Below are 72,089 nucleotides of genomic sequence, written 5' to 3'. Positions count from 1 at the left end.
TCATCATATGAATATCCATTTGCATGCTTCGAACATCTCTATGTTCCTTACCAATGAAACGTGGTACTCCGCATCGCAAATGCTAGTCTCAAACTCGAGCGATCCTTATCCTTATTATCGGACGGCTCAATCGACTAGGAACAGTTTAGAATATACAGTGACTATAAGATGTGTTTCATGATAGACATCTCCATGTTCTACCACATCTTACATACACTATAGTATATTCAAGGTCTTTATCAAAACAACAATAGTATATCCCAATATAACAATATGAAGAAAGATAAAGTCATTGCCATTAATAAAAATGTAAATTATATTAAACAAAAGATTGTTTATACAAAGAGTCATCAAAGACCTCAGCCACAAGTTGGCTCACCGGGCACCCACTCTTTCAAGAGACAGCACCGCCATTGAGCATGAACACAAATCCAGAGGTTGACTTCGAGTCATCTACGTCACTTTAGAAGCTAGAGTCGGTATAGCCTTCCAATTTCAGATCTCTTCCTCCATAAACCATGAATACATTCTTAGTTCTTCTCAAGTACTTAAGAATATCTTTCACGGCTTTCCAATGCATTTGACCGGGATTGGCTTGATATCTGCTCGTGACACTCAGAGCAAATGCCACATCCGGTCTGGTAGATATCATCCCATACATGATACTCCCTATGGCTGATGCATATGGTATGTGTGTCATTTTTTCTATCTCTTCGTCAGTCTTGGGACACATAGACTTGGATAGAGAGACTCCATGACACATAGGTAGATGTCCTCTCTTGGACTCATCCATTGAAAACCTTTTCAATATAGTGACTATGTAGGTAGCTTGAGTAAGTCCTATCATTCTTTTAGATCTATCTCTATAGATCTGTATCCCTAGAATATAGGATGCCTCACCCAAATCCTTCATCGAGAATCTACCTGACAACCATATATTTGTTGACTGCAACATCCCTACATCATTCCCAATGAGTAGGATGTCATCAACATAAAGTACTAAGAATGTTACCGCATCCTTAACTACTTTCTTGTACACGCATGGTTCCTCCGGGTTCTTGATGAAACCAAAATCCTTTATTGTTTCATCAAATTTCTGGTTCCAACTTCTTGATGCTTGTTTGAGACCATAGATCGATCTCTGAAGCTTGCATACCTTATGCTCGCTTCCCATGGATGTGAATCCCTCAGGCTGCATTATATAGATCTTTTCCTTAATGTTTCCATTAAGGAATGCAGTCTTCACATCCATTTGTCATATCTCATAGTCATAACATGCAGCAATGGCAATAAGGATTCTTATGGACTTGAACATTGCGACTGGTGAAAAAGTTTCATCATAGTCAACTCCTTGTCTTTGAGTATAACCTTTTGCCACCAATCGTGCCTTGTAGGTCAGTACCTTTCCATCAGGCCCAAGTTTTCTCTTGTAGATCCATTTACACCCTATTGGAACAATTTTCCATCGGGAGGATCTACTAAAGACCAAACTTGGTTTGTATGCATCGAATCTATTTCCGACTGCATAGCTTCAAGCCATAAATTCGAATCCGCATCAGAAATTGCTTCCTTGAAGTTTCTTGGATCACATCCAATGTCGGATCTTCTAGTAATAGGCGTGTCTTGTGATGATTCTTGAGGTATAGGATCGTTATTTTGTATCTCGGGTTCTTCTCGAATTTTTTCGAGTTCCATCATCTTGCCTTTCTTATCCAATAAGAACTCCTTCTCCAAGAAGGTGGCATTCCTTGAAACAAACACTTTTGTTTCAGTAGGATGATAGAAATAATATCCGATTGAATTCTTCGGATACCCTACAAAATAACATAAGGTGGATCGACTATCCAACTTATCTTCCACTGTCTGCTTCACGTAAGCAGGACATCCCCAAATCCTCAAGTACGAATACTTAAGAGCTTTGCCATTCCATAACTCGTATGGTGTTTTGTCCACTGCTTTAGTGTGGATGTTGTTCAACAACAATACCGCCGTTTCAAGAGCATAGCCCCAAAACGAAGGTGGGAGCTCAGTGAAGCTTATCATAGATCGAACCATGTCCAACAAGGTTCGATTGCGACGCTCCGAAACACCATTCAGCTGAGGTGTCATAGGAGGAGTCCACTGAGAGAGAATCCCATTCTCTTTTAGATAATCTAAGAACTCGGTACTTAAGTATTCTCCACCTCGATCTGATCGAAGTGCTTTAATACTCTTACCTAGTTTGTTTTCTACTTCAGCCTTGAATTCTTTGAACTTTTCAAATGATTCAAACTTATATTTCATCAAATATAAGTACCCATACCTAGAATAATCATCAGTAAAGGTAATGAAGTAGGTGTGACCAAATTTTGTACCAATACTAAATGGTCCGCAAACATCTGTATGGATCAAATCCAATAGATTTTGACTACGCTCAGGTTTTCCTTTGAAAGGAGATTTAGTCATTTTTCCTTTCAGGCAGGACTCACAAGTAGGTAAAGAGTTAATATCAGACATATCAAACATGCCCTCTCCCACTAGCTTGTTCATCCTCCTTGAGGAAATATGACCTAGCCTAGCATGCCAAAGGTTTGCCAGGTTTTGACTATCGATTTTTTTTTTGTTTGTTGTTACCGGTTTATCAACATAATCAACTGGAACGTTTTTTAATTTTAAGTTATATAGATCGTTTTTAAATTTTCCATTTCAAATCAAACATTCATTCTTGTAAATATTGCAAATCCCATTCGCAAATTTTCAAGAAATATCTTCTCTATCAAGAATAGAAAAAGAAATAATGTTTTAATGAAATCTTGGTACAAATAAAAACATCTCTCTCAAAATATAGCTTAAAATTGTTTTTGCAAAATTAAACAAATGTTTCCCATGGCTTTTGGATTTAATTCTGGAACCATTCCCGAGCCTTAACTGGGTCTCACCCATCCTAAGCTTACGACTTCTTGTCATCATCTGCAACTCATTGCAAATGTGAGATCTACATCTGGTATCCAATACCTAAGAAATAGTATTAAGTGAAACATTTATAAAATATATTCTTTGTAGTTCGTAACTACTCGATATACATTCTTTGCAGTTGCGCTTCTAGTAACCGGGTTTCTTGCAATGATGGCAAACTTGTTTAGACTTGTCCAATTTTGCATGTAACATTTGGCCTTGAGATCATGGTCCAACCATTTCTCTAGTTCGGCCAACCTTTCGGCAGTTACATCAGTCGGGGATGTTTTCGAAGAAGCCTTTTCTAACACTTAGAAAATCTTTTTCCGAACTCTGGACAATCTTAATTTATTGAACCATTCCGTATAGTTGCGCCAGAAAGTTTGTTTTGTTCGAGAATTGAAACATGTGGATTACGAAGATCCATCATAATGATATACTGAGATGAAACAGACAATAATCGATGATTGTTTAATTAATTTACTAAGACATAAAATATGACAAATTTTAATTTTATGAATTACACTCCCACTATTTTAACGATTTCACTACCCTCTAGTGAAAACGGGAAACTCCTTTTCTTAGTGGGAACATGGAGTCCAATTGACAAATCATAGTCCCGAATAATATCAGCCAACCATAATTTTCAAAAGGTAGAGCCCAATTGCTTCCAAAGCAACCTCCATGCTTTTACCTCATGTCCAATAAGGGCCCAATAATATGACGCCGTTTATTGTGACACGTCAAGATAACCCATCAATATTAAGTTGTGATGGACGGTCTCCATGTGGATCCCCCAATAATATGAGCCAATCCCATGGGAGTTCCACCCAACTTACAACATGTGTCGATCCAATGTACAGCTTTCCGACGAACGGCCTCCCTCAATAATATGAGCCGGACCGTATCCGCGGGTAGCATCTCATATATTAATCGTTGATGGAAGGTAGGAAAATTTAAACAATATTTAAATTTCCTTTTATAAATCTTGATATCAATTTTAAATCATATTTAAAATGAGGGATTTTAATTTTTAAAAATTTGTCTCATCATTTAAAATTTGTATGCTTGCGGGATTCATACAATTTAGTCTAAACATGCATACAACAATAATATCATATATTATTTTAGGATGATCGATTCCATTATTAATCGACCCGTGGTTGCCAATCACGAGTCTAAGTCCAATTCTAGGTAATATGCAAGTATGCAATGCAATCCTATTACATTGAGCTTCCAATTTACATTTCTTCGGTCTTTATTGTCTGCCGGGACACCTTTGTCTTCAAATCTTCATCTCCCACTAAGTCTAAAATTTACAATAAATTTCGATGACAAGCAGGGGGATACATATTTAAGGGGTGGGAACGGGCCATAAACCAGACCCACTTTTATTACATATGACAATTCATATTGGGCCATAAACCAGGCCCATTAATAAATCCAACAACAATTAAAACCAAATGTAAACAACCTAACATACACCTATAATATTGGTCATGACAATCGATCATCCTTATCCAATAATATTTAATTCAAATTAATTCATTGGATATCATGCAATGGCAATAAATTTAAATAGATAAAATCATATTTCATATATAAAATCTTATTTTATACATAAAATCATATTTTATCTAGTTTATCCATAAATTCATATTTTACATATAAAATCCAATTTTATACATAAAATCATATTTTATTATCAATTGTACCAAAGTTATTAATTTTATAGATTTAATTTATTGGATTAAATATATAAATTTCCAAAATTCAAAATTTATCCAAAAATTAATTTTCTTAAAAATTTTGGGCTCAAACAATTTTGACCCATTGCCTCGTGGACCAACTGAAACAATTTTCAATCGGGCCAAAAACTGGGCCCAAAACCATTTTGGGCTAGAATTCATAATTCAAGGAAAAATTTATTTTAATTAAAAAAAAAAAATTTGGGCAGCCCGGGACAATCCAAGGCTGCCCGCCCGTCGCTGGGCCGCTCCATGCGGCCCAGCTGCGCGAGTTAGGGCAACGCTTGCCCTAGCTCGCGCAGGGCTGCTGCGTGCAGCCCATCTGCGCGCAGCGCTGCTCGCTGCCTTCGGGCAGCGGGCAGCCCCGAAAATAAATTTTTCTTTTCTTTTCTTTTCCGTTTTATTTTTCTGAAAAATCGAGGATTTGTACAATCGATAAAATTTTAATCGTAAAATCCGAGAACAACCTGGCTCTGATACCACTGTTGGAACACGGTCGTTCTCTGGATCGAAAAAGAAAGTGATACCCGGTGCAGCGAAAGTTTTAAAATTTTATATGGAACGATTCCATATGGGTATCAAATTCCTACGATTAAAATTAATAACATAAAATTTAAACAATATAAATTTTACCTTAAAATCTCGAAGCGAGATTATGGACACCAACAGATTAATCTGCTCTTGTTGTATATCCCAGGAACTGATGAACGAACGTTTCTTCAATCAGGTCCACGAACGGAAATTTAATCCCTCTGATAGACTGCACTAGAAATTCTATCAGAAGTTTCTACGAAGAGAAAATTAACAGATTTGAACCATTAAACCAGACTGCAAATTCGAAATTCACAGGCTGGATTTTTCGAACAGAGAAAGGAGAGGGGGCGGCCACACCTAGAGAGAAAAACTAGGGTTTTCGAAAATTTTGTGACCAGTTGTTGTGTAATTTCTGCACTGCAATAACTTATTTATAATGTGGGCTGCTAACAGCTTAGGGCCCTTTAGTCATAAGTTCAAGCCTGACAAGCAAAGCCCGCATGTTCAGAAATTAATATAAAATTCATCGTGACTCAGATTGATAAACCAATTTCACCAATGTGTACAGAAACCATTTCTGCATCTTTTAAAGTCAAGATAAATTTTCTAAATCCGAATTCAGTGATTTCCAAAAATATCCATCACTATGTCATTTTAGGAAATCTTACTCCCTCTACTCTTAAATAAGAAGTCCTACTTCTTTATCCACTAAATTTAACTCTTTAAATATAATTATCTCAACGGGGATTAAAAATCCATTACTTGTGTGACCCTCAATGGTTCAGGGATACAGCTAGTCGTGGGCTCACAACTCCTTGTGACTCGGAACAACAATTTCCGACTTACCCAACGAATCATGGTAAGAGCGCCTAGCAACATCGCCTCATGATTCCCTAGGTATCACTGATAGTGCCTGCAAGAACCAATAGATTTTGGTTAGCGTACAGTACGGTCCCTTCATCCATATATCCCGATCGAATCAACAACCATTGGTACATCGAGAGTCGTTCGAGATTCGATAACTATGCAATGCATCTTGAAGATCAAATAGTGACATCGCATGTGCTACTAGGAAACCAAGTAACCTAAAACACATCATGTACTCTGGCCAGAGATTTGTCACACTAATATCTCCTCAGATTGCATAGGATATCCACACTCGCAAGTGTGCGGTGAATCCTTGACAACAAAGCATCGACTCCTATATGTATTGTAACTGTACCCAATCCCGACACCTGATGACCCCAATAGATTCGGTAAATGAGTCAAAGCACAGTACTAGCATATAGAGTGTCAATGATGTTTCAAGTAATAAGGACTAATGGTGTACAACCAAAACCGCGGACTATATCCACTCGATAAGTGATAACCATTTGGAAAGTCCGAATAGGGTAGTTCGATCATTCATCATATGAATATCCATTTGCATGCTTCGAACATCTCTATGTTCCATACCAATGAAATGTGATACTCGGCATCGCAAATGCTAGTCTCAATATCGAGCGATCCTTATCCTTATTTGTGGACGGCTCAATTGACTAGGAACTGTTTAGAATATACAGTGAACATAAGATGTGTTTCATGACAGTGATCTCTCTATATTCACTATCTCATCTTACTTTAGTATATTCAAGGTCTTTATCAAAATAGCAACAGTATATCATTATATAATAATAAGATAAAGTGAACGACATTTAAAGAACGTATATTATATTAAAAAAAGATTGTTTACAAAAAGAGACTCTCAAAGCTCTTAGCCACAAGTTGGCTAGCGGGGCATCAACTCTTTCATAAATGTCATTAAGAATGAGCAGAATGAGTTGATACCCACTAGGACAGTTACTGAAACGACCCTAACTCTATAATTAATAAATAAATATGCGGAAATTTTTTTTTTATATATATATATACTTACTAAATAAAATATGCACATATATGCCCATACATACATGCACAGAATAAAAAGATTTAAAATAAATAAATAAATAACTTAAATAAAAATTGCATTCTTTAAATAAAATAAATATCTGAGTCAAACATTTAATTAAAAATACTGCATAAGAAAAATGATGTAAAATTTGCATGCACTGAAAATATTCAAAACCACAACCACTGAAAAATAATTAAAAAGTGTAACATGCTGACATAATTAAAACATGCAATGTGACTCAGACATCTATCATGGTCACGGGGTCACTGCATGTCCGCTCATATGTCCTCGCCGCCGGTAGGAGCTACATCCTCCTCTACGAACTCACCTGCACCATACCAGTGTAGTGAGCCTAGAGGCCCAACATGCTAACATAACAAGGGTTTAAAAATAATTTAAAACAATTAAATATTAATACATAACATATACATGAATGAGCATGCTTAGAAATATCCTAACATATCATATCTTAAATTAACTTAAATAACATAATACATAAATATTGTTGAGCAATTAATTTTCTAACATCGCATGGTTGTATCCGTAGTGTAACCTTAAATCATACATTAAATAATGATCAGCGTGGAAACCAACGTACGTGGCGGTGACGAATCACCTCTTAAATTGGCAGTAAACTGCCCTTCAATAGTTCACATATGGGGACGAATCCCCCTTAAATTGTCACACTACTTCAACTTCCAACATAAAATATTTTATTATTACTCAACCTTAAACATTTAATTATGCATAAAACTATTTCATGAATGCATGTACTTAAATAAAATGTGTGTCCTTCATATATATTTAATTTAATTTCTTACTAACATATAAATATTAAAATAACTTCAATGCATAAAAATAATTAAATATATAATCAGGACACATGCAAATTTCTCATGGATTGTACTGGACTGCTGGCCCTACTCTCAAGCCCAATTACTTAAATCTGGCCCATTATCATGTTTAAGCCCAATAAAATTATTCTAAGCCCAATTAAATAATTAAAGCCCATTAACAACCAATTCTGGCCCAATGGGCCCAAAAACCCAAAGACTGGCCCAATAACTTTAGCCCATAAAAATTATTGGACTTACTTAATTAAATTAATTTAAATCCCAAATAAATAAAATCAACCCAAAATAATTAAATGGAGCCCAATAATATTTTAAGATTTAATTAGGCCCATTAAACCTTTAATTAAACTTAAAACTTAAAAATAAAAATACCCGAGCCCAACTAACTTAACCCGGACCCGGACCCAACTAACTTGACCCAAGACTTGACTGACCCGACCCGGACCCTTCAAACCCTAAAACCCGAACTGCCCTACCCTCAACTCCCCTCGGCCGCGAGCAGCAGCCCTTGCTCCGGCCGCCCCTGGCCGGAGCCCCGCCGCCCAGACGTAGCCCACGTCTGGGCGGTTCGAACCTGGCCCCTAAACCTAACCCATGCAGCCTGGACCACCGAACCCGAAGCCCATTTCCCGAAACCCTAGACTGTGCACCAAGGGAGGCCGATCCGCACCAGCCGACTTCCTGGGGCCGTTTGGCTGGAGCCACTCGAGCCATTCGGTCCAGACCCTCCTCACACTACCTAGGACTCTGACCAGCAGCCATACCAGCCATGGTGGACCTGAAAACGTGAACATGAAAAAGGAAAACAAGGAACCTTGCGCATAAAACCGAAACAACCGAACCATTTTCTGAAAAACTTGAAAGTTTTCGATGCATACACAATCCACACAACATAATATCTGATAGGTACGAAAAAATGGAAGAAAATCATGCCTTGCACTGAAGAAATCGATTGAGCAACGTACGTAGAACGTTTCCGGGACGATGAACACTCGAAGTTTCGAAAGAACTCGGCTATGAAACCTCCTTGGAGATGTCTGGCCGAAGAAGATGATGAAGATGGTGGGGTGAGGCGGCTGAGTGAAGGGAATCGGTTGTGGGGTTTGGGTAGATTAGGTTTGGTTTTTAATTTAATTAAAATAGGTTTTAGGATAATTAAAATAATTAAAAGTTTTAAATATAAAATATAAAAATTTAAAACTCCAAATAAAAGTTAAAATCTGATAAAAAAAATATAAAAATACCGAAATTACAAATTAAGGGAATTTTAAAAATAATTAAAAGTCATTAAAATGGCTAAATTTGAATAAAAATGGACTCCTAAAATTATATAAAATTAAATACTAAAAATTTTGAGGAAATAAAACTCAAAATAATATTTTTGGGCTCTAAAAAGACTCATAAAATAATTTGGATAGAAAGTTGTCATCTCGTCCGTCCACGGTCCCGTCTACGCGATCAAAACAATTAAATACTAAAAATCATAAAAATCACTAATTATGGGTTAAATGCTTAAAAATAAATTAAATCATGCACAAATAATTCACATAATTATTTAACCCATAAATCTAAAATTTAAATAATTAAATTCCCTAATTATGCATGCAGATTTACGTATTTAAAAATACCGGGTGTTACAATTCTCCCCCCCTTAAATTGAATTTCATCCTCGAAATTAAGGTACTTACCTGAACAACTCCGGGTAGCGAGTCCTCATGTCTGCCTCGGTCTCCCAAGTAGCTTCCTCCTCTGAGTGATTCAGCCACTGGACTCTGACCATCGGTATGACCCGCGTCCTAAGCCTCCGCTCCTCCCTTGCCAAGATCCGCACTGGCCTCTCCTCATACACTAGATCTGGTGGCAACTGCAAGGGCTCGAAATCCAACACATGCGACGGGTTAGAGACATATCTCCGAAGCATGGATACATGGAAAACGTTGTGTACTGCCGCTAGCCCTGGTGGTAGAGCTAAACGGTAGGCCAACGTGCCAACTCTCTCCAAGATCTCGAATGGCCCTATATACCTCGGATTAAGCTTGTCTCTCCGGCCAAAACGCACTACTCCCTTCATAGGGGACACCTTCAGGAATACGTGATCACCTACAGCGAACTCCAAATCTCGTCGTCTGGCATCTGCATAACTCTTCTGACGACTCTGAGCAGTCCTCATCCGATCTCGAATCTGAGTCACAATGTCAGCTGTCTGCTGCACAATCTCAGGACCCAGTAAAATCCGCTCACCAACCTCATCCCAATGCACAGGAGATCTGCATCTCCTCCCGTACAATGCTGCATAAGGAGCCATACCTATAGACGACTGAAAACTGTTGTTATATGTAAACTCCACTAATGGCAGTCTAGTCTCCCAAGAGCCCCGAAAATCAATGACACAAGCTCTCAGAAGATCCTCAAGAACCTGGATCACTCTCTCAGACTGACCATCTGTCTGGGGATGAAATGCTGTGCTGAACAAAAGCCTAGTCCCCAATGCTGTGTGCAGACTCTTCCAAAACGCAGATGTGAATCTCGGATCTCTGTCTGACACAATAGACACTGGTATGCCATGCAGTCTAACAATCTCTCTGATGTAAAGCTCTGCATACTGTGTCAAAGAATAAGTAGTCCTCACCGGCAAGAAATGAGCTAACTTGGTGAGTCTATCCACAATCACCCAAATCGCTGTGCAACCTCTGGCACTCCTCGGTAAGCCAACCACAAAGTCCATCGTAATATTCTCCCATTTCCATTCCGGAATAGGAAGAGGTCTAAGAAGTCCTGCTGGACGCTGATGCTCTGCCTTGACTTGCTGACAAGTCAAGCACTCTGACACCACTCTCCCGATGTCACTCTTCATCTCGGGCCACCAATACAATAGCTGCAAATCTTTGTACATCTTTGTACTTCCAGGGTGAATGGAGTACGGAGATGTGTGAGCCTCTGCTAAAATCTCAGCTCTCAACTGATCGATGTTCGGTACCCACATCCTACCACGGTACTGAACGATACCATCCACCACTGTATACAAGAGGTTACCCCTAGCCTCATCTCTCTGTCTCCATCGCTGCAACTCCTCATCAGTAGACTGTCCATCCCTAATCCGATCTCGCAGAACTGGCTGCACCGTCAACACTGACAAGCTCGGTGCATGACCACTCGGATAACACTCCAAGTCAAATCTCTGAATCTCGCTCTGTAGTGGTAACTGTACGGTCAAACATGAGACCCCTGACGACTTCCGACTCAAAGCATCTGCTACTACATTAGCTTTACCCGGATGGTAGCTAATGTCACAGTCATAGTCCTTCACCAACTCCAACCATCTTCGTTGTCTCATGTTCAACTCCTTCTGTGTGAAGAAGTACTTGAGACTCTTGTGGTCTGTGAAAATCTTGCACTTCTCGCCATACAGATAGTGCCTCCAGATTTTCAAAGCGAAAACCACTGCTGCCAACTCCAAGTCATGCGTCGGATAATTCTGCTCATGAATCTTCAGCTGCCTCGACGCATACGCAATAACCTTACCACACTGCATAAGCACTGCGCCTAAACCTAGTTTAGACGCGTCGGTGTACACCACTAACTCCTCGTGTGGTACTGTCATCGCTAACACTGGTAAAGTAGTGAGTGCTTCCTTCAGCTGATCGAAGCTCCTCTGACAGTCTGAACTCCAGATAAACTTCGCATTCTTCTTGGTCAAGGAAGTCAAGGGTACTGCAATAGAGGAAAAACCCTTGATGAACTTCCTATAATATCCTGCCAAACCCAAGAAACTGCGAATCTCCGAAGCATTCTTCGGAATACCCCTATTCTGTACTGCCTCAACCTTCGACTGATCAACTGCAATCCCATCTCTCGAATTAATGTGGCCAAGAAATGCCACCTGCTCAAGCCAAAACTCGCACTTGCTGAACTTGGCATACAAACGATGCTCCCTCAAAGTCTGCAAGGCTGTCTGCAGATGCTGTCTATGCTCCTCAATGCTCCTAGAATAGATCAAGATATCATCAATAAAGACTATGATGAACTGATCTAGATACGGTTGAAAAACTCGGTTCATGAGATCCATGAAAACCGCTGGAGCATTGGTCATCCCAAATGGCATCACTAAGAACTCGTAATGCCCATATCGTGTCCTGAAAGCAGTCTTAGACACATCTGCATCTCTAACACGCAACTGATGATAACCAGATCGCAGGTCGATCTTGGAGAACACCGAAGCTCCCTGCAACTGGTCAAATAAATCCTCTATCCTCGGCAGTGGATACTTGTTCTTCACTGTGACCCTGTTGAGCTCTCGGTAATCGATGCACAATCTCATACTGCCATCCTTCTTCTTCACAAATAACACCGGAGCTCCCCACGGAGAAAAACTAGGACGAACAAAGCCTTTCTCTAACAACTCCTGAATCTGCTCCTTCAACTCTTTCATCTCGGTAGGAGCAAGTCTGTACGGTGCCTTAGAGATAGGCACGGTGTCTGGCACTAAGTCGATGCTGAACTCCACATCTCTCACTGGTGGAATTCCTGCAACATCCTCCGGAAAGGCATCCGAAAAATCACGAACCACCTCTATCTCTGATAATGATCTGCTAGATGGCGCTGAAGTCGTGACGATACTCGCTAGAAACCCCTGGCAACCCCGTCTCAACAGCTTCCTCGCCTGAATAAGAGATATCACCTGAGGAATATCACTGCTCTGAGTTGCATGAAAAGTGAACGGGTCGCCTACTGTAGGTCTCACTGACACTGATCTCCGACGAAAATCAATCGAAGCTCCATTGACTGTCAACCAGTCCATACCCAAAATCAAATCGAATCCACTCAATGGCAAAACCACCACATCTGCTCGAATGGAGTGTCCCTGCAGCTCCAACTCCAGTCCTCGAATAACCTTCGAGGTAGAAATAATCTGCCCTGACGACATAGTAACATCATACCCACTGTCAATACTCTCAGGTGTGATGTCTACCCGCCTGATAAACTCCAGGGAGATAAACGAATGCGTAGCCCCTGAATCTAGCAACGCAAACGTGGAGTTGCCTCCAACTAGAATTCTCCCTGCACGCAGAAAATTTCTAACAATTTTATACCACTACCAAATTTTCCCCAACGAGCCACTACTAATTCTTAATTCTAATCACAAGTAAAACATGCTTCCTATTCTAACATGCAGTTGAATAACCCAAATAACAACAATTCCAAAATAAAGACGAAATTTTAACCAAAGGAAAATTATTAAAATGTTAGGGGTAAGATATACCGGTGATCAAGGAGGTGTCTGGATCTACCTCCTCGGCCTGCATCACAAACACTCTACCAGCAGTGTTTTTCTTCATCGGGCAGTTAGCTATCTGATGCCCTGGCTCCCTACAGTGATAGCAAACCCCTGCTCCCAACAAACACGGTCCCGAATGCATCTTTTGACACTTCGGACAAGTAGGAAAACCTATGGCATTAGGGGCCCCGCCCCTCTGCTGCTGTGGCCTCTGCTGCGGATTCGGGCCCTTAGCCGGCCCTGTAAACTGCTTCTTCGCAGGAGGATGCGAAGGTGGTCGCTGATACCCAGCCTGAAACTGCCTCTTACCCTGCTGCTCCCTCTGGATCTCTCTCCGACCCTCCTCGGAACGCAAGGCTCTACTGACTGCAGACTCATAAGTAAGGACGTCTGCCATGCGAACATCATGCTTGATATCCGCCCTCAAACCCTCCACAAACTGCCTCAACTTCTCTGGTGGACTATCTGAAATCAGAGGCACAAAGCGACAGCCCCTCTCGAACTGGCTCACGTACTCCACAACAGACCTGTCCCCCTGCCGGAGACTCATAAACTCCCGGATCATGCGACTCCTCACATCCTCCGTGAAATACTTGGCGTAGAAGACACGCCTAAACTCCGCCCAAGACAGTGTAGGAAGGTGAACTCCCCTGGCAGCACCCTCCCACCATAGAGCTGCATCTCCTCTCAGCATGTAAGTCGCACAGTTCACCCTGTCGGCGTCTGTGATCCCCATATAAGAAAAGATGGACTCCAGAGAGCGAATCCACCCCTCAGCCACCAAAGGATCGGTGGTACCAAGGAACTCCTTCGGTCCCTTCTTCTGGAACCTCTCAGCAACGTCCTCCTCATGGGACAACCTAGGACGAGTAGCCTGCTGCTCTAACAGAGCAGTAATCCCTGCCATCATATTCGCATTGGCCTGCTCCAATGCTGCTAGAGGGTTCTGCGGAGGTGGAGGTGGAGGTGGAGGTGTAGGTGGAGATCCCCCACGTCTGTTCATCGGTCTGGGAGGCATTCTGCACCACCACATATTTCCTTACGTAAATCGCCATGCATAACTAAGTGGTTTAAAAGTAATGCTAACTTAAATCCAAAGAATTAAATCATACTATAAACACTTAAAACTTACAGACCGGTAGCGTAGATTTCTGAGCTCGCATAGCAGTAATGACCCCTCCAAGGACCGTGCTCTGATACCAACTGAAACGACCCTAACTCTATAATTAATAAATAAATATGCGGAAATTTTTTTTATATATATATATATACTTACTAAATAAAATATGGACATATATGCCCATACATACATGCACAGAATAAAAAGATTTAAAATAAATAAATAAATAACTTAAATAAAAATTGAATTCTTTAAATAAAATAAATATCTGAGTCAAACATTTAATTAAAAATACTGCATAAGAAAAATGATGTAAAATTTGCATGCACTGAAAATATTCAAAACCACAACCACTGAAAAATAATTAAAAAGTGTAACATGCTGACATAATTAAAACATGCAATGTGACTCAGACATCTATCACGGTCACGGGGTCACTGCATGTCCGCTCATATGTCCTCGCCGCCGGTAGGAGCTACATCCTCCTCTAAGAACTCACCTGCACCATACCAGTGTAGTGAGCCTAGAGGCCCAACATGCTAACATAACAAGGGTTTAAAAATAATTTAAAACAATTAAATATTAATACATAACATATACATGAATGAGCATGCTTAGAAATATCCTAACATATCATATCTTAAATTAACTTAAATAACATAATACATAAATATTGTTGAGCAATTAATTTTCTAACATCGCATGGTTGTATCCGTAGTGTAACCTTAAATCATACATTAAATACTGATCAGCGTGAAAACCAACGTACGTGGCGGTGACGAATCACCTCTTAAATTGGCAGTAAACTGCCCTTCAATAGTTCACATATGGGGACGAATCCCCCTTAAATTATCACACTACTTCAACTTCTAACATAAAATATTTTATTATTACTCAACTTTAAACATTTAATTATGCATAAAATTATTTCATGAATGCATGTACTTAAATAAAATGTGTGTCCTTCATATATATTTAATTTAATTTCTTACTAACATATAAATATTAAAATAACTTCAATGCATAAAAATAATTAAATATATAATCAGGACACATGCAAATTTCTCATTGATTGTACTGGACTGCTGGCCCTACTCTCAAGCCCAATTACTTAAATCTGGCCCATTATCATGTTTAAGCCCAATAAAATTATTCTAAGCCCAATTAAATAATTAAAGCCCATTAACAATCAATTCTGGCCCAATGGGCCCAAAAGCCCAAAGACTGGCCCAATAACTTTCACGGGCCCTAAAGCCCATAAAAATTATTGGACTTACTTAATTAAATTAATTTAAATCCCAAATAATTAAAATCAACCCAAAATAATTAAATGGAGCCCAATAATATTTTAAGATTTAATTAGGCCCATTAAACTTTTAATTAAACTTAAAACTTAAAAATAAAAATACCCGAGCCCAACTAACTTAACCCGGACCCGGACCCAACTAACTTGACCCAAGACTTGACTGACCCGACCCGGACCTAACCACCCGACCCGGACCCTTCAAACCCTAAAACCCGAACTGCCCTACCCTCAACTCCCCTCGGCCGCGAGCAGCAGCCCTTCTAGGGCTGCTGCCGCCCTGCTCCGGCCGCCCCTGGCCGGAGCCCCGCCGCCCAGACGTAGCCCACGTCTGGGCGGTTTCAACCTGGCCCCTAAACCTAACCCATGCAGCCTGGACCACCAAACCCGAAGCCCATTTCCCGAAACCCTAGACTGTGCACCAAGGGAGGCCGATCCGCACCAGCCGACTTCCTGGGGCCGTTTGGCTCGAGCCATTCGAGCCATTCGGTCCAGACCCTCCTCACACTACCTAGGACTCTGACCATGTGACGACCCGAGTTCTAATCTCTCAATAAATATTAATCAACAATAATAGACAAGTATCAATGTCTAAACAAAAGAATAATAAAAAAAAATTTTTTTTTTTAAAAATAGATTGCCCTGCGCACGCGCGGGCATCACCCCTCGCGCGTGCGCCGGCCACTGCACCAGAAAAAAAACGAAGGGGCTCAGCTGCTGTCAAATAGGTTCTATCATGCAATTATCATCTAATATAAGTTCATGCAAAGCCTTCTTCAATATCATAAGCTATCATGCATTCTAACATGATCTCATTACTAGAAATGAATCATAACAAAGCCTTAAAACATAACCATAAGGGCTCATAATCATGCAAGAAGCAATGTTATTCATTCAAGATCAAGCTACACCATGTTGTTTCAAAGGATTTAAACATCTATCAAATCCTAAATACAACAACAAGATAACAACTAGATCATCTACACATTGTGAAACAAGTAGCTATAACAAGATCATGTTTAAAGCTCAACTCTACATCATGACAGCTCACTCAACCATCTAACTCGGATCATCACGCTATATCTCTTCAACCCATGTTCTTCAAGAGTACCTTTGTTCTGCTCCATTCCCTCCTGTTGTCATGACACATACAACATAACAATAGCCGGATAACTCCGGTGAGAAATATATTTCCCAGTAAAAGCAACTAAACATGCATATCAAACATATATCAAGATCATGATATAAAAGTAATACAATGCATGTTTAAAAACAAGGTTTATCTCTTATCGAATTCTATCGTTTCATCGGTTGGGATCCCGAGAAGTAGATATCATAACTAATCCACCGACTCTCCCGATCGAGGTGGGGCTACTTATCTCACTTCTCTAGACTTTGAAGCCATTATATATGTAAATCAGACGCTAGGCTAAAACAACCACCCAGGCCATACATATACAATTCCTCAAATCGTCTATTTGAACGTGTCCGTTCATTTCAAAATCAAGGAATAAGTCTTTCAAGATGAATGCAATATATATCATCATCAAGGCATTCATTATATCAAGAACTTATTCAACAACTCAAATGAAAGCACATAAGAGCAAATAAACAAACAAGTATGTGATTTAGGGAAACTCGATACAAACCATCTCGAGTTGTAATCCCAATCAAATAGTAGTCTACTTTTACCTTCGTATTTCGTCTGTTCTGAATTCTTCAACCTCAAAACAGGCACATCAATCTTTGTTCAATTCATTCCTTTCAGAATCGAGTCGAAATCATCAACACATCTTCAATCAAATCATTTCAAACTCAAGAAAACTTCCTCGGTTCACAATTCGACCTCTTGAGTTGATTGAGCTCGTAGCACGTCTGAAATATAAAGATTGCATCTAACAAAATCAGTATACAATTTCAAGATCATTAGCTCAATCATAGACTATCAGTATGGTTTCAAAACATAACCAAACATCGTAGCGATTGACAATCGGGAATCGTTACGGTATCGAATTCATTTCTAATTTCAATTCCATTCATACGGCTTTTCATATCCGTTCATTGTCATTCAACTCTTCCAACCAACAGATATTATCATAAACATATCAAAGAATATCTTATCTCAAAAATCATCTATCAAACTTGTTTCAAAACACGAATCGACGGCGTAGCGATTAAAAATCGGTAACCGACGACATATCGAAACCATTTTCAACTCTTCCAACAAATTGTATATCTTCATATCATTATATATCATCAACACCAGCTAATTACCAGCATAATCAGATGCTTGACAAGTCGAAATCTATGCTGGTTATCATATGAATTTCATTCAATACTCAAGATTCAATTCGGTTTCGAATATACAACGCTAGAATATCAATAACATGATCAAACAAATCAACTTCTGATTTCTGCCCATATTCGAATTTCAAAACTTATTCAAGACATCATAAACCTTACATCAAATCGAAGGCCTCGTTGCAAGGATTCCAGAACATCTTTCGGAATTGAAATCGGACGAACGGATCAAAAGTTACGGCGATTTGAAAAATCAAAATCACAAGAAAAAGGAAGAGGTTTCGACCTCTGTTCTAACTTTCTGAAACCTTTTTGCTTCAAACACATTTCATTCTGATTAAATTGGATAGATATTGCATAAATTGCAATTTAGTCCCTGAAATCTTCAGTAATTGCAATTCAGTCCTCGACCGTCGTTTTAATTTAATTTCAATCCAAAATAATTTAAGAATATTAGAATTTAAATCAAAACTCTAAATATTCCCAAATTAAATATACTCGGATTAAAATAAATTAAATTCGGATTAATTAAATAATCCTGACCGTTTGCACTTCAGCCCTTCAAATATCAGTATGTGCAAATCAGTCCCTGATCGAGTTGTATCTTCAAAATTCATCTTCTTTAATTTCCGAAACATGGAATTAAATCTTCAATTCCATAAATATTCAAATCGAATATTTATTCTTTTAATTTAAGAATTCTCGGAATTTAATTCTCAAAATCCGCATATTCTCAAATTAAATATTTTCAGCTCGGAAATTAAATCTATCATTTTCAAAACTTCTCAAATCAATATTAGCCCATAATATGGAATTTAATTCTCAAATTCCATAATTAATAATTGAATATTTTCGGGCCTTACAGACCAGCAGCCATACCAGCCATGGTGGACCTGAAAACGTGAACATGAAAAAGGAAAACAAGGAACCTTGCGCATAAAACCGAAACAACCGAACCATTTTCTGAAAAACTTGAAAGTTTTCGATGCATACACAATCCACACAACATAATATCTGATAGGTACGAAAAAATGGAAGAAAATCATGCCTTGCACCGAAGAAATCGATTGAGCAACGTACGTAGAACGTTTCCGGGACGACGGGACGACGAACACTCGAAGTTTCGAAAGAACTCGGCTATGAAACCTCCTTGGAGATGTCTGGCCGAAGAAGATGATGAAGATGGTGGGGTAAGGCGGCTGAGTGAAGGGAATCGGTTGTGGGGTTTGGGTAGATTAGGTTTGGTTTTTAATTTAATTAAAATAGGTTTTAGGATAATTAAAATAATTAAAAGTTTTAAATATAAAATATAAAAATTTAAAACTCCAAATAAAAGTTAAAATCTGATAAAAAAAATATAAAAATCCCGAAATTACAAATTAAGGGAATTTTAAAAATAATTAAAAGTCATTAAAATGGCTAAATTTGAATAAAAATGGACTCCTAAAATTATATAAAATTAAATACTAAAAATTTTGAGGAAATAAAACTCAAAATAATATTTTTGGGCTCTAAAAAGACTCATAAAATAATTTGGATAGAAAGTTGTCATCTCGTCCGTCCACGGTCCCGTCTACGCGATCAAAACAATTAAATACTAAAAATCATAAAAATCACTAATTATGGGTTAAATGCTTAAAAATAAATTAAATCATGCACAAATAATTCACATAATTATTTAACCCATAAATCTAAAATTTAAATAATTAAATTCCCTAATTATGCATGCAGATTTACGTATTTAAAAATACCGGGTGTTACAGTTACAGGTTGGCGTGTGTGTATAGACTATAGGAAATTGAATGACACAACCCGTAAAGACCATTTTCCCCTCCCCTTCATTGACCAAATGCTAGAAAGGCTTGCTGGGTATGAATTTTATTGCTTTTTAGATGGATATTCAAGATACAATCAAATTGTGATTGCACCTGAAGATCAGGATAAAACGAATTTCACTTGCCCATATGGTACGTTTGCCTATAGACGCATGTCTTTTGGTCTTTGTAATCTCCTGCGACTTTTCAGAGATGCATGACTGCTATATTTCATAATATGGTTGAAAAATTTCTAGAGATATTTATGGATGATTTTTCCATTTTTGGTCAGTCTTTTGATGCATGTCTGAATAATCTTAATATTGTTTTGATGAGATGTGAGGAAACGAACTTGGTACTCAACTGGGAAAAGTGTCACTTTATGGTGACAGAAGGTATTGTATTAGGGCACCAAATATCTGAGCAGGGAATCGAGGTGGACAGGGCCAAGGTGCAATTCATTCAGAATTTACCTCCACCAACAACAATTAAGGGATTCAGAAGTTTTCTAGGCCATGCCGGTTTTTATCGGCGCTTCATTAAAGATTTTTCAAAATTTGCAAAACCTCTGTCTTCTTTATTGATGAAAGATGCACCTTTTAATTTTGATTCCACTTGTTTACAGGCATTTGAATTTCTGAGAGAAAGATTGGTGACTGCACCAGTGCTGACCTCACCGGATTGAGATCTTCCATTTGAGGTGATGTGTGATGCCAGCGACACAGCTGTTGGAGCTGTGATAGAGGATGTTCTTGTGCAAGTTGGTAATTTGGTTTTTCCTGCTGATTTCTATGTGCTTGACATGAAAAATAATGATTTGAATAGTTCGATTTTGCTAGAAAGACCATTTATAAAAACTTCAAAGTCTATCATAGATGTTAATAATGGTACTCTCACTATGGAATTTGATGGGAAGATTGTTAAGTTTAATATTTTTGATACCCCGAAATTTCTTAATTGTGAAAGTGTTGTTAATAATCTTGATATCAATGATCACTTGTCACAAAAAAAAAACAAAAAATTGATGAATGAGGATAAAATGAAGAAGATTAATTGTTGCAAAACCTGCTGAGAATTTTAATGCTAAAAATTTTCTTCCTCAGTTGCAGGCACCTAAAGTTGAGCCAAAACTTCCTCCAGATCGAGCAAACGAAATACCCATGGGAAAAGGGATAAATCATCAAGATATTGGAATCCCCAAGAAATCCAAGGAGAGAAAGCATGGACCGAAGTTAACTGTGAAAATTCTCAAGTGGGTGAAGATGGATAAAGTTATCAAATATGAACCACCATGAGCAACTGAAGCATGCAGTCGGGGCAACGACTTTAAACAGAGGCGCTGTTTGGGAGGCAACCCAAGGGGAGTTTTCCTTCTCGATTTTAATATTTATTTTTGTTTTGAATTTTTACTTACATTGGGGACAATGTAAGATTTAAGTATGGGGGAGAGGACTTAGCCAGTCATTTAGAAGAGCTATCGATTTTTGAAAAAAAAAAATTTGTTTAGCGCTTGTTTCGTAAGTAGGATGATGATTGATAGCCGATGATGTTATGAAGTTGTTAAAATTGTTTTTGTCAAAAGTTTTTTGCTCTTGTTTGGATATGAGAAACTGTATGTTGAGTATAGAATATTTTTAAGCACACGTGTTTGACTAGTGAAATGTAGCGATATATTAGATGATGTTGATGTCTATTGGAACATTGCACGGCAATAGGTGTTTGTGGAGCCTCATAGTGTTTTTGAATCCTAATGATCTTTTTAACATGACATATACAATCTTGGGCGCACCTGTTAAAATTTTTTTTATGAAAATTTTGGGAAAATGAAATTAAATCCATCCGAGTTATGAGCAAAGGATTGAAATCCTAATCATCTTGTTCTTGATTAAGTTTGCGGATTAACAATTCCATCCGGGCTTGAAAAGTGATTAAAATTCTATTCACTGTCTCATAGTTAAGTTTGCGAATTTCATGGGATTGTAGCTCCATCCGAGCTATAGACGAGTGAATTGAAATTCGAATTCTATCTTAGTTATAGCTAAGTTTGCGGGTAATTATTGGAGTTTAAGAAAAATCGGATACAAAATCCGGAGGTGCGTAATTATATCTCAAGAGAGTTGTGTTGTCTTTATGGATTGTTGGGAGGAAGGGGCTCTTGATGGTGATACTCACACTGAAGTGTCATTTAGCGATAAACCGTCTTAAAACTATGTCTTTTGAAGCTGCATGTAGCTGGAATAACATGAAACACACGCACGTTCACACTTGACTGAAGGTGTATTGTGGAAAATCAAGAGTATTCGTAAGCTTGTTTTTGTAAGTTGGAATTCTCTGGGGCTATGATGTTCATGATTCATCTTTGCTTTTGTTTTTGTTATGTTGCATATTGTTTTTGTATGACTTGCTCGAGGGCGAGCAAATGTTAAGTATGGGGGAGTTTGATGTGGTTATATTTTTCTATATTTATTTGAGCTAATTTGTATGATTAGAAGAATTTGCATTGATTAAATTCATTCTATAGTTCCTAATCATTGTTTGTGTTTTGATATAGGAAAATAGGATAATAGAGCAAAATAATTGAAGAAGTGAAGTAAAGAAAGAAGATGGAAGAAGTAGAGCTGTTCGTTAGAGTTGTTAACGAACAGCTCTAACGAAAGGGCTCTACCTAAGAGAAACAAGAAACAAGCGCTGTTGGAAGAAAGGAAGTGTCATCGCTCTAACGAACAACCTTGAGAAGTGCTAAGATTGGAAAGCGCGATAGCACTTGTGAGAAGCTCTTGAAATAGCGCTATTGCGCATATTGGTGCGCTGCTGCGCAATGAAGAAGAACGAAGGAAGAGCTTCTGCGCATGTTGTCCCTGGCGAGGAGAGATTGAGATAGAAAAGTTCCCGCTCGATCTGCAACTTTTCACCGATCGAGCGAGCACAAAGGAGAAAAGAAGAATTTCGAGACAGAGAACATCTCGCTCGATCTGCATGTTTCTACCGATCGAGCGAGCGAGACGGGAAATTCGGGAATTATATTTTAAAAAAAAAACTTTCTTGGGAAGGACTCTATACTTTAAATATCATTTAGAACCCGATTTTAATCATCTTTTGGATGGCTGAAGCTTTAAAAAAAACATCTTGGTGGCTAAGTTTTCATCTCTTGTTCCTAGATTTATTTTTTCTTCAATTTTTCTTTGGATTTCATGAATATTAGTGACTAAGTTTTAATTTTTGGTAGAGGAAGACAAAACCCTTTGAAGTTTATTTATTCGTGAGATTTTGATTTTCATTGTTTTATTTTTATTTGAGTATCAAGAGTTGTTTGGAATTGATTGATATGCTTGTATGTTTAATTATTGTCTGACTATCTGATATTTTTCTCATACAATTTATAGCTAAATTAAAAATCAAATTCGTAATTGTTTGATCCCTCTAATTTGTGAAGCAACTATGATTAATATTTTTCGCTTGTGAATTTGTTAATTCATAGGAACAACTCTTGACTAGATTAAATACAACCGCTTGTGTTTGTGTTGTTTAGTTTCATCAATTTCACTAATTTGAATGTTACCTTGAATTTAAATCGCAATCGATTGTATTTTGGTTAATTCATTGGTAAGAGTTAATTTAGAATGCTTGTGTCTAATTAACTAAAATTAAGGTGAGATGTGAATTAAATTTCCAATGATGAATATTCAATGAGAGTTAATTATTTTTAGGGAGTCGATGATCGAGTGAATAACTTCAAGGGCGTAGTCGATCGATACTAGTGATAAAATTTATTTAATTTGCTTTTAATTTTGGATAGTTAAATTCAAATTTGAAATTCCCCTATTTATTTATTTTCAGTAATTTTAAGAACACAAATAAATTTCACATTCTTCGTGTGAATGATGTCTACTCTCCCTACTTAATGTATGATAAGTTTATGGCAAAAACTCCTATGAAACGATCTCAAGGGTCATTTTTTTAGACGGGTCTTTTATATGGGTTATCCATTAAAAAGTATTATATTTTATGCCAAAAGTATTACTTATCATTATAAATATGGATAGAATTGACGCATCTAACAAATGAGACCGTCTCACAGAAGTGTTACTTTATTTATTTAGTTAATCTGATGTAGATTAATTTTACCATGACACGACTAACCACCAATCGACTGGATTTTTACCAACCGAATTCACTGTCTAATAGAATCTCCCCCGACACAATCAAAAAACTCTAACCCCAAATTCTTCCCAAAGAATCAAAATCAATTTCTTGTTGGAAGTTAATTTCAGGTAATTCAATTTTCCCCAGAAAATGCACACTGGGGGGAATGGGGACGACTCTCACCAGCCTAGGTTTTCGAATGGATCAATGTGTTTGTTTCTTCCCCTAGTGTCATGCATCGACGGCGCCCAACCAAGGAGAAGCCTTTGTTACGATAAGCTTCCTCCAGAGCCCCTCAGCCTCACCGTTCTTAAATTGGATGGCTCGTCTTTTGGTACATCGCGGTTCCTTTCTTGTTTGATCATATGCTCGTGTTACTATTCGATTTTTATTCCTATCTATTTCATGTCAAACTTCTTCATTTTCCAGGATTACATATTTCTAGTTTTGTGTTTGTAGGAATTAAGTTGGCAAAGAGAGGGACCGTTGGCGAACTTAAGCTTGCCGTGGAAGCGGCATTTGATCATTTGCCAAAGAAGGGACCGGCTAAAGTTTCATGGTAATTTCGTTTGCATGTGCTTTTGTTGTGGGGGCTCCATGGTTGTTTGAGTAGTGAGATTTTCTTTTTTCCCCGGTTTTTTCAACCCACGTCGTCCCTTTTTTATGCCACCACACCACATAGCAAGAATTTTTATTGGTCTGAGGATGTATAAAAATCTTAGCACTTGCGTAGCTCCGAAAAACTAGAGTTAATCAGAAATTTGTATATCATCTTTACTTCTCGAAATAATAATTTTTTTTTACCATGTAGTGATTTGATAAATGATTGTGATGCCATGTGAAAGGTATAACACTATGATATGGTGTGCAATAACTTCAATTGTAGTGCTGTGAAAATTTGGAATTTCATTACTTGTCTTAAGCAATGTATGGCACCTGCTCAATATTTGGAACTTTGGATCCAAGTCCAACTGGTGTAAATAATAGTGTAGGACTGGATGTTTTACGGTTCACCAAGTAAATTGTAGTCGAAATGGCTGGCTGCTTATACTGTGTTCATTTTATGTGGTCTATGCTTATACAAATTACATTTGAAAATAATATACAGGGCGCATGTATGGGGGCAATTTTGTCTTTGCCATGATGGCCAGAAGTTATTGATTGATGGCGATTATATAAGAATGTATGGGATCCAGGATGGTGATCAGGTTGGTTTTACTGATTGAAACAGATAGCCATCATCATTAGTTCACTCACTTGATTTATGGGATAAAGTTTTGTGAAAATGTTGGATATAGAACTGAAAGTTCTAGATGTACGATAAATGTGCTCCAGTGGGATGGTATTCTCAGACATGATTTCATGCGGCCGTGGAATAAGCAAGCAGTCAAAAGCCCAAATGCGATAGCCTGTTTTGTCAAAAACATTAGAACATATAAATCATGTTAACTGATTTTTCCATCATAAACTATCGCTTGTCTCAAGCAAGTAAAGTTTTAGGCAAAAAAAAAAAAAAAAAGGCCGCAATAGTTGAAGTCCTTCTTTGCTTCATTGACAATCGTCTCTCCCTTTTACCATTCTGAAAATCCTTCTCAGTTGTGTGGCAACTTTGTATCACAATTCACATCATTTGTTTGGTTCAAATATGTAACTTATCTTTGTGCACTTTCAGCTTCAGTTCGCTCGTCATGCGTCCAATTGCTACAATTTAGTCACTGTGTTTGATGAAGAGGACAGTGATTCAGATTATGAACTCAAGTATGCAAGTTGTCTATGCTCGTTTCTTCTTGGTTCTCATGTAGTCTTTCTGGGGGCTACATTCCTTGGCAGCTCCATCATGAGTGATGTGCTGAGTTCCAAGAAGATCTAGTCATCCAGTAGGGCATGTTAAAACTAGGATTGACATACAGAAGCCTGCTTATTGGAATTGCGCATCAATTTTCTGAGTCATTCTCTCATCAATAGTTTTCGCTTTGAACCCAAGATTTAATCTGTCTGATGTGTCATGTTGACTCACTTTGCAGTTCATATCGCTACAATGGAAGACGACAAAATGGTGAGAAGGATGATATTAATGGTGGGCAGAATGTCGATAATGTGGAGTTGGTAAGTGGCGTTCATTCACAGTGTGAGCACAAGATAATTCACATGTTGCGAGGGTGGTTTTCATATCAGAAGCTGCACGGTGCCCCAATGAGAATTGGAGATGGAACTACTTTTTCAAAATTTTCCAGTAGAGGGCTAGGAAGTTTAAGGAAGGTGACATGATCATACAACAGTAAGTAAGATTCTCAAACATAAACTAGCAAAGTAAAATAAGGTAGTGTTTGGGAGAGCTTCTTAGAAGCATTTCTCAGCTTTTCCGTTAACAAAAATTTAAAATTTTGTGAAATTTTGTTAACGAAAAGCTGAGAAGTACTTCTTAGAAGCTCTCCCAAACACTACCTAAATATCATTGTACTCCCCTGGATGGATGGATTTAGATTTGACTTGGATTTTAAATGACAAAGATATGGAAATTAATGGATCCGAAATGACAAGCTTTTAGTAATAAATAAGGCATGGTAGGTTGGGAGTATATCTGTAAATTCTCGACTGCGTTTGAAGTAAAAGAAAAATCTCGACTGCATTTGAAGTAAAAGAAAGACTATGTTACTATTAAAACGTGTCAGGTGGCAGATTTGGTTAATGGAATTGGATTATCTTTTAAGGCTTGCTCTTAAGTATTTTCCTGTATCTTGTGTGATTATCATTCTTGTGGTAAAACTGAATATTACTGATACACGTTGGAGCTACTTGGCTCTTCCTTATAACGCAACGGATTCTGCATTTGTTAGTCAGAATAGTGCACGCTGGAATCAGATAAATAGGAAAATTATTGAATATGTAATACACAGAGGATTAGAGGAATGTGTATAGCATGGTTTTTAGCTTTGCAAAGCCACCACGTTATGAAACCGTTGGCGACAATTAGAGGTGGATTTCCATCAATTTTCAGCCCTTTTATTTTTTGCGCATCTCATTTACTTTGAAATTTTTTTTTATAAAAATCGTTTCAGGCTTTTGAAACCCATTTTGGTAACTAGAAATGTCTCTTCTGTTTGCTTTAAACTCGGGCCTCTGTATATATCACAGTGAAAATTATTCAGGAGTCACCATTTATCCTACGAGTCAGAGTGTACATGTACTATTTCTTCTATTGCATTTTGGTCTCTATATTTAAAAAGTACGTTGCACAATATTAGTTTTACTCACACAACACTTCATGTAACATAACTGTCTGAAATTTTTCCCCACATCGATTGTAATTTCTCCAAGATAGTAAAGGCATTTACAATACTTATTATAATTCAAATGAGGCTACAGACAGTACAAATCCCAGAAATACAAACCATCTCACAATTTGAAAACCCAATTTTCATGCTTTGCGGTCCTGGAATATCAAACTGCAAAGCTAGCGAGCCCCAACAAGTGCTTCACACACAATAAATTCTTTCACCACGGAATCAAGAACACACGAACTTAACAAATCAAGATTTTGTCACAAATGCAACACAGCAATGCCAAGATTTCTTTATAAGATATCCCAGGAGATCTAATCAAAGGAATGCAAATATACTCAACAGAGAGCAAGAGTGTGGGGCATGCACCAAATCTCACTTCAGACAAGATGGAAAAGTGGGACCGTGGCAAACAAAACCCATGACAACATACACAATTACCAGCAGGAGTATCACCAACGCAACCCTGCAAAAAATAATCACAGATAACTGGCTTGGAGAGAGTAAAAATAACAGTTCATGGTATGGGACATGTATGGCACACTCGCAAAGTGTGAATTTCATTTCAAGCAGAAACAGCAGGATATTAAATAAAAATCTTTTACTACAGAGCTATAAGTGCATTTGTTGCAATAAATCATGTAAATTCTTTCAAGAGAAAACTGCCAAGTCCATTCAACTTACGTAAGCCAAACATTTCTCCACCAGACAGTCCTTCTGAAACGTCGTGTCTGCTTCCTGAATCTTAAGGTGTTTCCTTGCATAGTGGCAGTTTTATCAACCAGCAGCTCTAGCCGATCACCCCTATCTAAGACTTTATCGATATTCTCTATCATGACATTCCGCACCTGTTACAGGTCACAATTAAAAATTTAACCTTTCACTTCTTCACGGTAATCAGAGACCAAAAAGAGGGAATCATAAAGTAAAGCTGCTGAGTCAAATGTTTTGCTATATTAGTGTGAAGAAGCTAGAGCAGACTACATTCAAGAATGAACCAGGCCCAAACTAGAACCAGACCATGGTGAATGGTTTGGTTAACCAGGTCTCTACAACTTGGTGGTTCCAAGCCTCAATCGACTCGCCAACCCAAAACTTGACTACGATCAACAGTCTGATTAACAAGGAAAATATGTAGGAGGTCCCAACAAATAGTCAGTATGTTGTTAGACGGGGCAATTAAGGATTGGAACTTTCCCAACCCTTAAACTACAGGTTCAATTGAGCAGTTCAGAACTGCCCGTTTAACCCATGGTTAAGTCCCTTTTTTTGTGGATGACCACAATCTCTTGATAGCTTTTCTAAACTGCATAGATTAAGTGGTTGTTGGTTAATAATCATAACCCATTGGGTTGAGTAAACAAGTCTTCCAGCCAGTTCAGCCGATTTTTTTCAATAAAGGGCCATTATCACTTGACAATTTTTTATGGCCAAGATTAAACGGCCATTAAAAACCTGACATGTACCATTTTTGTTGAAGTTTTCAATCCCATTGTGTTTTAAAAATGAAAGCTGAGTAAGATATATAACTTTATTACCTTCTAGAAATTATTTACTTGATTTTTCTTTAGACCCTAGGCTTCAATCCGATGTTTTGCGACGGATGTTGTCATGTTAACAATATACTATGATGCTTTACTTCTGATTAAAGATATCCTACATAATATCAGAGAACATTTACTTGATATGAAAAAAATATTGTTTCAAACACAGGGATGTGTTAGTCTACATGAAGCATAAGGACTAGCAGAGAAGTAGCTTTTATAAACTAACAGAAACCTAATTGTTAGTAACAGAATTGGACAAAAGATCTGAGAGGATTTTCAAGTTCTAGTCAAGAATTTGAATATTTATTTTACCACTAATTTTGAGTTTGATAATGCATAGTGATTTATGGCGATAACAAAAGGCTTAGAGTTAACTGGTTCTACCCATATTGTGAAGGAGATTCTAGTTTGGCTTGTCTCACAGTTGCTGTGGAACAAGTCTTTAGTTCTGGAGATAAATTGTTGGATGAAAGACATTTCACCATTTCTCTCAAGCATTGATCGATGATTGGACAACAGTAGCAAAATGAATACAAGGCAAGGCACTTCTGATTCTCTGAATGGCGAGCCAGGTGGATTTGACACGGAAGTAACAATCACAATGGAATGAGAGTGATTGAGACAAGACATTTTTAGGGTACAAAACTACATGGGCTTTGATTCCTCTACATCTTAAGAGAATATGCGGGCGACTTATATTAAAGTTCAAGCAGTTTTTTCCCTTCAAAATTTGCAGAATTAAATTTTAGTTGGTAGGGTTTTTTCCTGATTTAAGATTCAATTTTTTTTCATACTTAAGCTCAAAACTTAGTCTTTAAAACATTTTTTTAGTTAACAAATTTGAGTGGTTATTGATAATTGTTTTTCTTTAGTTCTCAAAGGTCAAAGTGGAACGACAGTTACGTGAAACCACCATTTCAAGGGTGGTTCCTGGAGCCGGCTAATTACCAGCATGACGGACTATGATTACAGGTTTGGAGATCCAATCCTTCGATCTGCTAATTCCAACCAGAAAACCTGCAGGCCATGGACCGTGGCCCAGTCTAAAAGAAGTTGCACATAATTAGCATGGAAATAAGGGTATACTAGTCATAATCTAGTGTCATTTGTTACTTTGTCAATTTAGAACTCTCAAATCAAACCATCCAAGGTATTTAATCATTACATTCAAGTGATCGGAGTTGGTACGATTTAAACAATGAAACTTTAAACATGATAATGTCCTGTAAACCTTTGGAGGGATGAAAACTTGGCTCAAAAAAGAATCTAAGAAGACATCTAAACAAGATCATGAATCCCCGGTATATGATTCCAATTTCTTTCGTTACCTGACTCATTTCACCTCTTAGCCGGTTTATCCTGTCAGCATTTGGATCATTGGAGTAAAAATCCATTTGCTGGCCGAGGATCCTTGAAAATTCATCATTCATGGCATAAGCTTGTGCAGACAATACAGCTCGGCCATACGTCCTCACAAATTTTTGATGGATGTCTTCAAGAAATTCAAAAGGAATTCTCCCTGCAGAGGTGTCGAAGCGTGACAAAAAAGGTTTGCTCAAGCACATAATAAAGGATGCATGAAATATAAGAAATCATAAAATTGGCAAATAACTAGAAAAATATCATTGTAATGATGCAAGTGTTGGTTGGGACTGCCAAGTGTCACCAAATCAGATTAGAATGCACAACTGGATGGCAATTTGAAGTAAATACCAAAAAAGAAACCAATGCTATCATGCAGCATCAGGCATTTTCCCAATTAATTGCAAAAATACCAAATCCTAAGCAAATGCCAAACAAAATATATAGTGTCTGGCGAAGTACCACGATGCGGGCAACTGCTTTAACTAATGGTATATTGTATAATTAAATATCATATGACATGATCCCTCATATAGTGACTATGAATCTTGCTATCATCCCACCCAAACGCCAGCATATGGTTTGTATTCGTAAGTATATTTGCAAATTCAGCTTCAAGCCTTGAGCTAGTAATATTTACAAAAGGTATAGTCTTTCTGTGATTGTCAATCAGGTGTTTTAGACCCCCAAAGTGAGAAATCTCAACGCCCGGAAAATTAGACACAATTGAAAACCTCAAACAATACAAGACAACTTTCGAGATCCATATGTGCAGCCAGAGATGAGAATACATATACGTGGTATTCTCATAAGCATACATGATCCATCCATACGTTAATCCGCATTTCAAATTCCACGTTCATAAAACAGACGACCAATCTCCGAAACAAAAACAACCATGATATCCATCTCCAAATTCCGGAAAGATTCAAGCTTTATGAAGCTACTTTTAAGCATGATCAAATTTCATGGGAAAAAAAATCAAGATAAACAAAATTAAAGAAAAAGAAGAAATATTTCGCGTACGTCCAGCTGTGTCGTCCGCCATACAAAGAACGGTGAGTCCATCTGTCCGTTTGACATGGAAAATGTAGCGATCCTGAGAATAAGAAACGTTGGTGTCGTTGCTTCCAGGGATTTTCTCCAGGATTTGGCGCGCAATGGAATTCGCCGTCGTCGAAGCGGAGCTGAACTCCGCGAGCACCACGGACCCACGCGCCACTAGCGCGTACAGAATCGCCATCCCGTTCTCTCACTTTGTGGAAAGCCTCGCCCCCTCTGAAAAGTTCGGATTCAATTTTAATTGATTGAAATGAATAAATATCAATTAAACTGATTCCATTTACGGCGCAAATTTTGGATTTACAGAGAAAGGGGGGCGTTGAGATTGGCCACTTGATTTTCAAGCCTCGTTCATTCCTTCTGATCTAAACTCGCGTTTGCCCTCTTTTTCTTTTCTTTTCTTTTTATTTTTTTTTTATTTTTTTTTTGCCTTTCTCCTTTTTCCTTGTAGATACATCATACATAGAATGAATTTTACCATTATTTCACGTTTGAGATTTTGATGTTGATGAGTCATGACTCAATTTAACTTTTTTTCCTAACACAAGAGTTAAACCCAAAAATCAATATTGTTTTGTTTAGTTTAGTTATTTTTTGAACATTTTATCAAGTTCATAAATTCTTTAAAGCACATAAGAGTTTCATGTCTGACTATCTATAAATAGCACAAGTTCTCACATTTTTAAAGTATGCTTTCTATAATCACATGATCTAATTCTCTAGAACTTTTATTGGACAAATACTGACTTGAGCGTCGAATTATTTTCGTCAAATAACTCCCGCACGCGACTCACTTTACTTTGTTATATAGGTAACAACTCACGAAATTCTTTTTGTTCGAGTAATAATCCGAACACATAGATCTATTTACCCATATTTTCTCCAATTGAATAAAAATATCAATTTTTGACTACCTCCGGTGTCGAATAATAAGATATGAGAGTACCAAGCTCTCGGGTAACCGAACAACTTTCTATACTTAGATATACATTTATCATTTTAAATATAATTACAGTTCACACCTTGAGTAAAATATTACTTGAAACATGATGGGTTATTACCCAATTTGACTTTCTTCCGGGCTCAAGCTCAATGACTCAATCCATATCGGTTCCATATTACTCCGATATTTATTTGGAAACTTTATCAAGGTCCATAAATACCTAAATCTCATAAGAGGCTCAAACTCATGAAACTCTCTGACTATCTATAAATATCTCAAGTTCTCTCATAATTAAGGTACGCACTCAATAGTCACATGCTCTAGTTCTCTATAACTTTTATTGGGCAAATACTGACTTGAGCGTCGGAGTGTCTTCGCCGGAAAACCCCCGACGTCACTCACTTTGCTTTGTGATACAGGTGACAACCCTCGAAATTCGGTCTTCAGAACAGTTCGAATATTAATCCGGTTATCCAGATCCCCACCAATTACCCAGATTCTCTCCAATCGGGCAATATCAATGTTTTGCTACATCTGCTTGGCGCCGTTTGTGGGAACTTGTTCACTGCATCATTGAGAATGCATACTCCATCACAAACATCTCTAGGAAACAATCACAATGGAGACCCACCTCCAATCTCCAAACCACCGCCTGAATTTAGTTTTACCCAAGAAACGTTGACAGTCTTAATGGAAGGAACAGCCGCACGCGCAGCGACTGAATCGATCGCTCAGTTCGTGGAATCCCGTCAACGCCGATGCACCGACAAGAGAGCTCATAGAAGGGCTCTCATCTCATGACCCCAGTAACAAAGACCCAAAGAAAACTAAGTCTAAAGTGAAAGACAAAGATCTTGAGGGAACCAAGAAAAATACTACTCATAAAGATGGTGAAACAAATGCTCTGACAGTTCACGACGTCTCTGACGAAAACAAAACCACTGATCCAACCCGTAAAGATGGATCTCACACATATGTAACTAGAGAGAATTCGTCAACAATCTTGACTGTGCGTCGGAGCCCATTCACTAATGTCATTCTATCTGAATCATTGCCTAAGGGAGTCAAAATTTCCAACCTACTTGAGTTCGATGGAACTGGTGATCCTCAAGATCATATTGACAAATTCTACGCGAAAACAGATTTATATGACATCACAGATGCGGCTTAATGCAAGATATTTCGAACAACGTTATCAGGAAAAGCTCTCACATGGTTCAATAAGCTGCCGTCTGAATCCATCGCCAACTTGGAGCAACTCATCCAGCGCTTCATCCAACAATTTTCAATTAACAAGAAATACCCAAAAACAGTAGCGTATCTGTTCACAATCGTTCAAAAAGAAGGAAAAAGCTTGAGAGAATATGTTCGACGATTTACTCACGCAATTCACGAAGTCCTACATGTGAACCAAGATTTGTTGGCCGGAATAATGCAGCAAAGCTTGCGCCCTGGAAGGTTCAAAGAATCTATAGCAGAAAAATCCCCGAACACCTTGGAGGAGATATTGTCTAGAGCCGAAAAATACATACGCATCGAGAAAACTGATGAGGTGCACTCCTCGCGAAAAAGAAAACGAGAAGAAAAATACGACGAAATATAACGCAAGACGGAGAGTCATGCAAATCTAAAAAAACTCTATACTCATGGAGAAAACACACCTGCAAACTAAAATAAATTGCTTGCCGCTACTTTATTTGATCTACAGATTAAAACCTTTTAGTTAATTTTTTTTATTTTAAGTTTAATAATAAACTTACGTTTATTTTTTTAATTATATATGAAGTAACACAACTCCATCAACAAATGCTTAACTTATACGTCACGACCAATGCAATCATTCAGGCTATCCATCCAACAGTGGCTTGGCCAGCCCTGTAGGACTACCTAAACCACGATGCTGTAAGAGGTCAAGACGACAAAAATACAGTCCCGGGATACCTCACCACCTAGAAAATAGAGCGGGTTCAGGATTTTCCCATGAGACAAAATTTTAGGAACTTGATCCACTCCTAAGTATTTTATGTTAAGCACTACATTATTTCTCTTAGAGCACAACAAAAAGTCATAATGACTATAAATAATTCACAAAGTCATAGTGACTATAAACATTTCAAAAAATTCATAGCAACTATAAATAATTCATCAAGTCATAGCGACTATAAAAAATTTTTTCAGAAAAAGTCATAGCAACTATAAATAATCTAAGAAGTCATAGCAACTATAAAAAAAAAAAATTCAGAAGAAGTCATAATGACTATAAAAAATTTTCAGAAAAAGTCATAGAGACTATAAATTTTTTTTCAGAAGAAGTCATAGCGACTATAAATAATTCAGAAAAAGTCAGAGCGACTATAAGCAATTCAAAAAAGTCATAACGACTATAAATAATCCAAGAAGTCATAACGAATATAAAAAAATTTTCAGAAGAAGTCATAGCGACTATAAAATTTTTTTCAGAAGAAGTCATAATGACTATAAAAAATTTTCAGGAAAAGTCATAGAGACTATAAAAATTTTTTCAAAAAAAGTCATAGTGACTATAAAAAAATTTCAGGAAAAGTCATATGGACTATAAAATTTTTTTCAAAAGAAGTCATAGTGACTATAAAAAATTTTCAGGAAAAGTCATAGAGACTATAAAAAAAATTTCAGAAGAAGTTATAGTGACTATAAAAAATTTATCAAGTCATAGCGACTGTAAAAAATTTTCAGAAGAAATCACAGCGACTGTAAAAAAAATTTCAGAAGAAGTCATAGTGACTATAAAATTTTTTTCAGAAAAATTCATATCGACTATAAATTAAAATAATTAAAATCGGGTCAAGATTCAATCCTGAAAAAATAAAAAAAATACACACTTGTAAACACGTGTACACGATTACATTGAAATATATATGTATATCACTAGAGGTGTTAAAATGGGCTAGACCCGTCGGGTTGGCCCGCCTCGCCATACAAAATAGGTGGGTTGGGTTGTCATTTTACCAACCCGCCTGGAGGTGGGCCGCCCGCCCCACCCCGCCTAATGGTGGGTTGGGGTGGATTGCGGGTTGACCCGTCAAAACCCGTCAAATTACACTTAGGCCCGCTGGGTTGGCCCGCCTCGTCATTTAAAATAGGTGGGTTGAGTTGGTGTTTTCCCAACCCGTCTAAAAGGTTGGTCGGCCCGTCCCGCCCCGTCTAATGGTGGGTTGCGACGGGTTGTGGACTGGCCTGCCCCGCTGGCCCGTTTTAACATCTCTATATATCACGTTGATCTACCTCTCACATCACTATTCATCATAATCATCATCATCATCATTATCATCCATCATATTCTTTCAATTTCTGGTATCATTTTCTCTCTCCTCCACCGGAATTTCAAACCACCGTAACTCCGCCACCAGTTACCGAAATGCAAAACTAAATATACTGTTGGACTCCTCGCGACGAAGGCTATCCACGGACACCCATTTTACGCATTTTAATCGCGATTCTGACGAACCCGACTCCGTCAGCCTTCACGTTTTCGCCGTCGTTTGGCCGCCTCCGGTCGCCGATACTCAAAACCAAATATACCGTTGGAATCGTCTCGAAAAGAGCTATCTATTGATACCGATTTTGCAAAGTTTTATTGCGATTTCTAGAAACCCATTTTCCAGCCGCCGTCGCGCTGCCTGTTGCCGCCGGTCGCCGGCCAGTGTTGGGTTGATTTGGTTTAGTTCTTGGGACTTGTTTCGAAGTTTTGGTATATAATTTCGACCACAAGGGTTTGACATCAACAGGCTAACTACAGACGAAGGCATGGAATCTAGGTCCTGACGTAGACTCGAACTAATACGTAGAAGATTCCGCTAGATCAACAGACATGTTAGTATTTCACTTCACCATAAAAAAAGACAATACCTTATACCAGAACGGACACCCCACCAAATATATATATTTTTAAAATATATATCTAGTACACCTTTTTCACTACCACTTAATACAAATAACCAAGTCATAATATTTTTAAAATATTAAACAAAAGTTGTGAACGTGAGACAATTAAAATTCTCATGATTTGTTGGTGAATCAGACCATGCATTTAAACACAAATAAAATAATTATTATCAACAACAAATAACATGTGTATATATACATATGCGTGTATATACATGCTTCTATCCATCCCACTCACGGCCCAAGGAATTCATCGTTGCTTCGTCGTCGCGCCATTGTCGTCGCACTATCATCGCCGCCGTACCACGATCGTCGTCGCGCCGCAACCACCGCACCCAGATCGAGCCAGGAAATGGAGCATCCACCAGCGGTGGACGTTCCATGCTGGAAGTCGACTCCGGGCACTATTTTTTCTCCATCTTCTTGCATGCCATGCTCCTCGCACAAAAATGCCACGAACGATGTCGCCTCTGTCGAGCCAGATCAGGAAAGCTTGGAAGATACTCCATGGCAGGAAATCGACGGGAGCCCATCGCCAACTTTTCATCGCGCCGCCAACCACCTTCTTCAACCAACATCGATCGAGCCAGATTTGGACGCATCCACCGACAGTGGATGCTCCATGGCTGGAAGTCGATCTCCGAGAGCTGCCACATCTCCTTTCTCCCATCACATCCATAGCCGATCAACGCCGCCGCCGCCGATTTAGCCGTCCGTCGATGATCCTTGGTGATGTTGGAGAGATGGTAGATTGAGATTTACACACATAGATACACATAGTACACAAAATGTTGGGACAGTGCCAAGAGAGAGGAGAGTGAATATTATTCATCTACTATCAAAATTAAAGCTACGTGTCAAGAAATTTTTTTTTTACCTGCCATGTGGATTACTCCTACTATCTTTGCTCTATTAATTTTTCAACACACGAATATTGCAATAAAAAAATTCAGACACAATATTACGTTAGTAAGTTGTGATGAAAACACTACGATGTTGAATTTATAGTGATAATCCATTCAGAGTTCTACTGAGTTTTTACAATTATTATTATGACAGGACTTTGATTCCTATCCTATTACACCACAATTCTACTGCAACTATATGATCATTATTCAGACAGGACTGTTCATCCAACAGTTTTCAATTCAACTAGGACTTTATTTTCTACTATCTGCAATTCAATTGCAAACAGGACTGTTCATCCAACAGTTTTTAATTCAATTAAGACTTTATTTTCTACTATCTGCAATTCAATTGCAACACATTCCTACTACAATTACTCTTTAACTGTATCTAAATTTTCTACTCTCGGTCATCTCGCTAAAACGACATGCCCGAGAGTGGGGGATTATGATGGGTTATTACTCAATTTGACTTTCTCCCGGGCCCAAGCCCAATGACTCAATCCATATCGGTCCCATATTACTCCGATATTTATTTGGACACTTTATCAAGACCCATAAATACCTAAAATTCCATAAGAGGCTCAACCCCATGAAACTCTTTGACTATCTATAAATATCTCAAGTTCTCTCATAATTAAGGTACACACTCCATAATCACATGCTCTAGTTTCTTATAACTTTTATTGGGCAAATACTGACTTGAGCGTCGGAGTGTCTTCGCCGGGCAACCCCCGACGCCACTCACTTTGCTTTGTGACGTTGATGACAACCCACGAAATTCGGTTTTTGAAACAGTTCAAGTATTAATAATAATTAATAAATAGATTAGGTGAACGGTAAAGTCTAAATCCAAGACACGTATTATTGCATTCAAGTCAGCGGGCTGTGATGTGCGAAATTTTTGAGTTGTAGTGTCCAATAAAATAAATATAAGATCATTAGAAAATGATCATAACATGTCCCTTTACATTCCCCCTATCAGGATAAGTACGTGGAAGCGAAAAAATTGCAGGTTTAGGTCGGTTTGTTTGTAAGATGAAACGGTGAAGGACAAAATGATAAGAAAATAATAGGATCATTTACATATAATAGGATCATTTACATTCACTTCTCTTATATTTTATACATTTGACATTTATCTCCATTGTCAAGTGTTGTGTTGAAAATAAGAGTGCATATCTCCTTCGGGAGTGTTTTGAAAATATTTTATTTATTTAAAAGTGATTTTAGTAGAGATTATTTTGAAGTTGATGAGAAGCAATGCTTTTATAACCGGACCGGTGATCGAACCGGTTTATCTTAAAAAAACGGTCCAACCGGTCGGACCGTTTTAACTGGACGGTCGGATCGAAAAATTGTTTATATAATATAATATAATTAATAATATATTTTAAAATTTTAAAACCTAAAAGATGTATATAAATAGAAAAATAAATAGATTTATCATAGTTTGAAAACTAAATAACCATGTAAATATATTCAAAATATTAATTTTAGTTATATATTTTTAAAAAATAAATAAATAATTTTAAAAACTCTAATATTACTAAAATAATATTTTTAATGAAGTACAAATTCCAAATAATGTTGTATATATATATATATATATTAAAATATTAAATTAAGGTTTTAAAATTAAAATATATTTTTTTAAAAAAATAAAAAAAATTCAAAAAACCAGTTGAACCGGTTCTTGACCGGTTCTGAGCCGGTTTTTTGATTGGTTCGATCGGTTCAAAGCCGGTTCGACCGGTTCTGATCGTAAAAACGGTTTTTAAGAGCAATCCGGACCGGACCAGTGACCGGTTTTTGGTCGAAGCAGTTGAACCGGCCGGTTCGATCCGGTTTTGAAAACATGGGTGAAAAGCTAAAGTATGGAGTATTTGAAAATAGAAGTTGAAAACTAATAAAGTTAAAGTTTTAATTGTTTGGAGAATAATTGCTTCCAAACTTAATTTTTTTAACTAAATGACAACCATACCCTTATTTGATACTCACACTATAAAAAATGAGTTTATATATTATTTCACATTATGAATTTTATATCAAAAATATTTTATTTTTTATAAGATGAATACTTGAAAAAATATATAACATTAATAAAAATAAAAATAAAAATATAAAAAATGAAAAAAATATATAAATATACAAGATATTATTTACAAAAATGTATGAAATTGCAATATATATATTTAAATAAATGCTTGTAATAATAATGTAAAATTTTTAAAAATATTTTTTTAAAAAATGCTTGTAATAATGTAAAATTAAAATTTTTTTTTAAAAAATACTTGTAATAATAATGTAAAATTAAAAAAAAATATTTAAAAATAATAATAAAAACATATGTAATATGATAAGTTTATTAAGGGTATATATGTCAACTTGTAATTTTATTTATTAAACAAAAAAGCAGAAGCAAAAAAAAAGCATCAAATCTTAGCTTCTTGTTTTTGGGTAAAAGTTGTAGAAGTTAAAACAGAATTTAACATTCATAAACACTCAAAAACACTTCTATGCAGCTAGAAGCTAAGAAACACTTTGTAGAAGCTCTATCAAACACTCCATTCATGTCATGAGATCAAACCTAATATTTATATATATATGTTTTTTTTTTGTTTTGTTTTTTTTGAAAGAAGTCATTGATATAGATTAAATTCTCCAGTCAAGAGAAGTTAAACACATTATCAAATAACCAAAATAAACCTGAAGAAGAAAGAAAAGCTCTATGGGCCAACTCATGAGCCACTCTGTCGGCAGTACGTTAAGAGGAGACGATAGAGACATTTTTTACTTAAGCTTAAAATAGACCATGATTTTATATATATTTATTAAAATTAAAAATTGTGGGTGTACATTTAAAACATAAATAAAGATGGCAGTCATTTTCATTGGGATGAATCACGAATGTCCCAATGCTTTGAATTCGATGATCCAAATGGCACAATCTTTCAATAAATCTGTTTCAATCTCATCCATCCAATCTCGATGGAGAGAAATAAGATTCCTAGGGAATGAAATACAAACGCGAAATAACAAGTTGGGCCATAACGTTGGGCTTTTGACAAGCTCATTTCAATTTTATTGAATGGGCTGGGCTGGAAACCATTAATCGCTTTTTATTTACGTTTTGTTTTTTGTCAGTTGAATCGAATCGCAAATAATCTTTGGATCGGACGGAATATGGATAGCAGCTTGCCGGTGACGACGAAATCGGATAGGCGATCGAAATCAAAGACTTCCTCGAGCGCTTCGAAGTCGTCTCTTCTCATGGCTTTCATTTCATGCCTTGCTTGGCTCTACGTTGCTGGCAGGTCCGTTGTTTTTCTATCCTACGACTTTTTTTTTAATTTTTTGCTTTCTTGACGTGATCCATCTTTTTTGTTTCTTTTAAATGGCATGTTCCAGGTTGTGGCAAGATGCAGAAAATAGAATGGTACTGGCTAGTTTGTTGAAGAAGATCTCTGGTCAGGTGTGAAATTCTCCGAACAAACTTTTTTTTTTTCTATGATGTTTTTTTCTTACCTTTTCTTCTCCCTTGAAATCGAGGGACAGTGTGAGCCAAGTTAAGGTTGTGAAAAAAAATGCAGAAATTGACTACATATTACTGATTCTCTAACGCTTTTCTACTACATTCGTTACTTTTAAACGAATCTGTATTTGTTTAGTCCTCGGTGGAATTTAGTTTTCAGAGATTTTACATTTTCCTTCAACTTGCTTTGATTTCGTTCACCAAATTATTTATCCAAAGAAAGATTGATTTTTTGAAGTTGTGATGAGAAGATGCTACTGACCGACGCTGCAAACTGCAAACCCTCTACTTCTTCCTACGAAATGTGAACTCTTCAGTGCAGGCCTAATTGAACTCCCATGAAGGGACTGACATTACCCCCCCCCCCCCCCCCCCACACACACACACACACACACACACACACACACACACCTCTTTTGTCGCTATTTTGGTTCGAGTGACACTGACTAGACATCTGAAAATCGTTGACTCCGACTTTTCGTAAATTGGTTGGTGGGTTGTGAAATAAAACACGGGTGTGAGGGTTCCGATGCCAACATACTAACCTTCAAGTGTATATTCATTGATGGTGATCTTGGATGCTATCTAATCCATTCAATTTATACGGTTTATTTGGCAGCGGCCTAAAGTGCTTACGGTGGATGATAAACTAATGGTACTTGGATGCAAGTATGTCTATCTGACTTCTTTTAAAATGCATATAAAAATTTGAATATTCACAAGGTACTAAATAGTTTTGAACTATAACTTTTTTGGGCTTATTGTGGTAAACGTTTTAGGGAATTGGAGAGAAAAATTGTTGAAGTAGAGATGGAATTGACATTAGCTAAGAGTCAAGGTTACCTTAAGAATCAGTTGCAGCATGCAAGCCCATTTTCTAATAAAAAGTTGCTTGCTGTCATTGGAGTTTATACTGGTTTTGGGGGTCGTTTGCGACGCAATGCCATCAGAGGATCTTGGATGTCAAAAGGTTAGTTCTGGTGATTGATGAAGTGCGTAGTCTACCTTGCAAGCATGTGTGCTTTTGCACTCTGAAAGTACCCCATGCAAGTTTTGATTGATTAAGTTTGTAGTCTATTTTGCAACCATATGTGCTTTTGCACTCTGAGAGTACCCCATGTAAGTTTGTGTTTCCCTATTCTGGAACACCTATTTTTTTTATTATTTTTTCTAGTTGTGGCTCTTGACATATATTCCATCAGCATCAAATAAGTGATGTCATAGGTTAAATCTAACTAAAAAGGAATGGTGGCATTTACAAATTTTTCGTTATGATCACTGGCATGTACACCTGGGTAGTTTGACATAAAAACATTTGTTTTGCATAAAAAGGTTCTGACCATGTCATGAAACATGATATTGACATTGATCTTTCAGTTGATGAAAAGAAGCCTTCAAAATGCTTCTCTCCAAAATAGTTACTTGACGCCTCAGCTTTTGTGAAAATATTTTACACTTTGCTCTATAAGTAGATACAGAGATCCAAGGAGACAACACTTCAAACTTGTTTCTCTTTTTGATTGTGAGATTTGTGCAAACATAGTTACACAGATGAACTCTGTTTTGGCTGCAGCTGATGCTTTATTAAAGCTTGAAGAGAGAGGGATTGTTTTGCGATTTGTAATCGGTAGAAGGTTTTTCTCTTTTGCTTCTTAAATGTCTTTCTACATGCAGACCATTATTTACCTTTTCTTTTGCTTGGTCTTGTGTAATGCAAGATCACGATCAATTGATTAACTAAGGTCGTGTTTGGTTAGACAGATCTATGATTTCAAATTTCATGGCTTGTTCCGAGGAACAAAATTTAAGTTAATTTCAAAACCACTCTATTTTACAGTATGCATCATTAAATGTAAACGATCGATTTCAAATACAAGAAATGGATGTCATTTGAAATCCATCCCCAAACCAAATGTCTTACTCCAAATCAAATGATTTCATCCAAATGCAATCTAATAGAATCATGTCACAGTCCATAACTTGGATTTTGCAGCCCTAACCGTGGTGACAGCTTGGACCGCAATATCGATGAGGAAAATCGTGTGACAAATGATTTCTTGATCCTTGTAAGTCATTATATGTCCTTTCACGAGGACACCATGAAAATCTTTTTGATGCCATATCAATTGTTGAAGTTTAATTATCTTTTATGTCTAAAATATTTATGTTGTTACTTGAGATCTCTCATATTTTTCCACGAGGCTTGAGCTGCTAGGAGCCTAGGAGTCAATATTTGATATATATTCAACACTTGCTTCTAAAATAGTTTTCTATGAGCTGGTTCTCGTGTTCTTCCACGAGATTTGAGCTGCAGGGAGTCAATATGTGATTTATATTCAACATTTACTCCAAAGTAGTTTTCTATGGGCCGGTTCTATCTGCGTTTTGGGACTCAGGTTGGGGCAACTGTTTTCTGAGCCATCTTCAGAGATATTCAGATCCATGGGAAGTAGGCAGGCGAAACTAAAGACATGCTCACGCATGTCTGCAGTGCCGGCCCTAGGGGGAGGCCACCTAGGCAGCTGCCTAGGGCCTCCCCTAGGGTGGGGCTTCAATTTTTTTTAAAAAAAAATTACATTATATATATATTTATTTATATTTTTTTCATTCAAAATTTAGATAAGACATGGACATCTAAATATTTTGTAGAAAATTTGAAAAGTTAATTTTTGTGCTTTTGATCTTTTCTTTTCTTTGTGTACAAGAGGGGGGAAAAACTCTCTTTATAGAATACAAATCTCTTTTTTCGATAAATTTCTCCATTCAAGTGAGTAAGGTTGCTCAAAGTGGGTCAATTATAGTGTCGTTTTTTTTATTGAGTGTGATTTATCTTGTATGTTGGTAATTTTGTTTAGTTTTTAATTATTTGATTTTGTGAACTTTGGTCTTCGGGATTTTAATTCCTTGCATATTTTAGTATTAAAATTATAATTCATATTTGTTTTGTTAGCTTTTTTGTAACAAAAATAAATTGTTTATGTTTCCTTAGTACGATGATTCTTACTATGTTTGTAACTTTGTATTATACATTTTTTTTAGTTTTAGCTTTTTTTTAATCTTTTGATACAATTGTTTATGTCATTATTTTTAGTTGCAAGAATTTTGAATTTTTTATTATTATAAGTTATTATAATATTGGTTCTTTTTTGTTGGGAAATTTGACAGTAAATAAAAGGATTTTTTAATCTTTTATTACGATCTAAAATACTTTTTATGTCGTGTTTATATTAAATCTCGTATCAACAATCAATCTTTGTTATTATTTAAATTATTTTTGTATTTGTTTTGTTAGATTTGCATTGTGAATTATGATGAGTAAAAGAAAATTTGAATCTAGAAGTTCAAAGAGAAAAAAAAAGCAATAGATTTATTAAATTATTTATAAGCGATCATTATGTTTATTTTATTACCAGTTTGTTTGTAATATTTTTCTATTTAATAAAAAAAATTATATAGACCTTAAATTAGCCTAGGACCTCTAATTTTCTGGAGACGACCCTGCATGTCTGTTGTGAATCTCCAAAGCACACATCTATCAAATTCAAATGATTTTTGTTATTATATTGTTAGGACCATCACGAGGAGGCTCAAGAGGAATTGTCGAAGAAGGCGAAATTTTTCTTCAGTACAGCAGTCCAGATGTGGGATGCAGATTTTTATGTAAAAGTTGACGACAACATTGATCTTAATATGGGTAAATTTTTCTGACATCTTATTTTATTTGAACATATAACTCGTAAGGTAGAATTATTACTTGATTAAAATCGATCTTATTTTCAGATGGTCTGATTGAACTTGTTCAAAGCCGTCATGATCACAACAGTGCTTATATTGGTTGCATGAAGTCGGGGGAAGTGGTCACGGAAGAGTAAGACAACATATTTTGGGCTGGCTAAGCTTGATTTCTTCAAATTTTATTTTGTCATAGTTGGTGCTTATCATTGCTACTTAATTTAATAGTTCAGATAGGCATATGTAATTAGGTATAATTGTGTAATACGTTCAAAATCTTGTGGTTATTAATTTGGACAGAAACATGCATTGAGTGTGCGACATGAGTCAGCTTTGTACTTATGATATCATGTATTAACTTAATTCGATGCTGTACCATGAAAACTAGTTGAAGGTAGGTTTTGTGGTCCTATATAATGCATGGATATGGAGTAAGAAAATAATTCTAACTCATATAAGTCTTGTCTATTTTTCAGGGGAAGACCGTGGTATGAACCAGAATGGTGGAAATTTGGTGATCAGAAATCGTAAGTGGACCAATATAATCTCAAGAATTGTATTATTTTTCTTATTGCATTCTTCTTTGTTTCAGGCCGTTTCTTACAATCCATAAATTTCTTTCAGGTACTTTCGCCATGCAGCTGGTTCTATCTTTATAATTACGAAAAATTTGGCTGAGTATATTAATACTAACAGGTTAGGTTTTATGCCTGAGTTGAATTTAGTTAGCATTTGCTTGTGCTTGGCCTTTTTCTAATTGTGGAAATACATATGCTTACCGCATGCAGAGCATCATTAAAGGCCTATGCACATGATGATATCTCAGTGGGCTCATGGATGATGGGTCTTGGAGCAAATTATGTAGATGACAGCCGTCTATGCTGTAGTTACTCAGGCCAAGGTAATCCTGCCTTTGGTGCCACTAACATGGACATTGTTTATGCAATTTAGAATGACAATCGCCAGTCCGGTTTCTGATTACAAGATTGTTTACTTTTTGGTCTTGCAGACAAGGTGTGTTCGATGGCCTGATGAGGAAAGTTTGTCTGCCGACAAACATGTTTACATTGGATGGAGCAACATCGATAGTTTAGAACGTTCTCAATTCTTTCTGTTGCGGCACGCTCACAAGATTCAACTATATACTTCATATTACTGTAGATATATCAGATTTGGCATTAATCCAATTGATTATTTTTCGTTAAAGTGGAGCAAACAGCTTCTTGGAAAAATACTATTTGTATTACCCTGACAGTAAGATAGATCAAGGGAGAAGAACAATCAGATACCACCAGTGAATAACTGGGGCAAAGAGTAAAACCAATGACAAATACTTGTGGATTATAATCGAATCAATCCTTTATTTATGTTGGTTAGAACCTTGAGTTCAAAACTTATAAAACGGTTTTATAAAAATGTTTTCAATTTTTTTTTTATAAAATGTTTTAAAAGTTGTTTTTAAGAATAAATGTGTTTGAAAAATTATTTTATAAAAACATTTTAACATTTCAAAAGCAATGTCGTTCATCCTTGTCTTTTATAGTTTTATTATAAAAACAGCTAAAAACACATCTCAAGTGTTCCTTAAAATTTATGCTCGAAGAGAACTTTTTCAAAACTATTTTACAAAATTTTTATCCAAACACATACTTTGAGTTTTTTTTCACTTATGAAACGAGTTATTTGCACCAAATAACCATGTGCAATATTGAAAATGAACACTTTTCTCATGTGAAATTTTAATAGTCATCTTCAACCCTGAATTTTTATAAAATTAGCACACTCGTATCTTCAGATGAGTGATTGTTGCGCACACGCCACTCATGCGACTAAGCAAACATTTTGAATTTTTTTGCACCAAATATCCCTATGAAATATTAAAAATACATATTTGGCCCCTTGAGAGTATAATTTTTATATCTATTCAACCCATAATACACAATTTTTATTAAGATCCAATTATAAAATATTTAGCAAACATTTTTCGTTTTATTAATTTTTATTTTTATTTTAAATTTATTATCATTAATTAATTATTTTTTAAAATAATATTATTACTTTATTTTGCTATCATTATTTTATTAAACTCACTTCGTGTTTCCAACTTCGCCATCAAATATGCATTCATAACAAGGATTTAAATACTTACAAGTACGAAAATATTGAACTAAAATGATAAGTTCAAGCATATTGTTTTTTTGATTTAGGACGATATAGTATTGAACCAAAATCTAAATTTTTCGAGAAGATGCATTGCACAATTTGTAATAAATAATAAAAAATAACATGATTATATAATTCTAAATCGAAAAAGTAATATTCATGAACTTATCATTTTGGTTCAATATTTCGGTACTTTTAGGTATTTAAATCCTTATTTATGAATGCATGTTTAATGGAGAAGTTAGATACACGAAGTGAGTTTAATAAAATAATGATAACAAGATAAAGTAATAATATTTTTTAGAAACAAATTAATTAAGAATAATAAATTTAAATTAAAAAATAAAAAATAAATAAAATGAAAAAAGTTTGAAAAATATTTTATAATTGGATCTTAATAAAAATTGTGTATTATTATTTAATGCAAATTGTGCAATGCATTTTAAAAAATTTAGATTTTGGTTCAAAACTATATAGTCCGAAATTGAAAAGTAATATACATGAACTTATCATTTTGGTTTAATAATTTGGTATTTTTAGGTATTTAAATCTCCTTTATGAATGCATTTTTAATGGAAAAAGTTGAAAACACGAAGTGAGGTTAATAAAATAATGATAACAAGATAAAATAATAATATTTTTTTAGAAAACAATTAATTAATGATAATAAATTTAAAATAAATATAAAAATTAATAAAACAAAAAATGTTTGCTATATATTTTATAATTGGATCTTAATAAAAATTGTGTATTATGAGTTGAATAGATTTAAAAATTATACTCTCAAGGGGTCAAATATGTATTTTTAATATTTCAAAGGGGTATTTGGTGCAAAAAAAATCAAAATGTTTGCTCAGTCGCATGAGTGACGCGTGCGCAACAATCACTCATCTAAAGGGGCGAGTGTGTTAATTTAATAAAAGGTCTTGAAGATGCCTATTAAAATTTCACTGGAAAAAATGTGCAATTTCAATATTTCACAGGGGTATTTGGTGCAAATAACTCCTTATAAAACACTAAAAATGTTTTTAAAGTACATGTCAAAACGAAACTTATATGTTTATATATACTAGCAAAAGACACGTGCGATGCACATAGAACAACTTTTATTGTTGATAAGAGTTGTTAAATAAATGAGTTAAGATGAGAAGAGATTAACGTGTATTTAATTTAATAATTTTTATGGTATTTTAGTTAATAGTAAAATTCAATATAATATAACATGTACAACGTGTATTATATATTATAAAATGAATGCGAACAATTTTTATTTAAAAATTTATGTGTTACAAATCTAATTGAATCTATAGTTGTTGGAAACTATGTTTGTAATAAACATTATGATTTTGTATAAATTAGACATTGAGAAAAATATAGAATTCGATGTCATGACATGTTTAAAAAAATAAAATTTAAGAAAAATATAATGATACAATGTTGAAAAATAATTTTACCACTATTTATTACGAGAAAAAACTAATATTGATAATGTATTAGATTACTCGATTTTTCTTCCTTTATATAAGTATTTTTCTTTCTTTCACGATTTTTTCGTTTGCCATCCGTTTTTTATTCTTTATTAAAAAAACAATTTTTTCATCTTCTTCAATAACAATTCATGTGATGTTATTTTCATCAATTATTTGCATTTTTAAATCTCTATTATTTGATTCCTTGTTGGACGACCTCTTTTTTATTTTTTATTTTTTATGCTAAAAATAGTTCTTTACAAGAGTATGAATAATTTCATTGGTCTCCAATCTTCATTCTTGTGTTATTCTCTTTTGTTACTTGCAAGTCAATATCGTTAATGATCAATGACGTTATTTGAAGTTCTCTTTTATTTTTAATTGAAAGAGTGAGTGCCCAGTGAGCCAACTTGTGGCTATGGGCTTTGATGACTCTTTGTACAAACGATCTTTTGTTTAATGTAATTTACACTTTTATTAATGGCAATGACTTTATCTTTCTTCATATTGTTATATTATGATATACTATTGTTGTTTTGATAAAGACCTTGAATATACTATAGTGTATGTAAGATGTGGTAGAACATGGGGATGTCTATCATGAAATACATCTTATAGTCACTGTATGTTCTAAACTGTTCCTAGTCGATTGAGCCGTCCGATAATAAGGATAAGGATCGCTCGAGTTTGAGACTAGCATTTGCGATGCGGAGTACCACGTTTCATTGGTAGGGAACATGGAGATGTTCGAAGCATGCAAATGGATATTCATAGGATGAATAATCGAACTACCCTATCCGGACTTTCCAAGTGGTTATCACTTATCGAGTGGATTAAGTCCGCGGTTTTGGTTGTACACCATTAGTCCTTACTACTTGAAACATCATGGAGACTCTATATGCTAGTACTGTGCTTTGACTCATTTACCGACTCTATGGGGGTCATCAGGTGTCGGGATTGGGTACAGTTACAACACATATAGGAGTCGATGCATTGTTGTCAAGGATTCACCACATACTTGCGAGTGTGGATATCCTATGCGATCTGAGGAGATATTAGTGTGACGAATCTCTGGCCAGAGTACTTGATGTGATTTAAGAAATGGTTTCTTAGTAGCACATGCGATGTCACTAATTTGATCTTCAAGATGTATTGCATAGTTATCGAATCTTGAGCGACTCTCGATATACCAATGGTTGTTGATTCGATCGGGATATATGGATGAAGGGACCGTACTGTACGCTAACCAAAATCTACTGGTTCTTGTAGGCACTATCAGTGATACCTAGGGAATCATGGGGCGATGTTGCTAGGCGCTTTACCATGATTCGTTGGGCAAGTCGGAAAGTGTTGTTCCGAGTCACAAGGAGTTGTGAGCCCACGGCTAGCTGTATCCCTGAACCATTGAGGGTCCCACAGTGTAATGGAGTTTTAATCCCCGTTGAGATAGTTAAATTTAATGAATAAAGAAGTTGGACTTCTTAAATAAGAGTAAGGGAGTAGGATTTCCTAAAATGACATAGGGATGAACATTTTTGGAAACCACTGAATACGGATTCAGGAAAATTTATCTTGACTTTAAAATGTGCAGAAATGGTTTCTGTGCACATTGGTAAAATCGGTTTATCAATCGGAGTCACGATGAATTTTATATTAATTTCTGAACGTGCGGGCTTTGCTTGTCGGGCCTCAACTTATGACTAATGGGCCCTAAGCTGTTAGTGGCCTGCATTATAAATAAGTTATTGCAGTACAGAAATTAGACACAACTGGTCATAATTTTGAGAGCAAAATTTCGAAAACCCTAGCCTCCTCTCTCTCAAATTCGGCCGCCCCTCCCTTCTCTGCGTGAGAAATTCCGGTCTGTGATTTTGAATTGCAGTCTGGAATAGCGAATCAAATTCGTTTATTCTCTTCGTAGAAAACTTCTGATAGATTTTCTAGTGCAATCTATCAGAGGGATTAAACCTCTATTCGTGGACCTGATTGAAGGAGATTAAAGTTCATCAGTTCCAGGGAGAGACAACAAGAGCAGATTAAATCTGTTGGTGTCCAGAATCTCGATTCGAGATTAAAGGTAAAATTATATAATAGTTATTTAATTTTACACACACTTATAATTTAATCGTTAAACGGTTGATACCCACACTATGGAATTGTTCCATAATAAAATTTTTAAACTTCCGCTGCACCGGGTATCAATCGTGATTGATCTGAACGCAGTTTTCCAACAGTGGTATCAGAGCCAGGTTGCTCAGATCAAACGATTAAATTAATCGATTGTACAAAAATTTTTGAGTCTTGGTTTTTTAAAACAAAATAAATATTTTAAATAAAAAAAAAAATTTTTTTTTCGGGCAAAACCCGGGCAGCGATTGGATCGCTGCCCGGTGGGGCAGCGACGGTCGCTGCCCCGGGCGGCGCACGGCGCCGCCCAAAGGGGGCGCACAGCGCCGCCCACGGCGGCGCACGTCGCCGCCCAGGGGCGGCGCTCAGCGCCGCCAGGGCAGCGCTCGGCGCTGCCCAGGGCGGCGCTGCGACGCTCGGCGCCGCCCAGGGCAGCGCACGGCGCCGCCAGGGCAGCGATTGTCGCTGCCCTAAAGGGGCAGCTAGGCTGCCCCGGCCCGCGCCCACGGGTGCGGGCCGGCCCGGGAGTGTCCCGGGCGGCCCGCGGGAAAAATTATTTTTTTTATTTAAATTAATTTTAATGTGTTAAAATTTTATTTTTGGTCCGATCAAAAATTGTTTTTGATTGGTTCACGAGGCATCGGATCGAATTGTTCGAGTCCGAAAATTTTAAAATTGATTTTTGGATAAATTTGAATTTTTGGAAAATTTTAATATTTTATCCTTAAATTGAATTTTGAAATCAATTATTTTTGGTACAATTGATGATAAGATTTGATCTTATGTATATATTAAGTAAAATATGATTTTATCTATAAAATTAGATTCTGTAGATAAAATATGATTTTATTTAATAAAAGATAAAATATGATTTTATATGTAAAATATGATTTTATATATAAAATATGATTTTATCCTGTTTAAATTTAAATTGCCATATGCATGATATCCAATAAATTAATTTTGAATTAAATGTTATTGGATAAGGATGATCGATTGCCATGACCAATTTTGTAGGTGTATGTTAGGAATTTACATTTGTTTTTATTGTTGTTGGTTTTATTAATGGGCCTGGTTTATGGCCCAGTATGAATGTCATATGTAATAAAAGTGGGCTTGGTTTATGGCCCGTTCCTACCCCTAAAAATGTATCCCCTACTTGTCATTGTTATTTATTGTAAATACATTAGATTTAGTGGGAGATCAAGATTTGAAGATGGTGGGCCCAGCAGACAATAAAGACAGAAGAAATGTAAATTGGAAGCACATGTAATAGGATTGCATTGCATACTGCATATTACCTAGGATTGGACTAAGACTCGTGATTGGCAACCACGGGTCAATTAGAAATGGAATCGATCATCCTATATATAATATATGATATTATGATTGTATGCATGTTTTAGACATAATTGCGTGAATCCGGCAAGCATGCAATAATTTGAAATTGATGAGACAAATTTTTTATAATTAAAAATCCCTCATTTTAAATATGATTTAAAATTGATATCAAGATAAATAAAGGAAATTTAAATTTGTTTAAATATTCCTACCTTCCATCAACGGTCAATGTATGACATGCTACCCGCGAATACGGTCCGGCTCATATTATTGGGGGGGCCCGTTCGTCGGAAAGCTGTACATTGGATCGACAAATGTTGTAAGTTGGGTGGAACTCCCATGGGATCGGCTCATATTATTGGGGGATCCACATGGCGACCGTCCATCACAACTTAATATTGATGGGTCATCTTGACATGTCACTTTAAACGGCGTCATATTATTGGGCCCTTATTGGACATGAGGTAAATACATGGGGGTTGCTTTGGAAGCAATTGGGCTCTACCTTTTGAGAATTATGGTTGGCTGATATTATTCGGGACCATAAGTTTGTCAATTGGACTCCATGTTCTCACTAAGGAAAAAGTTTCCCGTTTTCACTAGAGGGTAGTGAAATCGTTAAAATAGTGGGAGTGAGATTCATAAAATTAAATTCGCCTATTTTATGTCTTAGTAAATTGCTTAAACAATCATTGATATATGTCTGTTTTTCTTTTCAGTATTTCATACAATGAATTCGCGTAATCCATTATTCTCGATCCTCGAACAAAACAAGTTGACTGGCGCAAACTATACGGAATGGTTCCGGAAGTTGAAGATTGTCTTGACTTCGGAGAAGATGCTCTACGTGTTAGAGAAATCACCTCCGAAGGAAGCACCAGCTGACATAAGTCCGGAGGAATTGGCCAAACTTGATGCATGGTGGGACCATGACATCAAGACCAAATGCTATATGCAAGCCTCGATGTCTGATGAACTCCAGAGGCGATTTGAGGACACCGTGAATGCTGCTGACATTCACGCTCAACTCAAGGAACTTTTTGGGGCTCAATCGAGGGCTGAAAGGTTCGCTACTGTTAAGGAGCTGATGACGTGTCGCATGCGTGAAGGGACTTCGGTCCGTGATCATGGGGTACGAGTGATTTGGCTCATACAAAAGTTAGCGACCCTTGATTTGGTGTTGGAGCATGAACTCAACGTGGATTTACTGCTTCTGTCTCTTCCTTCTTCGTTTGACGGATTTGTGGTAAATTTTAATATGAACAAGATAGAGGCCACCCTTGAAGAGATGGTCAATATGCTTGTGACATATGAATCCACACTTAAGAAGGATAAGCCAGCTTTCTTGGTGGGCTCCTCATCTTCTGCTAAGAAGGGGCCAAGTATGAAGGGCAAGAAACGTTCTGCCCCACCCAAGAAAGTCGAGCCCGAGAAGAAGCACAAGACAAAGGCTTCAAACAATGGAAAATCCAAGGATGTTTGCCATTACTGCAAGAAGCCCGGTCATTGGAAGCGCAACTGCAAGGAATATCTAGAGCAGTTGGGAACTGCAAAGGGTATGTTCTATATTGAAATAAACATTTCACTTAATACTACTTCTTGGGTATTGGATACCGGATATGGATCTCACATTTGCAATGATTTGCAGGTGATGACAAGAAGTCGCAGGCTTAGAATGGGTGAGACCCAGCTGAGGCTCGGGAATGGTTCCAGAGTTGAAGCTACAGCCATTGGAGATGTTTGTTTAATTTTGCAGAACGGTTTTAAGTTATTTTTAAGAGATGTTTTATTTGTTCCGGATTTAATTAAAAACATTATTTCTGTTTCTATGCTAGATAGAGATGGTTATTCTTGCAATTTTGTGAATGAGATTTGCAATATTTACAAGAATGAATGTTTGATTGGAAATGGACAACTTGAAAACGATCTATACAACTTAAAACTAAAAGACGTTCCAATAAATTATGTTAATTGAAAGAGTGGGTGCCCAGTGAGCCAACTTGTGGCTATGGGCTTTGATGACTCTTTGTACAAACGATCTTTTGTTTAATGTAATTTACACTTTTATTAATGGCAATGACTTTGTCTTTCTTCATATTGTTATATTGTGATATACTATTGTTGTTTTGATAAAGACCTTGAATATACTATAGTGTATGTAAGATGTGGTAGAACATGGGGATGTCTATCATGAAATACATCTTATAGTCACTGTATATTCTAAACTGTTCCTAGTCGATTGAGCCGTCCGAGAATAAGGATAAGGATCGCTCGAGTTTGAGACTAGCATTTGCGATGCGGAGTACCACGTTTCATTGGTAGGGAACATGGAGATGTTCGAAGCATGAAAATGGATATTCATAGGATGAATAATCGAACTACCCTATCCGGACTTTCCAAGTGGTTATCACTTATCGAGTGGATAAAGTCCGCGGTTTTGGTTGTACACCATTAGTCCTTACTACTTGAAACATCATGGAGACTCTATATGCTAGTACTGTGCTTTGACTCGTTTACCGACTCTATGGGGGTCATCAGGTGTCGGGATTGGGTACAGTTACAACACATATAGGAGTCGATGCATTGTTGTCAAGGATTCACCACATACTTGCGAGTGTGGATATCCTATGCGATCTGAGGAGATATTAGTGTGACGAATCTCTGGCCAGAGTACTTGATGTGATTTAAGAAATGGTTTCTTAGTAGCACATGCGATGTCACTAATTTGATCTTCAAGATGTATTGCATAGTTATCGAATCTTGAGCGACTCTCGATATACCAATGGTTGTTGATTCGATCGGGATATATGGATGAAGGGACCGTACTGTACGCTAACCAAAATCTACTGGTTTTTGTAGGCACTATCAGTGATACCTAGGGAATCATGGGGCGATGTTGCTAGGCGCTTCACCATGATTCGTTGGGCAAGTCGGAAAGTGTTGTTCCGAGTCACAAGGAGTTGTGAGCCCACGGCTAGCTGTATCCCTGAACCATTGAGGGTCACACAGTGTAATGGAGTTTTAATCCCCGTTGAGATAGTTAAATTTAAAGAGTTAAATTTAATGAATAAAGAAGTTGGACTTCTTAAATAAGAGTAAGGGAGTAGGATTTCCTAAAATGACATAGGGATGGACATTTTTGGAAACCACTGAATTCGGATTCAGGAAAATTTATCTTGACTTTATAATGTGCAGAAATGGTTTCTGTGCACATTGGTGAAATCGGTTCATCAATCGGAGTCGCGATGAATTTTATATTAATTTCTGAACGTGCGGGCTTTGCTTGTCGGACCTCAACTTATGACTAATGGGCCCTAAGCTGTTAGTGGCCTGCATTATAAATAAGTTATTGCAGTACAGAAATTAGACACAACTGGTCATAATTTTGAGAGCAAAATTTCGAAAACCCTAGCCTCCTCTCTCTCAAATTCGGCCGCCCCTCCCTTCTCTGCGTGAGAAATTCCGGTCTGTGATTTTGAATTGCAGTCTGGAATAGCGAATCAAATTCGTTTATTCTCTTCGTAGAAAACTTCTGATAGATTTTCTAGTGCAATCTATCAGAGGGATTAAACCTCTATTCGTGGAACTGATTGAAGGAGTTCATCGGTTCCAGGGAGAGACAACAAGAGCAGAGAAATCTGTTGGAGTCCAATAATCTCGATTCGAGATTGAAGGTAAAATTTAATAATAGTTATTTAATTTTACACACACTTATAATTTAATCGTTAAACGGTTGATACCCACACTATGGAATTGTTTCATAATAAAATTTTAAATTTCCGCTGCACCGGGTATCAATCGTGATTGATCTGAACGCCAGTTTTCCAACAGTGGTATCAGAGCCAGGTTGCTCAGATCAAACGATTGAATTAATCGATTGTACAAAAATTTTTGAGTCTCGGTTTTTGAAACAAAATAAATATTTTTAAATAAAAAAAAAAATTTTTTTTCGGGGCAAAACCCGGGCAGCGATTGGATCGCTGCCCGGTGGGGCAGCAATTGTTGCTGCCCCGGGCGGCGCACGGCGCCGCCCACGGCGACGCACGGCGTCGCCAGGGCAGCGCTGGGCGCTGCGTAGGGCAGCGCTGGGCGCTGCCCAGGGCGGCGCACGGCGCCGCCCAGGGGCGGCGCCAGGCGCCGCCAGGGCAGCAACTATTGCTGCCCTAAAGGGGCAGCCGGGCTGCCCCGGCCCGCGCCCACGGGTGCGGGCCGGCCCGGGAGTGTCCCGGGCGGCCCGCGGGAAAAATTAAATTTTTATTTAAAATTAATTTTAATGTGTTAAAATTTTATTTTTGGTCCGGTCAAAAATTGTTTTTGATTGGTTCACGAGATTTCGGATCGAATTGTTCGAGTCCGTAAACTTTAAAATTGATTTTTGGATAAATTTGAATTTTTGGAAAATTTTAATATTTTATCCTTAAATTGAATTTTGAAATCAATTATTTTTGGTACAATTGATGATAAGATTTGATCTTATGAATATATTGAGTAAAATATGATTTTATCCATAAAATTGGATTTTGTAGATAAAATATGATTTTATTTGATAAAGAGATAAAATATGATTTTATATGTAAAATGAGATTTTATATATAAAATATGATTTTATCCTGTTTAAATTTGAATTGCCACTGCATGTTATCCAATAAATTAATTTTGAATTAAATGTTATTGGATAAGGATGATCGATTGCCATGACCAATTTTGTAGGTGTATGTTAGGAATTTACATTTGTTTTTATTGTTGTTGGTTTTATTAATGAGCCTGGTTTATGGCCCAATATGAATGTCATATGTAATAAAAGTGGGCTTGGTTTATGGCCCGTTCCCACCCCTAAAATGTATCCCCTACTTGTCATTGCTATTTATTGTAAATACATTAGATTTAGTGGGAGATCAAGATTTGAAGATGGTGGGCCCAGCAGACAATAAAGACGAAGAAATGTAAATTGGAAGCTAATGTAATAGGATTGCATTGCATACTGCATATTACCTAGGATTGGACTAAGACTCGTGATTGGCAACCACGAGTCAATTAGAAATGGAATCGATCATCCTATATATAATATATGATATTATGATTGTATGCATGTTTTAGACATAATTGCGTGAATCCGGCAAGCATGCAATAATTTGAAATTGATGAGACAAATTTTTATAATTAAAAATCCCTCATTTTAAATATGATTTAAAATTGATATCAAGATAAATAAAGAAAATTTAAATTTGTTTAAATGTTCCTACCTTCCATCAACGGTCAATGTATGTGATGCTACCCGCGGATATGGTCCGGCTCATATTATTGGGGGGGGCCCGTCCGTCGGAAAGCTGTACATTGGATCGACAAATGTTGTAAGTTGGGTGGAACTCCCATGGGATCGGCTCATATTATTGGGGGATCCACATGGCGACCGTCCATCACAACTTAATATTGATGGGTCATCTTGACATGTCACTATAAACGGCGTCATATTATTGGGCCCTTATTGGACATGAGGTAAAAACATGGGGGTTGCTTTGGAAGCAATTGGGCTCTACCTTTTGAGAATTATGGTTGGCTGATATTATTCGGGACCATAAGTTTGTCAATTGGACTCCATGTTCTCACTAAGGAAAAAGTTTCCCGTTTTCACTAGAGGGTAGTGAAATCGTTAAAATAGTGGGAGTGAGATTCATAAAATTAAATTCGCCTATTTTATGTCTTAGTAAATTGCTTAAACAATCATTGATATATGTCTGTTTTTCTTTTCAGTATTTCATACAATGAATTCGCGTAATCCATTATTCTCGATCCTCGAACAAAACAAGTTAACTGGCGCAAACTATACGGAATGGTTCCGGAAGTTGAAGATTGTCTTGACTTCGGAGAAGATGCTCTACGTGTTAGAGAAATCACCTCCGAAGGAAGCACCAGCTGACGTAAGTCCGGAGGAATTGGCCAAACTTGATGCATGGTGGGACCATGACATCAAGACCAAATGCTATATGCAAGCCTCGATGTCTGATGAACTCCAGAGGCGATTTGAGGACACCGTGAATGCTGCTGACATTCACGCTCAACTCAAGGAACTTTTTGGGGCTCAATCGAGGGCTGAAAGGTTCGCTACTGTTAAGGAGCTGATGACGTGTCGCATGCGTGAAGGGACTTCGGTCCGTGATCATGGGGTACGAGTGATTTGGCTCATACAAAAGTTAGCGACCCTTGATTTGGTGTTGGAGCATGAACTCAACGTGGATTTACTGCTTCTGTCTCTTCCTTCTTCGTTTGACGGATTTGTGGTAAATTTTAATATGAACAAGATAGAGGCCACCCTTGAAGAGATGGTCAATATGCTTGTGACATATGAATCCACACTAAAGAAGGATAAACCAGCTTTCTTGGTGGGCTCCTCATCTTCTGCTAAGAAGGGGCCAAGTACGAAGGGTAAGAAACGTTCTGCCCCACCCAAGAAAGTCGAACCCGAGAAGAAGCACAAGACAAAGGCTTCAAACAATGGAAAATCCAAGGATGTTTGCCATTACTGCAAGAAGCCCGGTCATTGGAAGCGCAACTGCAAGGAATATCTAGAGCAGTTGGGAACTGCAAAGGGTATGTTCTATATTGAAATAAACATTTCACTTAATACTACTTCTTGGGTATTGGATACCGGATGTGGATCTCACATTTGCAATGATTTGCAGGTGATGACAAGAAGTCGCAGGCTTAGAATGGGTGAGACCCAGCTGAGGCTCGGGAATGGTTCCAGAGTTGAAGCTACAGCCATTGGAGATGTTTGTTTAATTTTGCAGAACGGTTTTAAGTTATTTTTAAGAGATGTTTTATTTGTTCCGGATTTAATTAAAAACATTATTTCTGTTTCTATGCTAGATAGAGATGGTTATTCTTGCAATTTTGTGAATGAGATTTGCAATATTTACAAGAATGAATGTTTGATTGGAAATGGACAACTTGAAAACGATCTATACAACTTAAAACTAAAAGACGTTCCAATAAATTATATTGATAAACCGGCGACAACAAACAAAAGAAAAATCGATAGTCAAAACCTGGCAAACCTTTGGCACGCTAGGCTAGGTCATATTTCCTCAAGGAGGATGAACAAGCTAGTGGGAGAGGGCATGTTTGATATGTCTGATATTAACTCTCTACCTACTTGTGAATCCTGCCTAAAAGGAAAAATGACTAAATCTCCTTTTAAGGGGAAACCTGAGCGTAGTCAAAATCTGTTGAATTTGATCCATACAGATGTTTGTGGTCCATTTAGAGTTGGGACTCAATATGGACACACCTACTTCATTACCTTTACTGATGATTATTCAAGGTATGGGTATTTATATTTAATGAAATATAAGTCTGAAGCATTTGAAAAGTTCAAAGAATTCAAGGCTGAAGTAGAAAACAAGCTAGGTAAAAGTATTAAAGCACTTCGATCGGATCGAGGTGGAGAATACTTGAGTACCGAGTTTTTGGACTATCTGAAAGAGAATGGGATTCTCTCTCAGTGGACTCCTCCTATGACACCACAGCTGAATGGTGTATCGGAGCGTCGTAATCGAACTTTGTTGGACATGGTTCGATCCATGATGAGCTTCACTGAGCTTCCACCTTCGTTTTGGGGCTATGCGCTTGAAACGGCGGTATTGTTGTTGAACAACGTCCACACTAAAGCAGTGGACAAAACACCATACGAGTTATGGAATGTCAAAGCTCCTAAGTATTCGTACTTGAGGATTTGGGGATGTCCTGCTTACGTGAAGCGGACAGTGGGAGATAAGTTGGATAGTCGATCCAGCTTATGTTATTTTGTAGGGTATCCGAAGAATTAAATCGGATATTATTTCTATTATCCTGCTGAAACAAAGGTGTTTGTTTCTAGGAATGCCACCTTCTTGGAGAAGGAGTTCTTATTGGATAAGAAAGGCGAGATGATGGAACTCGAAGAAGTTCGAGAAGAACCCGAAATACAAAATAACGATCCTACGCCTCAGGAACCATTACCGGACACGCCTGAACCTAGAAGATCCGAGAGGACTTCTAGACCTCCTGTTCGATATGGTCTTCTTCTTGAAGGGGATCAAGATGAACCCGACATTGGATGTGATCCAAGAAACTTCAAGGAAGCAATTTCAGATGCGGATTCAAATTTATGGCTTGAAGCTATGCAGTCTGAATTGGATTCGATGCATACAAACCAAGTTTGGTCTTTAGTAGATCCTCCTGATGGAATTGTTCCAATAGGGTGTAAATGGATCTACAAAAGAAAGCTTGGGCCTGATGGTAAGGTATTGACCTACAAGGCACGATTGGTGGCAAAAGGTTATACTCAAAGGCAAGGAGTTGACTATGATGAAACCTTTTCACCAGTTGCAATGTTCAAGTCCATAAGAATCCTTATTGCCATAGCTGCATGGTATGACTATGAGATATGGCAAATGGATGTGAAGACTGCCTTTCTTAATGGAGACATTAAGGAAGAAATCTATATGAAGCAGCTTGAGGGGTTCACATCCATGGGAAGCGAGCATAAGGTATGCAAGCTTCAGAGATCAATTTATGGTCTAAAACAAGCATCAAGAAGTTGGAACCAGAAATTTGATGAAACAATAAAAGATTTTGGTTTCATCAAGAACCCGGAGGAACCGTGCGTGTACAAGAAAGTAGTTAAGGATGCTGTGACATTCTTAGTACTTTATATTGATGACATCCTACTCATTGGGAATGATGTAGGGATGCTGCAGTCAACAAAGATATGGTTATCAGGTAGATTCTCGATGAAGGATTTGGGTGAGGCATCCTACATTCTTGGGATACAGATCTATAGAGATAGATCTAAGAGAATGATAGGACTCACTCAATCAACCTACATCGACACCATATTGAAACGGTTTTCAATGGATGGGTCCAAGAGAGGACATCTACCCATGTGTCATGGAGTTTCTTTATCCAAGTCTATGTGTCCCAAGACTGATGCAGAGATAGAGAATATGACACATGTACCATACGCGTCAGCTATAGGTAGTATCATGTATGGGATGATATCTACTAGACCGGATGTAGCATTTGCTCTGAGTGTCACGAGCAGATATCAGGCTAATCCTGGTCAAATGCATTGGAAAGCCGTGAAGGACATTCTTAAGTACTTACGAAGGACTAAGAATATGTTCATGGTATATGGAGGACGAGATCTGAAATTGGAAGGCTATACCGACTCTAGCTTCCAAAGTGACGTGGATGACTCGAAGTCAACCTCTGGATTTGTGTTCATGCTCAATGGCGGTGCTGTATCTTGGAAGAGTTCCAAGCAGGACACCACAGCGGATTCCACCACTGAGGCTGAATACATTGCAGCATCAGCTGCTGCTAAAGAGGCCGTTTGGATGAGGAAGTTCGTCCAAGAGTTGGGCGTCATTCCTGAATTTGTTGGTCCAGTCCCGGTGTACTGTGACAACACGGGTGCCGTTGCTCAAGCAAAGGAACCAAGGTCTCATCAAAGATCCAAACACGTACTGAGGAAATACCACATCATCCGGGAGATTGTGGAAAGAGGAGACATCACTGTCGAACGAGTGGCCTCTGCAGACAATATCGCTGATCCGCTTACTAAGCCCTTGCCAGGACCATTGTTTGACAAACATCGCGAAGCAATGGGTCTACGTAGTATGACTAGTTGGCTATAGGGCAAGTGGAAGATTGAAAGAGTGGGTGCCCAGTGAGCCAACTTGTGGCTATGGGCTTTGATGACTCTTTGTACAAACGATCTTTTGTTTAATGTAATTTACACTTTTATTAATGGCAATGACTTTATCTTTCTTCATATTGTTATATTGTGATATACTATTGTTGTTTTGATAAAGACCTTGAATATACTATAGTGTATGTAAGATGTGGTAGAACATGGGGATGTCTATCATGAAATACATCTTATAGTCACTGTATATTCTAAACTGTTCCTAGTCGATTGAGCCGTCCGAGAATAAGGATAAGGATCGCTCGAGTTTGAGACTAGCATTTGCGATGCGGAGTACCACGTTTCATTGGTAGGGAACATGGAGATGTTCGAAGCATGAAAATGGATATTCATAGGATGAATAATCGAACTACCCTATCCGGACTTTCCAAGTGGTTATCACTTATCGAGTGGATAAAGTCCGCGGTTTTGGTTGTACACCATTAGTCCTTACTACTTGAAACATCATGGAGACTCTATATGCTAGTACTGTGCTTTGACTCGTTTACCGACTCTATGGGGGTCATCAGGTGTCGGGATTGGGTACAGTTACAACACATATAGGAGTCGATGCATTGTTGTCAAGGATTCACCACATACTTGCGAGTGTGGATATCCTATGCGATCTGAGGAGATATTAGTGTGACGAATCTCTGGCCAGAGTACTTGATGTGATTTAAGAAATGGTTTCTTAGTAGCACATGCGATGTCACTAATTTGATCTTCAAGATGTATTGCATAGTTATCGAATCTTGAGCGACTCTCGATATACCAATGGTTGTTGATTCGATCGGGATATATGGATGAAGGGACCGTACTGTACGCTAACCAAAATCTACTGGTTTTTGTAGGCACTATCAGTGATACCTAGGGAATCATGGGGCGATGTTGCTAGGCGCTTCACCATGATTCGTTGGGCAAGTCGGAAAGTGTTGTTCCGAGTCACAAGGAGTTGTGAGCCCACGGCTAGCTGTATCCCTGAACCATTGAGGGTCACACAGTGTAATGGAGTTTTAATCCCCGTTGAGATAGTTAAATTTAAAGAGTTAAATTTAATGAATAAAGAAGTTGGACTTCTTAAATAAGAGTAAGGGAGTAGGATTTCCTAAAATGACATAGGGATGGACATTTTTGGAAACCACTGAATTCGGATTCAGGAAAATTTATCTTGACTTTATAATGTGCAGAAATGGTTTCTGTGCACATTGGTGAAATCGGTTCATCAATCGGAGTCGCGATGAATTTTATATTAATTTCTGAACGTGCGGGCTTTGCTTGTCGGGCCTCAACTTATGACTAATGGGCCCTAAGCTGTTAGTGGCCTGCATTATAAATAAGTTATTGCAGTACAGAAATTAGACACAACTGGTCATAATTTTGAGAGCAAAATTTCGAAAACCCTAGCCTCCTCTCTCTCAAATTCGGCCGCCCCTCCCTTCTCTGCGTGAGAAATTCCGGTCTGTGATTTTGAATTGCAGTCTGGAATAGCGAATCAAATTCGTTTATTCTCTTCGTAGAAAACTTCTGATAGATTTTCTAGTGCAATCTATCAGAGGGATTAAACCTCTATTCGTGGACCTGATTGAAGGAGTTCATCGGTTCCAGGGAGAGACAACAAGAGCAGAGAAATCTGTTGGAGTCCAATAATCTCGATTCGAGATTGAAGGTAAAATTTAATAATAGTTATTTAATTTTACACACACTTATAATTTAATCGTTAAACGGTTGATACCCACACTATGGAATTGTTCCATAATAAAATTTTAAACTTCCGCTGCACCGGGTATCAATCGTGATTGATCTGAATGCCAGTTTTCCAACATTAATAAACCGGCGACAACAAACAAAAGGAAAATCGATAGTCAAAACCCGGCAAACCTTTGGCACGCTAGACTAGGTCATATTTCCTCAAGGAGGATGAACAAGCTAGTGGGAGAGGGCATGTTTGATATGTCTGATATTAACTCTCTACCTACTTGTGAATCCTGCCTAAAAGGGAAAATGACTAAATCTCATTTTAAGGGGAAACCTGAGCGTAGTCAAAATCTGTTGGATTTTATCCATACAGATGTTTGTGGTCCATTTAGAGTTGGGACTCAATATGGCCACACCTACTTCATTACCTTTACTGATGATTATTCAAGGTATGGGTATTTATATTTAATGAAATATAAGTCTGAAGCATTTGAAAAGTTCAAAGAATTCAAGGCTGAAGTAGAAAACAAGCTAGGTAAAAGTATTAAAGCACTTCGATCGGATCGAGGTGGAGAATACTTGAGTACCGAGTTTTTGGACTATCTAAAAGAGAATGAGATTCTCTCTCAGTGGACTCCTCCTATGACACCACAGCTTAATGGTGTATCGGAGCGTCGTAATCGAACTTTGTTGGACATGGTTCGATCCATGATGAGCTTCACTGAGCTTCCACCTTCGTTTTGGGGCTATGCGCTTGAAACGGCGGTATTGTTGTTAAACAACGTCCACACTAAAGCAGTGGACAAAACACCATACGAGTTATGGAATGGCAAAGCTCCTAAGTATTCGTACTTGAGGATTTGGGGATGTCCTGCTTACGTGAAGCGGACAGTGGGAGATAAGTTGGATAGTCGATCCAGCTTATGTTATTTTGTAGGGTATCCGAAGAATTCAATCGGATATTATTTCTATTATCCTGCTGAAACAAAGCTGTTTGTTTTTAGGAATGCCACCTTCTTGGAGAAGGAGTTCTTATTGGATAAGAAAGGCGAGATGATGGAACTCGAAGAAGTTCGAGAAGAACCCAAAATACAAAATAACGATCCTACGCCTCAGGAACCATTACCGGACACGCCTGAACCTAGAAGATCCGAGAGGACTTCTAGACCTCCTGTTCGATATGGTCTTCTTCTTGAAGGGGATCAAGATGAACCCGACATTGGATGTGATCCAAGAAACTTCAAGGAAGCAATTTCTGATGCGGATTCAAATTTATGGCTTGAAGCTATGCAGTCTGAATTGGATTCAATGCATACAAACCAAGTTTGGTCTTTAGTAGATCCTCCTGATGGAATTGTTCCAATAGGGTGTAAATGGATCTACAAGAGAAAGCTTGGGCCTGATGGTAAGGTATTGACCTACAAGGCGCGATTGGTGGCGAAAGGTTACACTCAAAGACAAGGAGTTGACTATGATGAAACCTTTTCACCAGTTGCAATGTTCAAGTCCATAAGAATCCTTATTGCCATAGCTGCATGGTATGACTATGAGATATGGCAAATGGATGTGAAGACTGCTTTTCTTAATGGAGACATTAAGGAAGAAATCTATATGAAGCAGCCGGAGGGGTTCACATCCATGGGAAGAGAGAATAAGGTATGCAAGCTTCAGAGATCAATTTATGGTCTAAAACAAGCATCAAGAAGTTGGAACCAGAAATTTGATGAAACAATAAAAGATTTTGGTTTCATCAAGAACCCGGAGGAACCGTGCGTGTACAAGAAAGTAGTTAAGGATGCTGTGACATTCTTAGTACTTTATGTTGATGACATCCTACTCATTGGGAATGATGTAGGGATGTTGCAGTCAACAAAGATATGGTTATCAGGTAGATTCTCGATGAAGGATTTGGGTGAGGCATCCTACATTCTTGGGATATAGATCTATAGAGATAGATCTAAGAGAATGATAGGACTCACTCAATCAACCTACATCGACACCATATTGAAACGGTTTTCAATGGATGGGTCCAAGAGAGGACATCTACCCATGTGTCATGGAGTTTCTTTATCCAAGTCTATGTGTCCCAAGACTGATGCAGAGATAGAGAATATGACACATGTACCATATGCGTCAGCTATAGGTAGTATCATGTATGGGATGATATCTACCAGACCGGATGTAGCATTTGCTCTGAGTGTCACGAGCAGATATCAGGCTAATCCTGGTCAAATGCATTGGAAAGCCGTGAAGGACATTCTTAAGTACTTACGAAGGACTAAGAATATGTTCATGGTATATGGAGGACGAGATCTGAAATTGGAAGGCTATACCGACTCTAGCTTCCAAAGTGACGTGGATGACTCGAAGTCAACCTCTGGATTTGTGTTCATGCTCAATGGCGGTGCTGTCTCTTGGAAGAGTTCCAAGCAGGACACCACAGCGGATTCCACCACTGAGGCTGAATACATTGCAGCATCAGCTGCTGCTAAAGAGGCCGTTTGGATGAGGAAGTTCGTCCAAGAGTTGGGCGTCATTCCTGAATTTGTTGGTCCAGTCCCGGTGTACTGTGACAACACGGGTGCCATTGCTCAAGCAAAGGAACCAAGGTCTCATCAAAGATCCAAACACGTACTGAGGAAATACCACATCATCCGGGAGATTGTGGAAAGAGGAGACATCACTGTCGAACGAGTGGCCTCTGCAGACAATATCGCTGATCCGCTTACTAAGCCCTTGCCAGGACCATTGTTTGACAAACATCGCGAAGCAATGAGTCTACGTAGTATGACTAGTTGGCTATAGGGCAAGTGGGAGATTGAAAGAGTGGGTGCCCAGTGAGCCAACTTGTGGCTATGGGCTTTGATGACTCTTTGTACAAACGATCTTTTGTTTAATGTAATTTACACTTTTATTAATGGCAATGACTTTATCTTTCTTCATATTGTTATATTATGATATACTATTGTTGTTTTGATAAAGACCTTGAATATACTATAGTGTATGTAAGATGTGGTAGAACATGGGGATGTCTATCATGAAATACATCTTATAGTCACTGTATGTTCTAAACTGTTCCTAGTCGATTGAGCCGTCCGATAATAAGGATAAGGATCGCTCGAGTTTGAGACTAGCATTTGCGATGCGGAGTACCACGTTTCATTGGTAGGGAACATGGAGATGTTCGAAGCATGCAAATGGATATTCATAGGATGAATAATCGAACTACCCTATCCGGACTTTCCAAGTGGTTATCACTTATCGAGTGGATTAAGTCCGCGGTTTTGGTTGTACACCATTAGTCCTTACTACTTGAAACATCATGGAGACTCTATATGCTAGTACTGTGCTTTGACTCGTTTACCGACTCTATGGGGGTCATCAGGTGTCGGGATTGGGTACAGTTACAACACATATAGGAGTCGATGCATTGTTGTCAAGGATTCACCACATACTTGCGAGTGTGGATATCCTATGCGATCTGAGGAGATATTAGTGTGACGAATCTCTGGCCAGAGTACTTGATGTGATTTAAGAAATGGTTTCTTAGTAGCACATGCGATGTCACTAATTTGATCTTCAAGATGTATTGCATAGTTATCGAATCTTGAGCGACTCTCGATATACCAATGGTTGTTGATTCGATCGGGATATATGGATGAAGGGACCGTACTGTACGCTAACCAAAATCTACTGGTTCTTGTAGGCACTATCAGTGATACCTAGGGAATCATGGGGCGATGTTGCTAGGCGCTTTACCATGATTCGTTGGGCAAGTCGGAAAGTGTTGTTCCGAGTCACAAGGAGTTGTGAGCCCACGGCTAGCTGTATCCCTGAACCATTGAGGGTCACACAGTGTAATGGAGTTTTAATCCCCGTTGAGATAGTTAAATTTAAAGAGTTAAATTTAATGAATAAAGAAGTTGGACTTCTTAAATAAGAGTAAGGGAGTAGGATTTCCTAAAATGACATAGGGATGGACATTTTTGGAAACCACTGAATACGGATTCAGGAAAATTTATCTTGACTTTAAAATGTGCAGAAATGGTTTCTGTGCACATTGGTAAAATCGGTTTATCAATCGGAGTCACGATGAATTTTATATTAATTTCTGAACGTGCGGGCTTTGCTTGTCGGGCCTCAACTTATGACTAATGGGCCCTAAGCTGTTAGTGGCCTGCATTATAAATAAGTTATTGCAGTACAGAAATTACACACAACAGGGTCATAATTTGAGACAGGTTTTTCGAAAACCCTAGCCTCCTCTCTCTCAAAGTGGCCGAACACCCTCCCTTCTCTGCGTGAGAAATTCCGGTCTGTGATTTTGAATTGCAGTCTGGAATAGCGAATCAAATTCGTTTATTCTCTTCGTAGAAAACTTCTGATAGATTTTCTAGTGCAATCTATCAGAGGGATTAAACCTCTATTCGTGGACCTGATTGAAGGAGATTAAAGTTCATCAGTTCCAGGGAGAGACAACAAGAGCAGATTAAATCTGTTGGTGTCCAGAATCTCGATTCGAGATTAAAGGTAAAATTATATAATAGTTATTTAATTTTACACACACTTATAATTTAATCGTTAAACGGTTGATACCCACACTATGGAATTGTTCCATAATAAAATTTTTAAACTTCTGCTGCACCGGGTATCAATCGTGATTGATCTGAACGCCAGTTTTCCAACATTAATTTCATGTTAATTTGTTTGAAATATAATATTGCAATCATTTTGTTGCTAAAATTTTTGCTTGAATTTTGAATGCTTCGATTAAACATGCTAACATTTCGTCTTTTATTTCAGCCGTCTTTTCTATTTTGAGAAGAAATGTATATTCTTTTTTATTTGGTGTCTCTAAAAGCTTGTATTATATTGAAGTATTGTTGTCCTATAAATAAATTAGATTTTATTAATAATTGGTAATCATATATACTCTTTGAAATAAAAATTATTTACATGTCTTAGTTATAAAATCAATATAATTTTAAACGTTGCAACTAATAAAAACATTTGCTAGCAATGGTTACAGTTTTAATGTTCATCGTTTACGGTCATCATTATTCTATATCTATATTAACAGTTTAAAATAAAACATTACCAATAACTCATGTAAGCTTATAGATATAATTTAATATAGTTTTAACTTGACACAATATTGATATTGAAACTTATGCAATTATTACTTCTCGGGTTTTCCATCATTTTGTTGATTAATCTTGAGCAATTATGGCATGTTTCGTACCATGAATTCGTCTTATTTTCTATCTCATGTATATATGATTTTAATCGATATAATTTATTATGTATTTGTTAATAAGTGAGATATGCACGTTAATCTAATACAAATAAATAATCTATTTTGGCCCTCATTATTCCCTCACCATTCTCATGTCTACCTAGCAGCCTAAAATCAGATTCCAGCCGCCTCCCTCACACTCTCTCGCACTTTTTACGTGAACCTTGAAGAAATCTTGAAGATTCGACGCCCCGTTCGTCCCGGACAACAATCTACGCGACGGTATATTATTTTTGAGCGTATATAAATCTCTTCTTTGTGATGACCCGAGTTCTAATCTCTTATTAATCAAACCATTGTAAATAATAGTCAAATAATCAAAGACTAAATACAATAATTTTTTTTTTAAAAAGGAGAGCACCTCGCTCGATCGGTTTAAAGCTACCGATCGAGCGAGCCATGAAGCTCAACTCTCGGGTGGAAGCAAAACTTGGCCTCGCTCGATCGGTCAAACTTTACCGATCGAGCGAGCCCAAAGTGCTCACCTTTCTGCCTCAAAATTAAAGGCCTCGCTCGATCGGTAGGAATCACCCGATCGAGCGGGCTCATTTTCCAGAAAATCAGCAGGAGCTTTTGCTGTCAAAACTATGCATTTCCTCCAACATGCTCTAGTAATTCATGGTATAATTGTACAACAACAATTCAGTCTTGTAATCACAACTAACATACATCCTAAACATGATATAGTTGAAGAGAAACAAGATCACCATATACTAGAATAAAGTCTCATGCTAGAATTACATATCATACAAGAATCATTATGCTACATCATGTTGTCTTAAGGATTTACATACATCATTTCAAATCTTATGAACATCAACAAGACAACAACCTCATAGCCAATAAGTCTTGGCATATGTAACCACAACATGATCATGTTTTTGAACTCAATACAACATTGACAGCTCACAACCATCTAAACTCGGATCATCACGCTATTCTCTCATCCCTTGTTCTTCACGATCGCTTTTGCCCTGTTCCACTTCCGCCTATTACCATGACACATACAACACAACAATAGCCGGATAACTCCGGTGAGAAATATATTTCCCAGTAAAAGCAACTAAACATGCATAGCAAATCATATATCAAACTCATGATATAAACATAACTTCAATGCATGTTTTAAAACAAGGTTCACTAATTCATCGTTTGGGATCCCGAGAAGAAGATATCATAACTAACCACCGACTCTCCCGATCGAGGTGGGGCTACTTATCTTACTTCTCTAGACTTTGAAGCCACTATATATGTAAATCAGACGCTAGGCTAAATCAACCACCCATGCCATACATATACAATCCCTCAAATCGTCTAATCGAACGTTTTCGTTCATTTCGAAATCAAAGAAACAAGTCTTACAAGATGAATGCAATATATATCAATAAGATCACATTCATTAATATCAAGACTTATTCAACCATTCATAGGAAAACATATAAAAGCAAATAAGCAAATAAGTATGTGATTTAGGGAACTCGATACAAACCATCTCGAGTTATAATCCCATTCAAAATATTAGTCCACTTTTACCTTTCAAATGTGATGTTTCAAGGCAACTTCAAGCTATCCAAATCTGAACAATACAATCACAAGACTTGTATAAAAATCTGCACTTAAACCCATTCAAACTCCATTGTAGAATAGCTTCAAACCTTGATCTTACTTCTACCGATTCAAAGTCGAGATTATCGAGTTGACGTGCCCTGTTTATGCACTGAAATCATAGTATAAAAACCAAGGAAATATCAGCTAACACTCAGTTCAATAGCAGCTCAAGCATAAGATAGCAAAACAACTTCAAATCAAAAGTTCAACAGCATATCGGTATCATTCGGCAATCCGAAACTCAACTATATCAAATATAACAATCATCTACATCTTATATTCATCAAAACCAGCAAGAATTCTTCAATATATCAGCAGGTATACTTTCAAATAATCAGCTGGAACTATAAGAATAAAATCGATAGCCATCCTTCAACCCAAACTCGATAGAACAAAGAATACAAGATCAACAACAACAATTCATAACCACATCTGATCTCTGCCATTTTAGACTTTTCAAATCATGATGAACTAAAAGAAAACTTACATCAAATCGAAGGTCTTCTTGCAAGGATTCCAGAACATCTTTCGGAATCAAAATCGGATAACCGGATTAAAAGATACGGCGATTTGAAAATTACAATTTCAAAGAAATGAGAAGGAATCGATTTGCTCTGTTCTAAATCCTTTCAATTGTCTGAAATGTTAAGCATAACACACGTATACATGCTGAGCAATCACTTAAAATTCTGAAAATTGCACTTTAGCCCTCCAAGTCTTGCCTAGTTGCAATTCAGCCCTCAATTTCTCATTTCATTCAATTTCAATCCTAAATAATTTAAGAATATTAGAATTTAAATCAAAACTCTAAATATTTCCAAATTAATTATTCTCGGATTAAAATTAAATAATTTCGGGCGTTACAATTCTCCCCCACTAAGACTCGATTTCGTCCTCGAGATCGCAAGTACGAATAGCACATAAGATATATCGGATAACAGAAAACTAAAGGAGAACTAACATCATTGAAACATCTCTGGAAATCGTTGCCTCATATCTGATTCTGTCTCCCAAGTTGACCACTGGACCTTCACAAGCGGAATAGTCTTCGTTCGAAGTTTATTCTCCTTACGATCAAGGATCTGAATTGGCTTTTCAAAATAACTTAAAGTTTCGTCGAGTTCAGCCTCATCAGGTTGAAGCACATGAGATTCATCAGCAAGGTATTTTCGAAGCATCGATACATGAAAGACATCATGTATTCCAGATAAGGATGGAGGCAAAGCTAATCGATAGACAAGATTGCCTATTTTCTCAAGAACTTCATACGGACCGATATATCATGGAGACAACTTCCCTCGCTTGCCAAAACGTACAGTACCTCTGAACGGAGAAATATTAAAAAATACACGATCCCCCTGTTCAAAAGACAAAGGTCGACGTCGAATATTGGCATACTTGGCTTGTCTATCCTGTGCTGTCTTCATTCTTCTCTGAATAATCTTTACCTGTTCAGTCATATCTCGAATCATATTAGGTCCAATGTCAGGTATCTCAAAAATATCATCCCAGAAAAGAGGTGATCGACACCTTCTACCATACAGATCTTCAAACGGAGCCATTTCAATACTCGATTGAGAGCTGTTGTTGTACGAGAATTCACAAAGTGGTAATGAATCTTGCCAACTCGTGCCAAAATCAAGCACTACAGCTCTTAACATATCTTCTAATGTCTGAATGGTACGCTCAGACTGTCCGTCTGTCTGTGGATGATAGGCTGTGCTCAAGTGTAACTGAGTACCCAAAGCACTCTGTAAACTATGCCAAAAGTGTGATGTAAATCGAGGATCACGATCTGATACAATAGACTTCGGCACTCCATGTAATCTGACAACTTCTTGGACATAAATATCTGCCATCTGATCGTGTCTATATGTCATACGATAAGGTATAAAACACGCTGATTTCGTCAATCTATCGATAATCACCTAGATAGCATCACAACCTCTAGAAGATCGAGGTAACTTTGTCACGAAGTCCATGGAAATATGATCCCATTTCCATTCCGGCACTGATAAACTCTGTAACAAACCAGACGGTTTCTTCCTTTTAGCCTTCACCTGTTGGCAATTAAGACATCGAGACACAAAATCAGTGATATCGGACTTCATTGGTTTCCACCAATATCGAGTCTTCAAATCGTTGTACATCTTTCTCCTACCAGAATGAATACTATAACGACTACAATGCGTCTCTTTCAGTAGTTGTTGTCTCACATCAGAAATATCAGGCACTACAAGGTGATTATTAACATATAAAAGATCATCTCGAACCTGATAGTCAGATACATGCCCTGATCGGACTTTCTCAATCGAATTCTGCACATTCTGATCAAGTTTCTGAGCATCTTTAATTCTCAAAAGTAACTCTGGTTCAACTTGAATTTGATAAAGTCGAAGAGGCTGATAATTCATAT

The 72,089-nt window shown here is 37.4% G+C and overlaps 3 protein-coding genes across 4 annotated transcripts; 2 read left to right on the top strand and 1 right to left on the bottom strand.

Moving 5' to 3' along the window:
* The first annotated feature begins 23,986 nt into the window (after nucleotides 1-23,986).
* Nucleotides 23,987-26,490, top strand: LOC140875549 (uncharacterized). The gene is made up of 5 exons (XM_073279264.1): nucleotides 23,987-24,290; nucleotides 24,416-24,515; nucleotides 25,065-25,164; nucleotides 25,629-25,714; nucleotides 25,981-26,490. The coding sequence occupies exons 1-5, from the start codon at nucleotides 24,107-24,109 to the stop codon at nucleotides 26,222-26,224; spliced, it is 714 nt and encodes a 237-aa protein (XP_073135365.1). The 5' UTR covers nucleotides 23,987-24,106; the 3' UTR covers nucleotides 26,225-26,490.
* Nucleotides 26,491-27,224: 734 nt separating this feature from the next.
* On the bottom strand, nucleotides 27,225-31,572 carry LOC140884768 (vesicle-associated membrane protein 711-like). The gene is made up of 4 exons (XM_073291618.1): nucleotides 31,173-31,572; nucleotides 30,113-30,303; nucleotides 27,922-28,085; nucleotides 27,225-27,703 (listed from the first exon to the last, which is right to left on the bottom strand). Exons 1-4 carry the CDS (start codon nucleotides 31,387-31,389, stop codon nucleotides 27,613-27,615), a joined length of 663 nt encoding a protein of 220 aa, XP_073147719.1. The 5' UTR covers nucleotides 31,390-31,572; the 3' UTR covers nucleotides 27,225-27,612.
* An 8,583-nt stretch (nucleotides 31,573-40,155) lies between these two features.
* On the top strand, nucleotides 40,156-45,614 carry LOC140882020 (hydroxyproline O-galactosyltransferase HPGT3-like). Of its 2 annotated transcripts, none has more exons than XM_073287748.1 (12): nucleotides 40,156-40,297; nucleotides 40,392-40,455; nucleotides 41,138-41,184; nucleotides 41,295-41,485; nucleotides 42,089-42,149; nucleotides 42,509-42,581; nucleotides 44,086-44,209; nucleotides 44,296-44,383; nucleotides 44,724-44,774; nucleotides 44,872-44,943; nucleotides 45,036-45,148; nucleotides 45,257-45,614. In XM_073287748.1, the coding sequence occupies exons 1-12, from the start codon at nucleotides 40,167-40,169 to the stop codon at nucleotides 45,277-45,279; spliced, it is 1,038 nt and encodes a 345-aa protein (XP_073143849.1). In that variant the 5' UTR covers nucleotides 40,156-40,166; the 3' UTR covers nucleotides 45,280-45,614. The 2 variants fall into 2 exon arrangements, with proteins under 2 accessions (XP_073143849.1, XP_073143838.1); XM_073287737.1 differs by having other exon boundaries at nucleotides 41,135-41,184.
* Nucleotides 45,615-72,089: the final 26,475 nt, after the last annotated feature.

Source organism: Henckelia pumila, chromosome 1 (assembly GCF_033568475.1).
Source record: "Henckelia pumila isolate YLH828 chromosome 1, ASM3356847v2, whole genome shotgun sequence".
NCBI classification, from domain to species: Eukaryota; Viridiplantae; Streptophyta; class Magnoliopsida; order Lamiales; family Gesneriaceae; genus Henckelia; species Henckelia pumila.
Note: the sequence above shows the minus strand (reverse complement) of the source record. Positions and strands in the feature narration are given on the sequence as shown.

Coding starts and splice junctions, on each gene's coding strand:
- LOC140875549 (XM_073279264.1), top strand. CDS start 24,107: ATGCACACTGGGGGGAATGGGGACGACTCTCACCAGCCTAGGTTTTCG. Junction 24,516..25,064: donor GGACCGGCTAAAGTTTCATG/GTAATTTCGTTT, acceptor AATAATATACAG/GGCGCATGTATGGGGGCAAT. Junction 25,715..25,980: donor GATTCAGATTATGAACTCAA/GTATGCAAGTTG, acceptor CTCACTTTGCAG/TTCATATCGCTACAATGGAA.
- LOC140884768 (XM_073291618.1), bottom strand. CDS start 31,389: ATGGCGATTCTGTACGCGCTAGTGGCGCGTGGGTCCGTGGTGCTCGCG. Junction 30,304..31,172: donor GGCGGACGACACAGCTGGAC/GTACGCGAAATA, acceptor ACACCTCTGCAG/GGAGAATTCCTTTTGAATTT. Junction 28,086..30,112: donor TAAGAGGTGAAATGAGTCAG/GTAACGAAAGAA, acceptor GACCTGTAACAG/GTGCGGAATGTCATGATAGA.
- LOC140882020 (XM_073287737.1), top strand. CDS start 40,167: ATGGATAGCAGCTTGCCGGTGACGACGAAATCGGATAGGCGATCGAAA. Junction 41,486..42,088: donor AGGATCTTGGATGTCAAAAG/GTTAGTTCTGGT, acceptor TTTTGGCTGCAG/CTGATGCTTTATTAAAGCTT. Junction 45,149..45,256: donor CTGTAGTTACTCAGGCCAAG/GTAATCCTGCCT, acceptor TTGGTCTTGCAG/ACAAGGTGTGTTCGATGGCC.